Below are 72,089 nucleotides of genomic sequence, written 5' to 3'. Positions count from 1 at the left end.
CAAGCTAATAGAAATTAAAGAGGAGCAACCCGTTCCAATTGTAGACACCACACTGATGAAAAGAAGTCAAATACAACAAAAGGCCAACATGAACATGAAAACACCCCACTCTTCTTTAAAGAGCTTTTGGATTCCAAAGTTCAAATAATTTTGGATCAACTTTTGAATCTTGTTCTAGCATTCAAAAATCAATTATGTTAGAATTTGCATTTTACTAATGTTCCTCAACCAACAACTCACCCACAAAAAGTGGTGATGATGACAAGGAAACACCCAACATGTACACATCTGTCATTGAAGATGTGGATTATCAAGTTCCACTCATAGATGTGGATTATAAAAGGCAAAGGATCCTAGAAGTATTAGTAGATGGAGAATTAGGAGTAAACATCCTCTTTGAGGATCTACTTAAGAAATTTTGTTGCAATGAACTTGCATCGGCACCATTTCAGGTCAAAATGGATGACCAAATAAGGATACAACCTCTAGAAATACTCAGAGGATAGGAGATTACCATTATGGGGCTATCCTTCATAGTTACATTTGTAGTACTCAGAATGGAGGAAAGAGATTGTGCCTATTCTAGGTTATTAGGAAGGCCATCGCTGTGAGAGTTGCCAAAGTAAAACAAGACTGGGGATCATAAAGAATTACGATCAAGAAAGGCAAAAAGAAGTTTAAAATCAATCTCTCTTCAACGAGAAGCTTCCCAAAACAAGTTCAGCCACTAAAAGCAGAGGGCATCAATATGATAGGCTGAATTTGAGGAAGATGAGGAGGAAATTTTCCTTAGGAGCAATTCTACTATTTTCCCCATCTTTGAAATTGATGTAATCAAAATCATTGATCAGTATACATACTCAAATCAACAAACAAAACCACCCAACCTATATCCCACCATAGTAGATCAAAACACGGTCAGAAAATAGTCAGAAGTAGATTCTATCAACCACATTATCACAAGTGACAATCATGCCCACCCAGATGACACACTACATGAAGACAATTAGAAATTAGCTACGCAGGTGATTCTAGAAGTTGAAACTCAATTTGAAGATCATATGCAAAAGAGTGCAAGAGTCTAATAGGATGACTTGGAAGATATGAACCTTGGAGACCTCGACAACCCCAAGCCAGTTTTGGTAAGTATAGGTCTTCCTCCACCTTTCACAATGGCATTAAAAGACTTATTAATAGAGTATAAGTACGTCTTTTCTTGGCATTATACTGATATGAAGGGAGTAGACCTTAAGTTCTATCAACATAGGATCAACTTAAAGCAAGATGTTGTCCCAGTGATCCAAAGAAGATATAGAATGAATCCCAACTATGCAAAACAAGTCAAAGAGGAAATTGATAAGTTGTTGAGAGTTGGTTTTATATATCCTCTCACCCATGTTACATTGCTATCGATGTGCCCAAAAATAATGGAAAACTCAAAATATGTGTGGACTATAGAAAACTCAATGCTTCCACCATTACTGACCCTTTTCCTCTACCATTTTGTGATTCCTTACTAGATGTTGTAGCAAGTCATGAAATCTATAGTTTTCTTGATGGTTTCAGTGGCTACAACCAGATAATAGTGGCACTTGAGGATAAATACAAGACATCATTTGTCACTGAATGGGGAGTATTTGCTTCTAATCTCATGACATTTGGTCTTATGCTCCTCCAACCTTTCAAAGTACATCCAACAAGTATTTGCTGAGTATCTTATATCTTTCATGAAAGTATTCCTTGATGATTTTTCAGTATTTGGGAAAAGAGTGGAACATCTACAACACTTGAGTTTATGCTTTGCCAAGTGTAGAATGGCTGATCTAAGCTTAAACCCAACTAAATGTGCATTTGTTGTAATTAAGTAGAGGAATTCTCCTAGGGGACATTATCTCACAAGATGGAATGGAAATAGATCCAAACAAAGTGTCAGCCATTCAACATGCCAAACCAACCAAAAACATTAAGCAGCTTCAGAGATTTATAGGCCATATTAAATGGCACTGTAGATTTCTTAGATACCTTGCTGACATATGCTATCCTCTCACAAAACTCAGATGAGAAACTGAGCCATACATTTGGGGTGATGCACAGCAATATGCTTTTAATATCTTGAAGAAAATGTTGTTGTTGAGAGGACCTATACCACAACCCCCTGACTGGACTCTTCCATTTGAGGTTTTTGTTGATGCTTCTGATGCAACAGTAGGTGCAGTGCTTATGCAGCAAAAAAAACCTATGTGGTTCAAATCAATTTTCTATGCTAGCAAAATCTTAACCAAGCATGAAAAGAACTATGCAGTCACAAAAAGGGAAGCACTTGGAATGATCTATGTAGAATGAACTGCGATTAACAGGAAGATTGGCCAGAAAGATGCTCTTGTTGCAAGAGTTTGACTATAGCATTGTGCATAGGTTTGGAAAGAAACATGCCATTGTTGATACTTGAGCAAGTTACTATTAGGAGAAGCTCCAATAGGAATACCAAATGAACTTCCTGATGCATGCATTTTTATGGTAAGAATTGAAGAACCACCAAATTGGTATGATAAAATGTTGTTCTTTCTTACTGATGGTTCTGAAACATTAACTAGGGATCAGAGAAAGAAACTTGTTTTATAGAGCATACCTTTCCTAGTCATTGCTGGTGTTTTTTATAGAAGAGGAATCGACCAGGTAATCAGAAGATGTGTCCAAGATCATGAGTAGAAAGCTATCCTAGCTGAAGCCCATGGAGGACTAGTAGGAGGGTACTTTTCTGGAGACATTACAGGTAAGAAGATTTTGCAAGCTAGTATATGGTGGCCTATAATTTTAAAAGATGCTCATAATTGTGCCAAAGCATGTTTGACATGTCAAAGAGATAATAGACCACTAGACAGTGATAGGATGCCCCATCAACCAATTCTCCCCTTGGGACCTTTTTAGAAATGGGGATTGGATTTTATTGGCCCATCAAACCTTCAGCAAAGTTTTTAGGTAATCAATATATTTTGGGTGCCACTGACTATTGTACAAAATGGGTTGAAGCTGTAGCACTCAAAACATGCAAGGCTAGGATTGTGGCACATTTTCTTTATCACAACAATATCACTAGGTTTGGTGTTCCTATTGAAATAGTGTCAGACAGAGGGACCCATTTCCTCAACAAAACAATTAGGTAGAAGACTAAAATACACATGATGTTGCGTAAAAGGTCTACAGTCCATTCCCCACAAGCCAAATGGTAGGTTGAGAGCTCCAACAAACTAATGAAAAAAGTATACATAGGAATAGTAGTAGCTGATCACCCACAGGATTGGGATCAACACTTGGATACAATACTATGGGCACTTAGAACAACACACAAGGTTGCAATTGGATTAATATCTTTCAGGTTTATGGCTGTGAAGCAGTAGTACCTATGGAATTTTTAGCAGGTATCTTGAGAGTGGCAATAGATAATAGATTATCCCCAGAAGATTCCATCAATGCAAGATTAGAACAACTTCTGCAATTGGATGAGGATAGGCTCAAAAGTTCACATACAACTGATATTATTCAAAAAAGGAGGGTAGCATGGATTAATAGAAACATCAAGTTTAAATTGTTCAAGAAAGGTCATTTAGTGTTAATGTTTAACACAAAGTTCGGGAAAATGCCAAGATAGTTTAAGCTCAGATATGATGGGGCCTTCAAGGTGCTTGAAGTTTTTGATCAAGGTACCTTCAAATTAGCTGAGCTTCATGGGCATGCATTTGACAAACCCGTCAATGCTTTCAGGATAAAACCTTATATTGGACCTCACCCCAGTCAAGCAAAGATAAATGCAATCTCTTTGCAGCTCTTCAGAAACTCAATCAAGATGACATATATGTTTTAGCTATTCGAATTGACGGGTTTGTATTCAATAGACTCTGACAGCAGTTTGACACCAATCCGACATACACAAATGAAATGTCTTGTTTCATCTACAGCAATCTTTAGATTTGCACAAATCCCTACCAGTCCGATCCCATAACTGGTGCAGGTATGCAAAACCTAACTCACACACCTAGAGTGGTGATCCTAGCCCCAACAACCATCCGACCGACTGCCGACTCTGACTCCGCCGATGGTACAATGCAAATGATTGAGCACTTTGAGCATAATCTGACTTTGACCACAATCCGGCAAGCACCTATGAGTGGGTGAACAACTCTGACTCTAATCTTCTCGTTGCATGCGGCATTACTCATCCCATCTGACCCTATTGTGTTAGAGCATGTGGGGAAGCTTTCCATGATGCCTAGGGCAAGCTAGCATACTGCAATAAGCCAATATTTTTGAGCCATTTTTTATGCTTTGACAAGTCCAATGATACCTTGAAATTTGCAAAGCTTTTTGTGAGCATCTAATTCTTATGTGTGGAACTGGTGATTCATCATTTGATTTCGTCTCCTTTGGATTTAGGATGTCTATAATCTTCTCCACGGTTGAGCTTTGGCTTCATATTTTTTGAGCAGGGGTGAGAGATCACTTAGGAGCCATGGCTGCATCAAGGAGCACTATTGTGCTTAAGAGTTGGAGGTTTGGCTCTGGCTCTTTATCTAGGCTAGGAAATGTGAGGTGATGGCCTCTTTTGGGCGCCATACATAGAGGAGGCCTGTTGGAAAGTTTCTGTTGATCTGTTGTTGCATGCAATGAGGTTGCAAAGACCGTATTAGATAATTTAGGAAAAACACAATTCCCAGAATGGTAGTTTTGGAAGAAATTGTAGCTCCCCTCAATGAAAAAAGAGGAGAAATATGTGAAAATAAACTAGATAGCCATCCATGAAGTGTGAAATATCAACTACATTCTCAAATAATAAATAGAATATCAGTGTCTAAGCTACATTATCATCAACAAAATAATAAACTTTGAAACCCATTTGAGTTAGATTCATCTCGTGAGCCATAGTGGTGTTCAAAAACACCTTCATAATAGCTCTCTCGAATTCCCATTGATATTGAGACTCACTTTGTTGTGAGCATTCTCATCTAAAAATCTCCAAAACACCGTTTAAAAAATGTAGAGTGTAATTAATAACCATGAGTATTGCAATGAAAACGCACAGGCTCTTTAACTTGACCAAGTGTTTTTAGAGGAGAATGAATGCAAGATATGTAGTTGATGGAAAATCAATCGGCAATGACAAGCATTTGAGGTGGCAATGACAATCATTTATTGTGCACTTTCAATGTTTAGATTGACTAGCATTATTGTGAAAAGGATAACTTTACATCTCATGTTGATTACTCATTGCAAAGTAAAAAAGTACACTTTAGGATGAAAACATAACAACTTGTTGATGCACCATTGAAATCCCTGAAATAAATCATGATTCCAAAGAAACTCTCAATTTCTAGCCCCAAAGAGAATGGCATGAGAGACACTCCTTCAAAATTCATTATGAATGTAGTTATGAACATGTTTGCATATTATTCACACATAACAATTACACACCAATTTACATAGCTAGCAAGAAAGTAGTAATTCCCATAAGTAATGCTTGTATAAAGAAATACAATGTTGTTATTCAAAACTCATAGTCTGCAAATAGCTCCTCTCTTGCATGTATATCATCTATGGATTCAATACAAATGTGACCAGATTATGCAATATCTATGTTCATCATGGGGTCATACCAAGGTGGAACATTAGGGGAAAATACATAACAAACGTTTGGCTTTACATTGGTATTTCTATTGTTGTTAATAAATCGTGCCACATTGCCATATTGAACATCACCAACAATATGCACCATATCCTTCGTAGGGACAGTGGGGTCCTCTTGGATAGAGTACTTCTTTAGCCTTGGATGAACTCTATGTAATTCCTTTGAGTTTCTATAGGAGTACGTGTCACCTCCATAATGGAGAATAGTAGTCCCTCTCTTGATGGAGTCATGCACAAACAAGCCCAAGCCAGCACCTGTAATGGTTGACTCATGCACCTTGAAAGCCACATTTTTTATCCAAAACACTTCATTGATAGGGACAGGTAACTTTGGTGGTCCAAATGGATTTCATTCTGTGGTATGTACCTACTCAAGCTTGATTTGAATGTATATCTATCTACATCACAAAAGACAAATTCAATTAGCTGCAACAACAGTTATATAGACTTGAGATAAAATCAAAAAACACTTTGACATATGTACCTTCATGGAAAATACGCATTCTGTAGTCGGTTTATGTAGCCCTTAGCAATGTATTTCTTGATATAGTGACCTTTGTACCCTAGGTCAATAGCCAATTGAGAAACTTGCATAGCATTCATGCTAGAGAGTTGTGGAGCATTCCTTAAAAGTCTTATTTGGGATGCATTGAGTTTAGGCACCTGGACATCACCACCATTGGTCGCCCTAGGGTGTACACCCTCCTGGGGGATTCACAGGGGGAAACTTATGATATCACGTGAGTGTACAACAGGGGGTTTTTTTGAAATGAGGCATAAGCTTATACACTAGGGGTGGGGGCCCTTTTTTTTCCCCCAATATTGAATTTAAGCTAGGGGGACCATGTAATATTTAAGAAGGGGGGACATAATATAGGTTACCTTGGGTAACTAGTCCAAACAAGTTTGATTTTGTGTATGGTTTTAAATAGTCATAAGGAAAGTAACCTAAATTTGCTTATTGTTTAATTTTAAATGCTTGAGAGAGAATGTAGATTTAAGGAAAGGGGGGGACATAATGGAATTTTGGTGGTATCTTATAAGCTTAAATAGGGGTGTTTTGTCATCCTACGTGGATCTTAAATAGGGGGTTTTCTTGAAGTTCATGCACGCAGGTGACGTCCCCCTTTAATGAAGAGTGAATCCCCCCAGGTACACCCTTTGGTTCTGTATTACCACCTATAGCCCTCTCTCTTAGTTGATCTGCAAGAGGAAGATTTCTTGTTTCATATTCCATTCTTGACCATGCATGATTTTCCTCCCTCCATTCATCAATTACTTTCTGGACAAGGTTGAAATCCTTATGCCCCTCCATCATAGGTAATTGTCCATACTGATTTGTCTCAATCATGCTGTGCACATCTTTAGTTTCATCGAGTTGTAGTAAGTATGGCATTAACTCTCTCAGTAGAATATTATCATCCTTGTCTTGTACATCAAACGTTGAAGGAAGTATGCAATTTGATGGAGGGCTAATGCAAGCCTTGTATGGGGAGTCATCAACAAGGATTGTCCTTCTAGCATCACATCCAAATGCCTTTGAGATTTTTGCTAAGGGTTTGAACATTGCCTCAACGCCAACCTTGTCAGGCCTATTTATCCTCGTCTTACTGTAAGTGTAGCATCCTTGCTGAGACCATATAACAAAGAAAGGGAGGCTCTCATTTGCATAATTTTGCAGCTTTCCTACCATATCAAGTACGTTATACTCCATCGTAGTTGACCAGATACCTACATTAAATCTTTGTAGCAAGAGAAATTCTATGCACCCAGGATGAACAACCATATAATTATTTTTGCCATGTATAATAGACGGATGTATTGGAGACTTGAATAGGTAGCGACTTAATAACAAGCCATTCAAGTCTAATATGATTGTTATTTGTGGCATATCCAAACAAATTGTATGTGGATATAGATCCAAATTCTCCTTGAAGTTGCTGTGGCTTCTGACTCATCCAAATTGTCAGATGCTATGTTTTCATACATGTTTGCAACAACAATAAGATTATCTAATCTTGTCCCCAATGTTGAGACAGTATGTTCATCCATGTTCTCTTCCAAAAGTATAGGATTCATGATATTCCTTGCAATTTTCTCCATTTTTGGGATTATTTTTTCTTCTATACCTCCTGTATCCATCGCGTAATTGATAGTCCCCATTTTGGATGGTATGTTGTCCTCTACATTTGATGTCTCCATATCCTTCCATGCATCATTGGTCCCTATGGAAGTTGAGGAATATAGAAATATTTTGATTCTTTAGAGTGTATTCAACAATGTCGAAGCACAAAAGCATATGAAACTAATAAATAACAATAATGTACGAACATTATCCATTGCCGTTCACTGATTCCATTGTCTTTTTGGGGAATGGCACTGGTGCCAATCTCTCTAAAGGTCAATTGAGAATGCAAATAGTGCAACCTTTCTCTCTGAACTCATATAGAGAATGGCACTAGTGCCATTCTTCTCTTGGGGTGATGCTAGTGCCATTTTACATATAAGGTTATGGAGAATGCCACTAGTGCCTTTCTCTATATCCTCATTGGGAGGAGAGAATACTATAGTGCCTCCCCCCATGTCCCAAAAGAAATGTACAATGCATGATCTGAAAGCATAGATATTGTATTACTTTGGTCCAATAGATTTGTGGAAAGCACCAAAATCCAAACTTTGGTAGCATAGTTAATACTATACAATTTTTAATCTCTGTAATGCTTTCAACTAACATAGATTCAAAAAAGGAACATAACAGTATTACCATTTCTACATAACCACAAAGAGAGAATGGCACTAGTGCCATTCTCCATATGAGGTCACATAAAATGTTAATAGTACCTCTTACGTATAACCCAACATAGGGAGAATGACACTAGTACCATTCCCCATGTCATTATGTCACACAATTTTATCATACCTAATGTTTAATCTCTTTAATATAATGAAAGTATGTGCAATCGAGAAAATCCATAAAAGTCATATTATTTTGAAACTGAATACACAAGGCATAATTTAGTAGCTAAAGACCTTGCTCCAAATCTTCCAATGTAATCTTTGGGATAGCTTCAAGATCTGCTTCAGTTAAAGGTCGCAAGTCTTCAATGTGATGCTCACCCTCTTTAATTCCTTCATCGATAGGTGAATCAACTCTATGTGTCTCAAGAGGCCTCTCAATGCTGGACCAAATCTTAATATGGGGATTATTTAATGCATGTGCCACACACATAGCCTCGACCTCTGTCACCTGTTGGGATGTCTTCACCAGTGAGATCACTTTTCTTTTTCTTGACAATTCTTGTAATGCCACACATCCATTAGTAAAGATGTCAACAACAACTTCATGTTCCCTACTACAATAGCACCTGATGCACTCCTTAATGATGCCATGCTTCACAACCACCTCTTTTTCATACTCATCGTCCTCAGCAGAATAAAGAATATTGTCCTCAATTATTGTGTATGGTCTTATGTTTTCTAACATGTGCTCAAATCCATCAAACCCATAATGTGAGCTTACAAATGACAAAAAATAGAAGGTCTTAGACAAACCCTTTTGTGCACTCTCCGATTCATGGATAACACCCACAAACTGTTGGTAAGCTGAAAGGAAAGGAAAGAGTGGACACAAACTCAGAATACTTGCATTACTTGCTTGTAGAATGAAGAAGAGTGAGGTCTTAAGTAGGCACCTCATACATGCTCACTGACATCACTGAGGACTTCAGAGCTCCACAATCATCTCCTCAATCTACTCCTAGATTCTCTCAATCATCCTATGTGGCTTTCCACCACCTAACTGTGCTTATGGGCACCTAACTATGCCTCTAGCACTCACACATAGAAACCAAGGTGTGCCTGAGGCATACACCTTGAGATATCCCATCAAACCCCCCCTCAAGGGAATGCCTCAAGCTATGTCAAGGATACATCTAGTCTCATAGTTTCTCATGCCATCTCATGGTGGTCAAGGATATTTTCTATGGCTAGGTTCTCATGCTAGCAAGGGTTCCCTTGGGTGTAAGGTAAACAAAAGGGATACAAAAAGACCTTCCAATGGTTATCTCCCCTGCATGTACATGCACACAATGTCTACAAGAGGTACCATGGAGCAAAACATACACATGGCCTACATCATAAGGTGACCAGAGGTGTTTACAAAACACACAAAAACATAATATTTATTTCACTCATTTTGGAGGACTATCCACGCTGAGTACCTTGACATAAAAAGAGAGATCTAGAGCATACATAGAGATGATTTAAAATGCATAATCTTCATGGGATGCCTCATCTTGTGGAGGCAGAATATCCATGTCAAGGCAAGGTCTTACCACATGGGCAGTGTCTAGTGCCTTATAAGATGGTACTATGATAGAACAAGTGGATCTGAAAATCATATCCTTCAAGAGAACAATTATCTTGTCATCTCCATAGTTGTGTAGAGAAGCATATCTTAGGTATCTGGCCTTCATCTTTTTCTTGTACTTGGAGTCAAATAAAAGTGCCATGAGAGGGTAGATCTCTAGCTTTGTGGTTGCTTCCTTTTTGGCAACCATTGTTTTGGCAATCTTCAACAAGGAAGTCAGGTTGACATTTTCATCCTTTGTAGCATAACAAGACATTGCTTTATGTTTTGGCTTTTCACATATTTTGCATAAGCAAGCCATGAGAGGGTCTAACCTAGGTATTGGGCAGTGTCTTCTCTCTTACAGGGCTTAGAATAACAACTGAAATGCTTCAAAATATAAGCATTTAATGTAGCAAAGTCTTGTGACCAAATTTCAAACAATGATGCTTCTTCTTACATGCTTCATAGAAGTGGCTAAAATGAATACTTTCCAATCAAAACCAGGTCTAGCAATTCAAAACAAAACTGAAGCCACACTTGTACTAAAGTTATTGAAAGTTTCAAAAAACCAAAAATGCTAGAGTAGCATTTTATGTAGCATCATCTTCAAAAGCTTGTCCAAAACTGTCAAAACTAAAAGGTTGAACTTGGAGGGCTTGTAGCTCACTCTTCAAAGCAAAGGAAAAGGGGGTTTTTAAGGCAAAAGAGAGCTGTTATACCACAGAAGATCCTCTGGGAAGAAGAGGTGCAAAAAGGCGTCAGAACTCCATAGCTTGCCTTTCCAACATCGACTGGTTTTTCTCTGTTTTCATCTTGAATAAGCAACCATTGCTACTCAAATTTCAGCACAGGATAGCCCAAGGCATGGAGAATCTACCCCTAAAAGGAATTAGAGGAAGATAAGGTGTGTTGCGAGAAAACACAGAAGGAAGAATCGATGAAAATCGTGTAATGGCGACGAAACGGGCACGGTTTTCTTTGATTCCTCTCAGCCAGAGGTTCGCCCCTTCAAGATGGATCTCCAGCAGGAAGGATGTAGGAAATGGCTGAGAACCGGAGGAGAACAAGCTTAAGCAAACTTTGGGAAGAAGAGGGAGAGATGGTGAAGAAGAAGATGAAGAAGAAGATGATGATGTGGCAAAAATGGGCTCAAGGGGGATCAAAGGGCTCTGATACCATGTTGGTAAGCTAAAAGGAAAGGAAAGAGTGGACACAAACTCAGAATACTTGCATTACTTGCTTGTAGAATGAAGAGAGTGAGGTCCTTAAGTAGGCACCTCATACATGCTCACTGACATCACTGATGACTTTAGAGCTCCACAATCATCTCCTCAATCTACTCCTAGATTCTCTCAATCATCCTATGTGGCTTTTGACCACCTAACTGTGCTTATGGGCACCTAACTGTGCCTCTAGCACTCACACATAGAAACCAAGGTGTGCCTGAGGCATACACCTTGAGATATCCCATCACAAACCTTCTATGCCAAAATCGAGCCTCTATCATTGCTTCCTTGATATTTACCATCTCTGTCATTGTCATAAATGATAGCAATACATACTATGATGGAGTGGCAATGGTCTCCATCAAGCAACAGATTGGAAGTTGTCCCTTGGAGTGACGTGTTAGAAAGCTCTCCCCCTCCATCTCCATGTTCACTTGAATAATTGTCCAAGGAAAACAAGACTGCGATGTAGACTTGTTACCCTCTATTGAACTAATCACCCAATCAACATAGATTGACGTGGCTTCTGGGAAATCAGGTGTGGACTTGCCAACTTGTAGCTTCTCTTTGACCCATGACTCAGATGAACCCTTGAAGCTCTGATAACAACAATTGAATCAATTTTGAAGTAAGTTGCAAGGGCATCCCATGTTTGATGTTGGGGTGAAGGGTGACGTGAGTTGAACTCCTTGATGAGCGCTTCTTTCAGGGCTCTATCATGCTTCATCTCCATTGCCCATTGAGACATTTCAATGGAGTCCTTGTCTTTGCTTGACTTGACCAAGACTATTTCTTTAGACTCAATCTCTGCTTGAAGTACACGTACATCTTTGTCTTCCAATCCTAGCAGAAACCTCATATATGTTACTATGGGATTTCGACCCTCAAGATCACCCTGCTTCACCAATGTCAAAATCTTAATCCATTGTTCGTAGATGTCATCATCGTATGTGACCATGTGTGTGTCCTTGGTAGCAAAGTTTGCACCCATCGATACGCTTGTAACTCCTACAAAATTCTATTTAAAAAAATCCAAATCATCTTAGACATTCTTCTAATCCAAATCATGTAATAGAGATAATAATGACACTAGTGCGATTCTCCCATTACCATGTCAAAAGCATGACTTGGTAACTAGAATAATGGCACTAGTTCCATTCTCACATCAGGGAATTGACACTACTATCATTTCTTTTACAAATCCATAAACATTCTTGAAACAAAAAATTCATACAAAACAAAGTTTATTACTCACATCCCAACTTTGTCGATCTTTATGCCCTTTGACAAGGCCTTGGGCTGGTTTCTTTGGTCGTCCGAATGCAATCCACTGTGCCCTTAGGTGTTGTAAGATATCGATATATGGTTGATTTTTCAAAACGGTCTATGCCTACATGTTGGCCATTGATGATATCTTACAACTTGCTTCAACTGGTGCATTGACAACAATTCTCGCCTTCCTCTATGTATAGAAACCTTTTCATTGATTGAAGGCTTCTCCACATGCTTTAGTTATAAACATCCTTGCAGCATAAATCGGATGCTACCCTACAAGAATCCAATAATTATACTCCTTTAACTTTTCCATCTTTATCTCTTCCTTGCACATTGGAGTATTTGTGCCTATGTGGTAAGGCATAAGATATGCACATGTTGCAGGAGGTCGTGCATTCATTGCAAAACTCTTGACCAAGTCACTGACATAGCTGAGGGTCAATGTCTTGAACACATATTAGCTTGGTGCTCTAAAGCAATTCATCACTGGGATCAACACAAACTCCAAACCAAATGGGAAGTACTCTACGTACTCCATCAAGCGTGTCATACTTGTGTCCTTCCTTTCCAATTTCTTTTGTAGTGCCTTAAAGTCAACATCTGGCTGGATTTTCTTATACCAGGATGATAGTTGCTTCAGATGACTTCTCACCATGTCTTGTTATATGTGTCTCACCACTCCCCATTGCATCACCTCCACTTCCAGTTCCATCAGTGACTATTCCCGTACCGCCCTGTTTTCCTCCTAAAGTTGTCTCTTTATCTTTAGCTTCTTCATCTAGTTTATCCCCAATGCTTGTTTTTCCATCTGACCTTATTTCCTTCTCACCTGTTGTTTCCTCCTCACCGGTCTCTCTAGCCTTCTCTTTCAATGTGTTCTGAGACACTTGAGAGCTTGATCCCTCAACATCACTTTTCTTGGTTCTTTTTGAAACTTTTCTACTCTATTTTATATCTTGCTTTATCCCTTTTGTTACCAAATCAAAGCTTTCTAATATCTGTTGGTTGATATAATTTTTTGGCTCATTAATCCAACCCTTAGATATCATCATGTCCTCCCCAGTAGCATTCATCCTCGCATGATCAAAACAAGCAGGATCCAATTGATACACATTGCCACACAATGTATGAATTGTGAGACAAGGAACATTGTCTTTCTTGGTATCCTCCATCTCTTTAACTTGTCCAACATCTTCAAAAGTTGTTCCTTGGATGTTCACAAAACAATGCACTTTATGGAGTTTTTGGAGTTCGTTATTGTATATATCCAAAAAACCATCCTCTTCTAAAACTAACTCCATCATAAACTGACACCTCTCAAACCTTTCTCTTTCCCTTGCTAGCCATTCTTGCAATGTTTTGTTAACAAAAGAACCAAGGACACAATGAAATGTAGAATAGAAAATCATAAGTGTAGTAGGAAATATTACAACCACATTGCAACTTCTATTAACAAAATGACCAAGGCGAAGCAACTTATATATGCATTATGAAATACTACACCCACATAGTAAGCAAATATACACAATATCAAAATTAAGATGGTTATAATAAAGAATGGTATTCATGCCATTCTCCAACATAATATGATGTTATGAAGAGTGTCACAAATGCCATTGAACACATGGATTGTGAGTTTGTTTAGAATGGCACAAGTGTCATCCTCCATGAGAGCTTGAGGATAATGCCACTGGTGCCATCCTCCATGATGTTAAGGAGAATGGTAGAAGTTCGATTCATCATATGGATTGCACAGAATCAAAGAATGGCACCAGTGCCATTCTCCTTATGTGAAGTTTATCACATGAGAGTTTTCTCACTTGACCTTCTAGAGAAGGGCACTGATGCTAATAAGAATGCACATGTGAGTTTAGGCTTCTCAATGCCATTTTCTAGGGCCTAATAAGAGACTGGCACCACTGCCATTCTCCACTTGTACAAATGTTTACCCTACTAATCTAGGAGGGGTATTCTAGGAGAGTGGTGTCCAATTCCAATCCACATGTAAGTTTGATTATCTCAGTGTGATTATGTATTTGCGAGCATGAGAATGGCATCACAGCCATTCTCCACTAGTGGTAGTCTAGACATTCCACTAATTTTATTGGCTGCAATAGGATAATGGCAAAAGCGCCAATGCACATGTGAGTTTAGAATTCCTTGTGCATGTTTTTAGGTCATGGTATGAGATCGGCACCATTGCCATTCTCCACTGGTGGCATTCTCCATAGAGATTGACACAAATCCATATGATCTCTAACAGCGGAGACAGTGATCGCTACATAGAAGAATGCACATGTGAGTTTAGGCTTCTCAATGCCATTTCTTAGGGCCTAAGAGATTGGCACCACTGCCATTCTCCACTTGTACAAATGTTTACCCTACTATTCTAGTAGGGTTGTTCCAGTAATCATAGGAGAGTGGTGTTCGATTCCATTCCACATGTGAGTTTGATGATCTCAGTGTCATTATATAGTTCCTAGCATGAGATTGGCATCACTGCCATTCTCAACTAGTGGTAGTCTAGACAAACTAAAACTATAGATTGACATTCCACTAATTTTATTGGCCGCAGTAGGATAATGGCAAAAGTGCCAATGCACATGTGAGTTTAGGATTCCTCTCGGATTCCTTGTGCATATTTTCAGGTCATGGTATGAGATTGGCACCATTGCCATTCTCCACTAGTGGCATTCTCACAGAGATTGACACAATTCCATATAATGTCTACACAGCGGAGATTGTGATCACTACATAGAAGAATGCACATGTGAGTTTAGGCTTCTCAATGCGATTTCTTAGGGGGCCTAATAAGAGATTGGCACCATTGCCATTCTCCACTTGTACAAAGGTTTACCCTACTATTCTAGGAGGGGTATTCTAGTGATCATAGGAGAGTGGTGTCCAATTCCATTCCCCATGTGAGTTTGATGATCTCAGTGTCATTATGTAGTTCCCAGCACGAGATTGGCATCACTGCCATTCTCCACTAGTGGTAGTCTAGACAAACTAAACCTATAGATTGACATTCCACTAATTTTATTGGCTGCAATAGGATAATGGCAAAAGTGCCAATGCACATGTGAGTTTAGGATTCCTTGTGCATGTTTTCAGGTCATCATACCACTACCATTCTCCACTGGTGGACATCTCCATAGAGATTGACACAATTCCATATGATCTCTACACAGTGGAGACAGTGATCACTACATAGAAGAATGCACATGTGAGTTTAGGCTTCTCAATGCCATTTCTTAGGGCCTAATAAGAGATTGGCACCACTGCCATTCTCCACTTGTACAAATGTTTACCCCAGTATTCTAGGAGGGGTATTCTAGTGATCATAGGAGAATGGTGTCCAATTCCAATCCAAATGCGACTTTGATGATCTCAGTGTCATTATATAGTTGCCAGCATGAGATTGGCATCACTACCATTCTCCATTAGTGGTAATCTAGACAAACTAAACCTATAGATTGACATTCCAGGGCCTAATAAGAGATTGACACAATTCCATATGATCTCTACATAGCGGAGATAGTGATCACTACATAGAAGAATGCACATGTGAGTTTAGGCTTCTCAATGCCATTTCTTAGGGCCAGCATGAGATTGGCATCACTGCCATTCTCCACTAATGGTAGTCTAGACAAACTAAACCTATAGATTGATGTTCTAGTAATTTTATTGGCTGCAGTAGGATAATGGCAAAAGTGCCAATGCACATGTGAGTTTAGGATTCCATGTGCATGTTTTCAGGTCATGGTATGAGATTGGCACCACTGGCATTCTCCACTGGTGGCATTCTCCACAGAGATTGACACAATTCCATATGATCTCTACACAGCGGAGACTGTGATCACTACATAAAAGAATTCACATGTGATTTTAGGCTTCTCAAAGCCATTTTCTAGGTCCTAATAAGAGATTGGCACCACTGTTATTCTCCACTTGTACAAATGTTTACCCTACTATTCTAGGAGGGGTATTCCAGTGATCATAGGAGAGTGGTGTCTGATTCCAATCCACATGTGAATTTGATGATCTCAGTGTCATTATGTAGGTGCTAGCATGAGTTTGGCATCACTGCCATTCTCCACTACTGGTAATCTAGACAAACTAAACCTGTAGATTGACATTCCACTAATTTTATTGGCTATAGTAGGATAATGGCAAAAGTGCCAATGCACATGTGAGTTTAGGATTCCTTATGCATGTTTTCAAGTGATGGTATGAGATTGGCACCACTGCCATTCTCCACTAGTAGCATTCTCGACAGAGATTGACACAATTCCATATGATCTCTACACAGCAGAGATAGTGATCACTATATAGAAGAATGCACATGTGAGTTTAAGCTTCTCAATGCCATTTTCTAGGGCCTAATAAGAGATTGGCACCACTGCCATTCTCCACTTATACAAATTTTTACCCCACTATTCTTGGAGGGGTATTCTCGGAGAGTGGTGTCCAATTCCAATCCACATGCGAATTTGATGATCTCAGTGTGATGATGTAGTTGCCAGCAGGAGATTGGCATCACTACCATTCTCCACTAGTGGTAGTTTAGACATTCCATTAATTTTATTAGCTATAGTAGGATGATGGCAAAAGTGCCAATGCACATGTGAGTTTGGGATTCCTTATGGAGAGATCATATGGATTCCAAGGCCTAATAAGAGATTGACACAATTCCATATGATCTCTACATAGTCGAGACAGTGATCACTACATAGAAGAATGCACATGTGAGTTTAGGCTTCTCAATGCCCTTTCTTAGGGCCAGCATGAGATTGGCATCACTACCATTCTCCACTAGTGGTAGTCTAGACAAACTAAACCTATAGATTGACATTCCAGTAATTTTATTGGCTGCAATAGGATAATGGCAAAAGTGTCAATCCACATGTGAGTTTAGGATTCCTTGTGCATGTTTTCAGGTCATGGTATGAGATTGGCACCACTGCCATTCTCCACTAGTGGCATTCTCCACAGAGATTGACACAATCGATATGATCTCTACACAGCGAAGACTGTGATCACCACATAGAAGATTGCACATGTGAGTTTAGGCTTCCCAAAGCCATTTTCCAAGTCCTAATAAGAGATTGGCACCACTGCCATTCTCCACTTGTACAAATGTTTACCCTACTATTCTAGGAGGGGTATTCCAGTGATCATAGGATAGTGGTGTCCCATTCCAATCCACATGTGAGTTTGATCACCTCAGTGTCATTATGTAGGTGCCAGCATGAGATTGGCATCACTGCCATTCTCCAGTAGTGGTAGTCTAGACAAACTAAACCTATAGTTTGACATTTCACTACTTTTATTGCCTGCAGTAGGATAATGGCAAACGTGCCAATGCACATGTGAGTTTAGGATTCCTTGTGCATGTTTTCAGGTCATGGTATGAGATTGGCACCACTGCCATTCTCCACAGAGATTGACACAAATCCATATGAAATCTACACAGTGGAGACTATGATCACTACAAAGAAGAATGCACATGTGAGTTGAGGCTTCTCAATGCCATTTCTTAGCGCCTAATAAGAGATTGGCACCACTGCCATTCTCCACTTGTACAAATGTTTACCCTACTATTCTAAGAGGGATATTCCTATGATCATAGGAGAGTGGTCTCCGATTCCATTCCACATGTGAGTTTGATGATCTCAGTGTCATTATGTAGTTGCCAGCATGAGATTGGCATCACTATCATTCTCCACTAGTGGTAATCTAGACAAACTAAACCTAGAGATTAACATTCCACTAATTTTATTGGCTACAGTAGGATAATGGCAAAAGTGCAAATGCTCATGTGAGTTTAGGATTCCTTGTGCATGTTTTCAGGTCATGGTATGAGATTGGCACCATCGCCATTCTCCATAGATATTGACAAAAATCCATATGAGCTCTACATAGCAGAGACTATGATCAATACAAAGAAGAATGCACATGTGAATTTAGGCTTCTCAATGCCATTTCTTAGGGCCTAATAAGAGATTGGCACCAGTGCCATTCTCCACTTGTAAAAATGGTTACCCTACTATTCTAGGAGGGGTATTCCAGTGATCATAGGAGAGTGGTGTCCGATTCCATTCCACATGTGAGTTTGATTATCTCAGTGTCATTATGTAGTTGCCAGCATGAGATTGGCATCACTGCCATTCTCCCCTAGTGGTAATCTAGACAAACTAAACCTATAGATTGACATTCCACTAATTTTATTGGCTGCAGTAGGAGAATGGAAAAATTGCAAATGCACATGTGAGTTTAGGATTCCTTGTGAATGTTTTTAGATCATGGTATGAGATTGGCACCACTGCCATTCTCCACTGGTGGCATTCTCCATAGAGATTGACACAATTCCAAATATTGAGAGCGTAATTGCATTGGCAAACCTCACCTATGAGTGTAATAGCAATAAGTATACTTTAGATGAGAATGATTGGAATGTATTCAATGACTTTGTAAAGGGGCATTAAATGCACTTGGTAGGGGTTTCTTTGTAATCTTTCTAATATGATAAAAGATTTATTATGATTATTACTATGCGTTGAGTTTAGTTTGATTTGTCTTGATGGAATTTTTTAAATTTTTTTGATCTCTACACAGTGGAGACAGTGATCACTACATAGAAGAATGCACATGTGAGTTTATGATTCCTTGTACATGTTCTCAGGTCATGGTATGAGATTGGTACCACTACCATTCTCCACTGGTGGCATTTTCCACAGAGATTTTCACAATTCCATATGATCTCTACATAGTGCAGACAGTGATCATGACATAGAAGAATGCACATGTGAGTTTAGGATTCCTTGTGCATGTTTTCGGGTCATGGTATGAGATTGGCACCACTACCATTCTCCACTGGTGGCATTCTCCATAGAGATTGAGACAATTCCATATGATCTCTACACAGCGGAGATAGTGATCACTACATAGAAGAATGCACATGTGAGTTTAGACTCCTCAATGCCATTTCTTAGGGCCTAATAAGGGTTTGGCACTAGTGCCATTCGCTACTTGTACAAATGTTTACCCTACTATTCTAGCAGGGGTATTCCAGTGATCATAGGACAACGGTGTTTGATTCCAATACAAATGTGAGTTTGGTGATCTCAGTGACGTTATATAGTTGCCACCATGTGATTGGCATCACTGCCATTCTCCACTAGTGGTAGTCTAGACAAACTAAACCTATAGATTGACATTCCAGGGCCTAATAATAGATTGACACAATTCCATATGATCTCTACACAGCGGAGACAATCATCACTACATAGAAGAATGCACATGTGAGTTTAGGCTTCTCAATGCCATTTCTTAGGGCCAGCATGAGATTGGAATCACTTCCATTCTCCACTAGTGGTAGTCTAGACAAACTAAACCCATAGATTGACATTCTCGTAATTTTATTGGCTACAGTAGGATAATGGCAAAAGTACCAATGCTTATGTGAGTTTAGGATTCCTAGTGCATGTTTTCAGGTCATGGTATGAGATTGGCACCACTGCCATTCTCCACTGGTGGCAATCTCCACAGAGATTGACACAATTCCATATGATCTCTACACAGTGGAGAAAGTGATCACTACATAGAAGAATGCACATGTGAGTTTAGGATTCTCAATGCCATTTCTTAGGGCCTCATAAGAGGTTGGCACCACTGCCATTCTCCACTTGTACAAATAATTACCCCACTTTTCTAGGAGGGGTGTTCCAGTGATCATAGGAGAATGGTGTCTGATTCCAATCCAAATGTCAGTTTGATGATCTCAATGTCATTATATAGTTGCCAACAAAAGATTGGCAAAGTAAACCTATAGATTGACATTCCAGCACCTAATAAGAGATCAACACAAATCCATATGATCTCTACACGGCCGAGACAGTGATCACTACATAGAAGAATGCACATGTGAGTTTAGGTTGCTCAATGCCATTTCTTAGGGCCAGCATGAGATTGGCATCACTGCCATTCTCCACTAGTGGTAGTCTAGACAAACTAAACCTATAGATTGACATTCCACTAATTTTATTGGCTGTAGTAGGATAATGGCAAAAGTGCCAATGCACATGTGAGTTTAGGATTCCTTGTGCATGTTTTCAGGTCATGGTATGAGATTGGCACCACTGCCATTCTCCACAGAGATTGACACAAATCCATATCAAGTCTACATAGTGGAGACTCTGATCACTATAAAGAAGAATGCACATGTGAGTTTAGGCTTCTCAATGCCATTTTTTAGGGCCTAATAAGAGATTGGCACCACTACCGTTCTCCACTTGTACAAGTGTTTACCCCTCTATTCTAGGAGGGGTATTCCTGTTATCATAGGAGAGTGGTGTCCGATTCCATTCCACATGTGAGTTTGATGATCTCAGTGTCCTTATGTAGTTGCCAGCATGAGATTGGCATCACTGCCATTCTCCGCTAGTCATAGTCTAGACAAACTAGACATATAGATTGACATTCCAGTAATTTTATTGGCTGCAGTAGGATAATGGCAAAAGTGCCAATGCACATGTGAGTTTAGGATTCCATGTGCATGTTTTTAGGTCATGGTATGAGATTGGCACCACTGTCATTCTCCAATGGTGGCAATCTCCACAGAGATTGACACAATGCCATATGATCTCTACACAGCGGAGATAGTGATCACTACATAGAAGAATGCACATGTGAGTTTAGGCTTCTCAATGCCATTTCTTAAAGCCCAATAAAAGATTGGCACCACTGCCATTCTCCACTTGTACAAATGTTTACCCCAATATTCTAGGAGGGGTATTCTAGTGATCATAGGAGAATGGTGTCCGATTCCAATCGAAATGTGAGTTTGATGATCTCAGTGTCATTATATAGTTGCCAGCATGAGATTGGCATCACTGCCATTCTCCACTAATGGTAGTCTACACAAACTAAACCTATAGATTGACATTCGAGGGCCTAATAAGAGATTTACACAATTCCATATGATCTCTACACAACGGAGATAGTGATCACTAAATAGAAGAACGCACATGTGAGTTTAGGCTTCTCAATGCCAATTCTTAGGGCCAGCATGAGATTAGCATCACTGCCATTCTCCACTAGTGGTAGTCTAGAAAAACTAAACCTATAGATTGACATTCCAATAATTTTATTGGCTACAGTAGGATAATGGCAAAAGTGCCAATGTACATGTGAGTTTAGGATTCCTTGAGCATGTTTTCAGGTCATGGTATGAGATTGGCACCACTACCATTCTCCACTGATGGCATTCTCCACAGAGATTGACACAATTCCATATTATCTCTACACAGTGGAGATTGTGATCAATACATAGGAGAATGCACATGTGAGTTTAGGCTTCTCAAAGCCATTTTCTAGGTCCTAATAAGAGATTGGCACCATTGCCATTCTCCACTTGTACAAATGTTTACCCTACTATTCTAGCAGTGGTATTCCAGTGATCATAGGAGAGTGGTGTCCGATTCCAATCCACATGTGAGTTTAATGATTATGTAGGTGCCAGCATGAGTTTGGCATCACTACTATTCTCCACTAGTGGTAATCTAGACAAACTAAACCTGTAGATTGACATTCCACTAATTTTATTGGCTGCAGTAGGATAATAGCAAAAGTGCCAATGGACATCTGAGTTTAGGATTCCTTGTGCATGTTTTCAGGTCATCGTATGAGATTTCCACCACTGCCATTCTCCACTGGTGGCATTCTCCACAGAGATTGACACAATTCCATATGATCTCTACACAGCGGACAGAGTGATCACTATATAGAAGAATGCACATGTGAGTTTAGGCTCCTCAATGCTATTTTCTAGGGCCTAATAAGAGATTGGCACCACTCCCATTCTCCAATTTTACAAATGTTTACCCCACTATTCTTGTAGGGGTATTCTGGGAGAGTGGTGTCCAATTCCAATCCACATGTGAGTTTGATGATCTCAGTGTGTTTATGTAGTTGCCAGCATGAGATTGGCATCACTGCTCTCCACTAGTGGTAGTCTAGACATTCCACTAATTTTATTAGCTGCAGTAGGATAATGGCAAAAGTGCCAATGCAAATGTGAGTTTAGGATTCCTTGTGCAGAGATCATATGGATTCCAGGGGCTAATAAGAGATTGACACAATTCCATATGATCTCTACACAGGAGAGATAGTGATCACTACATAGAAGAATGCACATGTGAGTTTAGGTTGCTCAATGCCATTTCTTAGGGCTAGCATGAGATTGGCATCACTGCCATTCTCCACTAGTGGTAGTCTAGACAAACTAAACCTATAGATTGACATTCCAATAATTTTATTGGCTGCAGTAGGATAATGGCAAAAGTGTCAATGCACATGTGAGTTTAGGATTCCTTTTCAAGTCATGGTATGAGATTGGCACCACTGCCATTCTCCACTGGTGGCATTCTCCATAGAGATTGACACAACTCCATATGATCTCTACACAATGGAGACTGTGATCACTACATAGAAGAATGCAAATGTGAGTTTAGGCTTCTCAAAGCCATTTTCTAGGTGCTAATAAGAGATTGGCACCACTGCGATTCTCCACTTGTACAAATGTTTACCCTACTATTCTAGGAGGGGTATTCCAGTGATCAGAGGAGTGTGGTGTGGGATTCCAATCCACATGTGAGTTTGATGATCTTAGTGTCATTATGTAGGTGCCAGCATGAGATTGGCATCACTCCCATTCTCCACTAGTGGTTGTCTAGACAAACTAAATGTATAGATTGACATTCCACTACTTTTATTGCCTGCAGTGGAATAATGGCAAAAGTGCCAATACACATGTGAGTTTAGGATTCCTTGTGCTTGTTTTCAGGTCATGTTTTCAGGTCATGGTATGAGATTGGCACCAGTGCCATTCTCCACAAAGATTGACACAAATCCATATGAACTGTACACACCGGAGACTCTAATTACTACAAATAAGAATGCACATGTGAGTTTAGGCTTCTCAATGCCATTTCTTAGGGCCTAATAAGAGATTGGCACCACTGCCATTCTCCACTTGTACAAATGTTTACCCTACTATTCTAGGAGGGGTATTCTTGTGATCATAGGAGAGTGGTGTCCGATTCCATTCCACATGTGAGTTTGATGATCTCAATGTCATAATGTAGTTGCCAGCATGAGATTGGCATCACTGCCATTCTTCGCTAGTGGTAATCTAGACAAACTAAACCTAGAGATTCACATTCCACTAATTTTATTGGCTGCAGTAGGATAATGGCAAAAGTGCAAATGCACATGTGAGCTTAGGATTCCTTGTACATGTTTTCAGGTCATGGTGTGAGATTGGCACCACTGCCATTCTCCACTAGTGGCATTCTCCATGGAGATTGACACAATTCCATATGATCTCTACACAACGGAGATAGTGATCACTACATAGAAGAATGCACATAAGAGTTTAGGATTCCTTATGCATGTTTTCAGGTCATGGTATGACATTGGTACCACTACCATTCTGGACTAGTGGCATTCTCCACAGAGATTCACACAATTCCATATGATCCCTACATAGCAAAGATAGTGATCACTACATAGAAGAATGCACATGTGAGTTTAGGATTCCTTGTGCATGTTTTCAGGTCATGGTATGAGATTGGCACCACTACCATTCTCCACTGGTGGCATTCTCTAGAGAGATTGACACAATTCCATATTATCTCTACACAGTGGAGATAGTGATCACTACATAGAAGAATGCACATGTGAGTTTAGGCTTCTCAATGCCATTTCTTAGGGCCTAATAAGAGATTGGCACCACTGCCATAGGAGAAGGGTGTCCGATTCCAATCCAAATGTGAGTTTGGTGATCTCAATGTCATTATATAGTTGCCAGCATGAGATTGGCATCACTGCCATTCTCCACTAGTGGTAGTCTAGACAAACTAAACCTATAGATTGACATTCCAGTAAGTTTATTGGCTGCAGTAGGATAATGGCAAAAGTGTCAATGCACATGTGAGTTTAGGATTCCTTGTGCATGTTTTTAGGTCATGGTATGAGATTGGCACCACTGCCATTCTCCACTGGTGGTGATCTCCATAGAGATTTTGACACAATTCCATATGATCTCTACACAGCAGACACAGTGATCACCACATAGAAGAATGCACATGTGAGTTTAGGCTTCTCAATGCCATTTTTAAGGGCTTAATAAGATATTGGCACCACTGCCATTCTCCACTTGTACAAATATTTACCCCACTATTCTAGGAGGGGTATTCTAGTGATCCTAGGAGAATGGTGTCTGATTCCAATCCAAATGTGAGTTTGATGATCTCACTGTCATGATATAGTTGCCAGCATGAGATTGGCATCACTACCATTCTACACTCGTGGTAGTCTAGACAAACTAAATCTATAGATTGACATTCTTGTGCCTAATAAGAGATTGACACAATTCCATATGCTCTCTACATAGCGGAGACAATGATCACTACATAGAAGAATGCACATGTGAGTTTAGCCTTCTCAATGCCATTTCTTAGGAACAGCATGAGATTGGCATCACTGCCATTCTCCACTAGTGGTAGTCTAGACAAACTAAACCTATAGATTAACATTCCACTAATTTTAATGGCTGCAGTAGGATAATGGCAAAAGTGCCAATGCACATGTGTGTTTAGGATTCCTTGTGCATGTTTTTAGGTAATGGTATGAGACTGGCACCACTGCCATTCTCCACTGGTGGCGTTCTCCACAGAGATGGACACAATTCCATATGATCTCTACACAACGGAAACTATGATCACTACATAGAAGAATGCACATGTGAGTTTAGCCTTCTCAAAGCCATTTTCTAGGTCCTAATAAGAGATTGGCACGACTGCCATTCTCCACTTGTACAAATGTTTACCCTACTATTCTAGGAGGGGTATTCTAGTGATCATAGCAGAGTGGTGTCCCATTCCAATCCACATGTGAGTTTGATGATCTCAGTGTCTTTATGTAGGTGCCAGCATGAGTTTGGCATCACTGCCATTCTCCACTAGTGGTAATCTAGACAAACTAAACCTGTAGATTGACATTCCACTAATTTTATTGGCTGTAGTAGGATAATGGCAAAAGTGCCAATGCACATGTGAGTTTAGGATTCCTTGTGCATGTTTTCAGGTCATGGTATGAGATTGGCAGCACTGCAATTCTCCACTGATGGCATTCTCCATAGAGATTGACACAATTCCATATGATCTCTACATAGTGGAGACAGTGATCACTATATAGAAGAATGCACATGTGAGTTAAGGCTTCTCAATGCCATTTTCTAGGGCCTAATAAGAGATTGGCACCACTACCATTCTCCACTTGTACAAATGTTTACCCCACTATTCTTGGAGGGGTATTCTAGGAGAGTGGTGTCCAATTCCAATTTACATGTGAGTTTGATGAGATTGGCATCATTGCCATTCTCCACTCTAGTGGTAGTCTAGACACTCTAGTAATTTTATTAGCTACAGTAGGATAATGGCAAAAGTGCCAATGCACATGTGAGTTTATGATTCCTTCTATTTCTTCTTAAGTATCCACTTAGGGCTCAAGGTCTTATGTCTAAATAGTGTTCTCTTTAATCTTGATGTAGAGGAAAATACTCCTTTGTTAGAATTATTATTATCTAAGTGGGAGACAAGATCAAGACAAAAAGCCTTCCTAGACAAAGGATGCTCATCTAAATAAAATTTTAAAAGTACACTATGTGACTCATTCTGGAGGCATGGAAAGGTGCTTTCCCAAGTTTTTTTGTGTGGAGAAGATTAGTTGCACCTACAGCTTGGTCTAGCATATGGGAAGCCTGTAAAAGTGTGTATGTCTGATTCTTTTCTGTTGGATGGGACATAAATCTCTGGGTGGATGGCTAGCTAATCGCTACGAGATGGGCTCAAAGTCAGTTACAATGTGAGGATGGGAGTAAGGTGGTGGTCGATGGAGAGGGAGGAGTGTCTTGCGTAGGGCTCGGAATGAAGAAGAGAATGGAGGCAAAAAGTGAAAGATGAAGAATGAGGGGGAGAGTGAGTTTTTATAGGATGTGATTTTAGGTTTAGGGTTTAGGTTTAGGGTTTAACCCTAAACTCTTCCCGAGCCATAACTCTTTATGGATAGCTTGGTTTGCTTTTCTGAAAAAAGATAAAATGATCGAAATTGCAAGCTCTATGCATTCGTGTCCACTACCTAGCCTGATTGTATATCATGTGGCTTCTATTTAAGAAATAAAGAAAATTTCTTAAGGTAGTAACCCAAGGTTGATGCTTGGGGTTGATATGTTTGGCTAGTGATGGAAAACAATTTATACTCTCCTTGCCCTTGAGTGTTATGTTTGTGAAAGTTCAAAGTAGTTTGTTGTTTTACACATACCTACATATGTTTACTCACTACTTGAGATGCTAGTCTCCCTGGCAATGGTGCCAAATGTTGGCTCTTTCCTACTGCTTTCATAGGAAGAGCTAGGTATTCTATGTTTGCAGGGTTCTGAGGCTTTTTGTCACCTATAGATATATTGGGATTGTCAGTTGTAGTATATGTGTAGCTTAGGACCTCGAGTCATGTTCCGGTGAGAGACATAGGCTTAAGTGTGGTAAGCAAACAAAGTGCATGCATGTGTAAAAGAAACGTAAATCATCGTTGTTGAGGTAATGAAGACTTTCGCCTTCATTAGAGGTTGTAGTGTTTAGGAGGATTTTAAGGGTTAGAAGGAGGTTCCAGGGTTCAGAAGGAGGTTCCAGCGTTCAGAAGGAGGTTCCAATGTTCAGAAGGAGTCCAGGGTTAGAAGGAGGATCCAAGGTTCAGAAGGAGGTTCCAGGGTTTAGAAGGAGGTTCCAGGGTTTAGAAGGAGGTTCCAAGGTCAGGGTAGAGTACATGGTGGAGAACTCGTCTCGCTCATATATCATGGAGTTTAAGGGTTGAGGAACAAAGGGTTTAGGGGAGCATAGGAGTGGGAGAGGAAGAAGGTGTAAGAGCATGGGGGAAAGAAGAGAGAGGAGGGAGGAGGAGGAGAGAGGAGGAGGAGGGAGGAGGAGGAGGAGGAGGGAGGAGGAGGAGGAAGGAGGAGGAGGGAGGAGGAGAGGGAGAGGGTGGGTTGCAAGGTTGGAGGAGAGGGGAGGAGGAGTTGCAAGGTTAGGACATGCTTTTGGACGTGCAGTGCAAGGAAGCATGGACACTTGAGACAAATTCTTGGAATATCAAAGTAGACTCAACACAATGCCCCAAAGAGTGTGGGCTTCATTCCATATGGGGTATTTATACAAGTTGGAGAGCTTCTCTCTCTGCACAAAGTTGTATCACAAAGTTGTAACACAAAGTTGTATCACAAAGTTGTAACACAAAGTTGTAACAAAAGTTGTAACACAAAGTTGTAACACATTCTCTTTCTACATGTAGAAGTTGTAACACATTCTCTTTCTACATGTTGAAGTTGTAACACAAAGTTGTATCACAAAGTTGTAACACAAAGTTGTATCACATTCTCTTTCTACATAAGTTCATGTTGGCACATAGTCAACAGGAAGTTACATAAGAACCTGTCTTCAAAAAAGAGACAATAACACAAGAACATTCCATGAAAAGAAGGGAATCTACTTTAGCAGCTACACAAGAACCTCAATACAGAATTCAACATCAAGCTTCATGAACAACTATACATGTCACAACAACCATGCCAGACACAATGGAAGTCACACAAGAACCTTCCAATGAGAATGATCAATTATTTTTGCTGGCAACTTTCTCAAAAGCAACTTGGGCTCAGCAAAAACAAAAGATCTCTGAGACACTATAGTCCTACTCGCATTTGCTCTAGAGGACACACATCACTTTATTACAGTAAGACAATGGAAAATAAAGGCTAGAGGATGTAATTGACAAGGGCACTCAAAAGATGGGATCAAGAAGGACTATTGTAAGCTCAAAAGATCTTATGATGGCAATGTGGACCTGGGGCACCAACTCAATATGTAATATGTTACTACCCTCGTCCAAAATACATAGTATGCATAGATTTCCTTTAAAATATTTAAAATATGCAAGGGAAAATATGAAAATTTCATGTCCCCCTCCCACAAAATATAAGATATATACCTTGAAAAATATGCAAGATTTTAAGATTTGTACATATTTTTCATAATATGTGAGGCCCAAGGGAAAGGGGGGGGGGGGCTTTTGGATAAGGGGGGGTAAAACAAAAAATACACTAAAATATGAAAACCATATCCTTTCAAATTAATTTAACTTTTCATGTGTTTCCCAAATTTCAAGGTGTAAAGACATATTTGAAGCTCTTTTAGTGTAGAACTCAACCATGTTAATTTGAATAATTTCTACTCATGGCATATTATTAAATTCATCTCATACTCAAGATTTTGATAGGTTTTTTTATGAAAGGGAGTTGGTGCCCTAGGAATGTGCATCCCTAAGCATCATCAACACGGCCATCGACTTTCTCATGCTTGTATCATGGCCAGCTTCACCCCTCTTCTTGTCTCTATCCCAACATGGACCTAGGTAGTACAGAATGTGTGTGTAGAGTAGCAGCAAAGCTCCACTTGTACTTGCATAAGGCTAGAAATAATCCCTCTTAGAAATCCAACTTGCATGTTCTACATGCAGGTTCTACATATGATTCCTACATGCAACTCCTACATGCGAGTTCTACATGCAACTCCTACATGCGAGTTCTACATGCAACTCCTATATGCGAGTTCTACATGCGAGTTCTACATGCGAGTGCTACATGCAACTCCTACATGCAATGTGCAACTCCTTACCTACAACTTGCAACTCCTACATACAACTTCTATATGCAAGTTCTACATGTACAGAGAGAATGTCTTACAATTCCTACATGTAGATAGAGAAGCTCTCCAACTTGTATAAATACCCCATAATGAAATGAAGCCCACACTCTTTGGGGAATTGTGTTGAGTTCTACTTTGGTATTCCAAGAAATTGTCTCAAGTGTCCATGATGATACACGTTCCTTTTACACATGCATGCACTAGGTTTGCTTACCATGCTTAAGCCTACGCCTCTCACTAGAATATGACTCGAGGTCCTAAGCTACACGTATACTACAAATGACAACATCGATATATCTATAAGTGGCAAAAAGCATCGGAACCTTGCATACTGAGAATACCTTGCTCTTCCTGTGAAAGCCATGGGAAAGAGACAACAGTTGGCACTCAAGAGCTAGGAGAGCTAAAATTTTTCCAACTCAAGTAAAAAATAAAAAAATAATTCCTAGCTGAAACTCTTCGCTACCGATTTAGGAAAATGCATGTTTTCTAGAAAAGCAACACCTTAAGGAATAAATCAGACCATGTGATGGTTGTCAAATGTAGAGCTTGAAATTCTGAACATTTCTCCTTTTTACGAAAGCACATTTCTATACAACCACCAAAAGTTATGGGCAATCAATGATTAAAGGTTATAAATGCCATAACCCAAAAGAAAAATTAAAACCACCTCCCTAGTCAAACGTGGACAAATTCAAAGCTACACATGTATTTGACTACTCAAAAGTGAACAAATTCAAAGGTGCATATGAGTTTGACTAAATCCACAGCTCCCCCTCCTTCCTTATAAAAGAGCACCCATCCCTGTCATACTTTTCTTTCACATCTTGCCTCCATCGTCTTCCCCATTCCGAGCCCTACATAAGACACTCCTCCCTCTCCATTGATTACCACCCTACTCCCATCCTCACATGGTGTGTTCTTCGAGCCCATCTCATAGTGATAACCCAGCCATCCACCCATCGTCCGTTGGTCCTCAACAATCCTGTTACATTGACAAAGACTTGGAGAGCGTTCAGGTGACCATCTCTTCCTCCCTTTGGATTTCTATCAAAGTTTTCCGTTCGTCAAGTTTTTTTTCTTTTTTCCCCCTCCCCCTCCACCATTCCCCCCTCCACCACCATCCCCTCCACTCCCCCCCCCCCACCCTCCATTTCCCCCCACCACCCCCGCTCCTCCATCTCCCCTTCCACCACCATCCCCTCCACTACCCCCCTTCCTCCATCCCCCCCCTCCCTCCATTTCCCCCCACCACCCCCCCCTCCTTCATCTCCCCCTCCACCACGACCACCCCCTCCTCCATCTCCCCCTCCACCACCACCACCACCTCCTGCCCCGCCCCCTCCTCCATCTCCTCCACCACTCTCTTCCCCCCTTCTCTCTCTTTCTCTCTCTACCCCCCTCTCTCTTGTACTCCCCCCCCCCTCTCTCTCTCTCTCTCTCTCTCTCTTTTCCCCCCTTCTCTTTACCCCCCTCTCTCTCTCTCTCTCTTTATCTCTCAACCCCCCTGCCTCTCTCTCTCTCCCCCCCCCCCCCACCGGCTGCTCCACCCTACCTTAACCTAACAAAGGGCTATAGCCCTCATATTAAGCAAGGGCTAAGGAGCCCTTGCAAAGTTGCTGCTTAGCGCAACGACGCCCACGCGCAATGCCACCCTGGGGCTAAGGAGCCCTTGCAAAGTTGCTACTTAGGGCAATAGTGCCCGTTGGCAAGGCGACGCCCATACGCAATGCTTGCCCAAGGCGACAACCTGTGGCGATGCATCAATAGCGCCCACCCTGCCAGCGACGGCGCTCTCCTTCACATTCGTGCCCCTCCTCCTCACCCGCCTCGCCTCCACCTATGGCCCCTCCTCCCCGCTCGCCTCGCCTCCACCTATGGCCTCCTCCTCGACAGCCCCTCCCCTCCCCTCCCCTCCACCCTCCTCTCCTCCATTCGACAAGACACTCCTCGCCGCAATGCGACCCCCCCCCCCCCCCCGGAAAATTTATTTAAAAAAATTTTAAAAAAACTAATTATTATTATTATTAAAAACTAACCTACCTAACCTAACTTGACCCTAGGTTAGGTTAGCTCTAACTTAGGTTAGATTAGATATACAAGTCTAGTTAGTTTAACTGTAGGTTAGTTAGACGCAGTTAGGTGAGTCTAACTTCTAGTTAGTTAGACTAATTAGACAGTTAGGTTAGGTCAACTAATTGTGGTTAATTTATCTAACTATCCTCAATTTTAGCCCACAGTTAGGGTTATAGGCTAGTTAGACTAACTGGAATTCAATTGGTTTAAACCTTCAGTTGGACTTAAAGTCCATTCACATCAACCTTAAGACCAAGCCCCCCCCCCAAGTCCAATTTTACCCCTACTTCAACACTTTGTATCGTGCCCATTTGGGACCCAAACTGGACCCAATTTGAACCAAACTTTCACACACAAAAACACCATGCTACAAGGCATTTTTCCAGCTCATTGCACACCATTTTGGCATCCCTAGCACTCGCTCATTTGTGCCCTTGTGCAAGCCTCGTTTTGCACTAATTCGCTCGTATCTTTACATCGTGACCTCCGATTGACGATCTGTCTGCACCGACACGTTTCCCTACACATGTAGGACAATCTTAGGCACATTATTAACACGATGGTCCCCACAACACTAACACAACTCTAACCCTCCAAACAAAACAACATCAACACCCGCACTTGCTGGCAGAGACACCCTTTGCAAATCTCGCCCAATCTATATTATGCAGCTACATTCTGACCAATGCCTCTGACTCCAATGCTCGCCAAATCTGCATACAATTCCACTGCAACCACCACCCTCGACAATCCTCTACCCCGAATCCCCCCTAAAATTCAAGCAATCCCTTTAACTCCTCCACGCCACAACATGGTTGGATGCCATCGGATCATTCTTAAAGTCATAAAGAGTATAAATTCATCATACCATGACTAGGGAGTCTCTTGACATTCCTCCTCCACATCGATGTCTATAGCAACTGCCATAAAGACCGTACCATGTCTGCATCCAGAAACTCATTATCAATTCCAATCGCAGCTTGCTAGATTCCAAACAAGAAAGACAGTCTGCAATCGCATGCTGTGATCTAGGCCTATGTACCACTTCAAAGTCAAATTCTTGAAGTAGTAGCATCCAATTCACAAGTCAGCTTGTACTTGATCGGATATTATATATAGAACTATGGAATGGTCGAGATGGAACACAAAACGATGATCCAGGAGATAATGCTAAGAATTTCTTTATTGAAAAGATCATTTCCAGACCTTCTCGCTCTGTCACACCAAATAGTTCCTTTTTGCTATGAAGAGCCTATGGCTCACATATCCACAGGTATGTACCAACCTGTTGCGTCCTCTTACATCAACACGTTGCCCACTGCTCTGTCCGATGCATCCACAAAAACATGGAACATTTTGTCCCAATCTGGAGGTATCGACATTGGTGCTCTGGACAAATTAACCTTGAGGTGGCGGCGGTGAGCCTTATCCCACTCTTTGGACTAAAAGAATGCTTTAGGCCCCACATATGCCAGTGCCTCGCCAGTGCATTTAACAGAATGGTCCTATGAGCCAAGAAACACAAGTGTCTGCCATGCCATCGAATTGCCCAGAAACCACAAGTGCTCCTTCGGATTCAAGGGTGCAAGTGCTTGCATGATGACTGCCACTTTGTAGAGATCAACCGCAATTCCTTTCGCACCAATGACATGACTGAGCGAGCAGCCGCACACCGTGCATGCACATTTCCTTGGGTTCAGGCTGAAGGACATTTCCTGACATCATTCGAAACATAGGCGCAGGTGTTCCAAGTGATTTGATCTTGGTCCAAAGGCACTGAGACCATGTAGGAAAATCTACATAAACTCTTATCAAATACCCTCCCAAAATGGCTACCACTCTTTCCACTCCCGGCCCTCTGCAGTTCCCAATCTGTCTTTGAGGGTTGCCTAGGAAGTGTTTACACATTCTAGTACCTAAACCTATGTACTCTTCATGGCAGATGTTACATCTCCAATTCGTAGCAATTAGGAGTGTAACATAATCACATGCCTTTGCAGGGTTTCGCCCTCGTTTCTCTGGAACCATGTTCTTTTCTATATACACATATAAACATTTCAGTATTGTGCAAAGGTTTGAGGAATATGACAAATATAGTGCTTGGACCTATACCAAAATAACATAGGCAATGAATGGATGCCGTATAGTACTTTCTATGATGATACTTGATGAATATCCAAGAGAGTAATCTTCACATCTCTACTCGTTGACTCAAAAAGTCAAACACACAAGTGAGGTCAGCAATTGCAATCCAAGCAAGAGGGATGTTATAGAATTGTATTTTTGATATTCTTGCTATGGAAATTATTTTATTTTAGTCAAATGTGACTATGGCAACGTATTTCATAGGAGCGCGTTCGACATGGCAGGGGTCCTAGTGGATGCTTTGTGCCGTTTAGTTGGGGATGCCTAACTACTTCTGGTTTGCTAGGCTAGATGGTCGGTATTGTGGGTGATTCCATGTTAATACTAATATCGCTAGTGATACTGGTGTTATTGCATTTGTATATCAAGCGTACAATTGTGTTGGGATTAGTTGGTGTAATGATTCATCAATTGATTGTAACAACTAACACAATTGGTGGCTTGAGTACACATGATGAGTTGAATAACGAGGAATGGAGATCGTGAAGGGGATTTCGATTGAAAGAAGTATTGAATGGTTACCAAAGGCCATGGGCCATATAGTAAAGTAATGAATATTGAGACGTGGGCTAATAATTGTGGGTGAGGGTATTTTAAGCCTTGTGATATTTTGAGCTCGTGGGGGGAGCTATGTTGAGAAATCCCTCTAATTGTGGACAAGCGATGCTTCTGGATGTACTACTATTGGCTCTTGGATTTTTGGAATTACAATTATAAATACTCTAGATGGGAAGCAAGAGCCACCATTTAGGGGGTGCAGATTTCCTTGTTCTTGGTTTCTATGGTTTTGGTAAATCATGAATTTGTGATCATGGTTAATTTTAATTTTCATAACACAATTTCTTTTAGAAGCTTCATGAGCTCCTCCTTCTCAATTTTGGTGTCACCATCCCTTCTTCTTCATCTTCGTCTCTTTATCCACTTCTCTCACCACCAACACTTTCTTTTTCTTTCAGAGTATCATGTTCCCCGTACTGACTATAATTGATCTATTGAGCATTAAGCATATGTCCTTGTTATTGACATGATCTACATGTCGTGCAACTTTGCTCCCTAAGTGACACCACTAATCAACTAGAAACACCATTTCATCTTGTGCATTGTTGAGCTAGTTGGTCAGTACCCTCATTTGTGCTATAAAATAGTGCACTAATTTGCATTTGTTTTTATTAAGACAGTTGAGCTTCCACAATACATTTTCCTTATTGAATTTGTGGTGGAACCATTTCAAGAATGTAGCCTTTAACTTGTCCCACATGGCAAAGTATTCATCGGGAAACTAATTGTACCATTTGATGGATTTGTTAGCAAAAGTCATGGGGAAGTACATCAAGTACTTATCCTCACGATTGACTTGTAGGATTCCAACTATTCTCTAAAAATCATACAGATGAGACGAGATTCTCTCCCTTGTGTCCCATGGACTTTTGAAACTTCATTCATGTCTTTGGTCCTCTTGCTCCTTTAACTACATCGACGAAGTGCAAAAATAACACTTGAAAATGGTTTTTTTGGCTCTTCTCTTTGTCTTACCTTTGTCCATGGCCTTTTTCATCTTCTTTGTACTCTGTTAAACTAGCATTGCCCAGAAGAGAGTACAAAACAACATGATCTGCATAGAACTGGGAAATTCTACTCACTACTTCTATCTCTCAATGCTAGCACTTTCGTCTTGTTATCATAATTTTTAACTTGGGTGGTCAATACTAGCACTGCCCAACCTCTTGCATTTTTCCTAAACTTCTTTCATTAAGAAATTCCAAATGACTAGTAGTTTCAACCTATAGGATGTAATTTCACCTAAATGGTGTAGCTTCAAACTAGATAAAATAGTTTCAAAGTATTTAAAAATTGAATGGTCAACGTAATACAACCTTTTGCATCCATGTGCTATAGAGCAAGGTGAAAGTACTTAAGAAGTAATCTATCAATACTAGCATTGACCAAAGAACCACTTCTATTTTAGATAGCACTAGAAGTGAGGACATTGAGGGTGTTTGTTCCTTCAATGAGGAGGCAAAACTATGAAAGAGAATATTTTATGCTGATATTGTACAAATCTTCATGTTTTTAAGAAAATTGGATGTACTACATTGTTTGCCTTCTAATAAAGTGAGGATTTCAACACCATTTGCAAACTTTAATTTTTTCAAAATTTTCATCTTTTAATGAAAGTTTTGAGTTGTTGTACACAACTATTCTTCTTATCTTCAAGTTCAATATTTTTTGGAGGTTTGCTAACCACAACACAATTCAAGATTTATCAACATAGAAAATGCAAAGCATATGATTGGATCACACATAAGCCATGAAAAACCATAACAAGATTATAGGCTTTTGGATATTGATAGCAAAACTATATTTTCTCATGAGACAAAATTTCAACATTCAATCTAGAATAATTCAATAAAAATTAAGTACAAAATTTAAATTAGTTTACTTAAGCTGATTATCAAATCCTATATAAATTTAGGCATTTTTAGGTACAAATAAACATTTGAAAGATCTCATAAGTCTAAAATAATTACTCTAGTATAATATAAAAGACTTACTTTACTAAAATCAAAATCTTTTAGGAAACAAATCAAAGGTGATATTGTATGCTTCAACATACCTAGCAATTAATCACCTTCCAAACCTCCTCAAATGCAACTACCTCTTCTATCGTAAGCAACTCTCAACCAATTTAGTCTTCTTTACCCAAAAGCTAGCTAGTTAGATGTTCTTTGGGCCATTGCTATGTGTCAACAATGTAGGATATGAATGAGAAGGTCGATAAGTTTTTTAGAATATTTTGCTGACTTTCTTACTAGAAACTCATTTGGATTGTCGGTATTTTTCCTAAAAAAAAGACTTCCCAAATGTCATGCCACCTATAATGTTGCTTTAATTATTACTATTTACCTATGCATTTTGCCTTTAACGCTCATCAAGTGCTCTCATTGCATTGTTATCTCAATACATGTGTGCCTTTTTTGTTACAAAGGGGTCAACAATATTCAACATGTGTCCCTTGGGGATAATTATGGATAAAGTGGGCCAATGGATGGAGAATTCACACTTCCTTTGCCATGCTAATTAGAGAAACCACCATATGATAGCACATCAAGGATTGTCATTCAGCTTGACCCTCATTTGGGCTGTGGCATGGGCGTCCCTATCTTTCCCAATGGTATTTAATAGTAGGCTACACCTATTGGAGCTACACGTTCTGTGCACCTATGTACACATATTTATTACTTGTGCCATCTTTTGCATTAGATTTCACCCATTTGAACAGTTGCTTTTTTGCAACTTCCTTTCAAATAAATTATTGAACTTCAAACAAGGCCTATGGCAAGGGAAAAAGAATGAGACAAAGACCTCTATTTTTAAGAAAATAGAGGGCTATCTTTTTGTGAGCCCATTAAAAGGAGAGAAATGGTGGGAGAGGACAACCACCCTCATTAATCTCGACAAATAACCTTACAAAAGTGAGAACTATGTGGTGCATGTCCAATAGGAGGTAAGGTGTGATTATTGTGTAAGCATGGTGCAAAAAAGGGAGTAGAGGGAAGAGGAGGGCAAGATGTATGCCCATTGTATGCATCTGGTCATTTTTAGCATATGAATCTATTATGGTGAGAGGTTGAGTTGCTTGTGTCAATGTTTAAGATAGGTCTTTGAGGTTGTGTTGTTGCGGTGGGAGGTAAGTTCAAGGACGTAGCTTACTTGAGTAACAGTGGTAGCAGAAGGGGTCCCCATGCATCGGTGGGGTGCATGGGATGGGAAATTCCAATCCATCCATGCGGTCCCCCTGGACACACCCCTCAACGCGCCTGCCAAGTGTAGGAAGGTAGGAGCCGGAGATTTAGTGTTTGGTAGTTAGTTTTGAGGGGTGACGTGGATGCACCCTCTTATAGCCCACTATTGCCTTTACATACAAAAATGGCCATGTAGTTATTTGTGTAGCTGGTCGCCATGGCGCTGCTTGGGCAAATGCCAGGCCAAGCCAATGGCTAGCTGGTGAAGCATTGAGATGTCTGCGACTTGCAGTAGCTAGTTTGGCTTGGTGAGGTCTGCTCAGGGAGATTGAAATTCCAACTCTATGGAGTTAAAATATCGGGAGTATGGGGCCCTAGGGACTTGGTTATTGGCTTTAGTGTTAGGACGCAACACCCACAAGAATTTTGATTTGCTATCCTCGATGCATAAGGCTATCTGCTCGATTTGGGTAGGTGGAAAAAATGCGACGCGTTTGAAAGAAATAAAAGAGGATAGAAGACCTACATATCCAAGCCATGGACAACGTGCCCCTCGTAGTTGGCTGTGTGTGGGGGGGGGAGGGGGGGTGCACGCGCGTGCCATGTCGGTGGGTGTGTCTGAAAAAGGAAAGAAGAAAAAGAAGAAAGAAGGGAGCTAAATTAAGACAAATGGAGGGGGGACAGTTGTTGGGAGTTGGCCTTGGAATTGCAAGAGCTCAACAAAGTTGTTGTTACAGGATGGTCCCGCATGAACGGGAATGCCCAAAAATGCTAGAGCCATGCTCGTTTTCACGACTTGCCAGCCCAATCACCACACCACAACCTAGCATTCTTGCCTGTCCATGAGCCTTGGGCGTGCCCACGGGCTGGCAAGTGTGGAAACACCCTGAGGGCGGGTTCACACCACCCGCCCGGACATGCTCAAAAAACGAAAAGGAGCGTTATTCGACTTGGCCCACTGGGCTCGGACGTTCACCCAAAAAAAAGGCGTCCGGCATATGAAGGTCACCCAACTATGTGGGCGGCTGAAAATTAACGCGTGAAACAAGCTTATTGGTGATCGAACCCGTGCTATCCCGTCCAAACCTGTCTATTCTTCCACTAAGCCAATCAGCGCTTGTTGCAGATTAACGGCAACTCTTTTAATAAGACTTGTGTCCACTTGGTGTGAACACTACACCTGCCCGGCCATCCTCCCATTATATTCGTTCTCCACAGCCGGGCGGGTCGGTGTGAATCAGGCCTAAGGCTACACTAGGGGGAAGGGGACCTGAGGTTGCATTTTGTGTGTGTGTGTGTGGGCGGCATGTGGGGTGTGGGGTTAAAAAAAGAAGAGAAAGGGAGCTAAAATAAGAGAGAAAGGGGACAGGCAAAGGTTGTCGGGGAGCTGGCCTCGGAATCGCCGGAACTCGACGGAGTTGCCGGGTGGCGCCGTCCGTTTCTCAAATTTCCGTCGTCTTCTTCGTCGTCATCATCTTTCTCTGCTCTTCTCTCGCCATAGCCATCGCCATAGCCGCCAAGCTCAAGCTCAAGTTCCTTCCTTTTGGGCTTCCCCTCCTCTTCTTCTTCCTTCTCCCCATCATCCTTTCCTCCATGGCTTCCTCTTCCCACCTCTCCTTCTCAACATCCCTTGCCCCTTCTCCCTCCGATTCCATCTCTCTTCTCCCTCACCCCCCCCCCTCCCTCTCCTTCAAGCTCTCCTCCTCCCTCTTCCCCCGCTTCACCTTCTCCCTCAGACTCTCCCAGGTTTTTTCCCCTCTCCTTTGCATGTTTCCTTTCCTCTTTCGTTTCCCTCTTGCTTTCTGCGTCGCTGCTCGATCCTTTCGAAAGACCCACATTGCTTCTCCGTTTTGGGTTTTCCCCCCCTCCCTTTGAATTATTGAATCGAGTAACCCGGCTTCTTTAGCCGCACAGATTTCCCTCGCATGCCGTTGCTTATTGCATTTCTGGACTGCGGACATTTCGGAGCGATGTTAGCCAAGAATAGGCGACATACGGCAGACTGCATGCACGTCCGAACCGCTGGTTCTGCATTTTGTGGCGTTGCAAAGCGTTATAAATTATTCTTGATCGATCCGTTCCTTCTGAAATATAAGTTGAGGCTTATGCTGCCACGGAACTAGCAACTAGCTGACTCTCAAAAATCTCATTTCATATGTAGTAACTTGTCTCACATGTTTACAGGGACATCAACGACCTCGGCCTGCTTCACGGATTTTTCCCGTCAATGAGGTGCGAAAGAAGAGTCTCTCGCCACGCCCCCAATCTCTCTCTCTCTCTCTCTCTCTCTCTCTCTCTCCTCCCCCCCCACCCCTAGAGACAGAAAATCCATAAGAAGATCAATTGAAGATGTCTTACTAAGATCTAGGCATGGGATCCCAAAAACAAAGCCAGTTTATACTCTAGAAGAAGACAAGCATTTCTTAGCTTGCTAAGTTCTTGATCTTGTTATTCTAAATACTTATACATGCATATATTGAGGAATTAGCTACAAGGCAAACCCCCTCCTTTTATGTAAAGGCCTTCATACTGAGTGTTTTTCATAATGAAGGCGAGCATCCACGCAGAAGGCTAATAGAGAATAGACAATTACTTTACATTCTGTTCAGCATAGCTACATTCCGCGCAAAAGATAAGAATTTGTATTTAAGTTTTGTCTGGCTTGTCCTTATACTTGATTTTCAGGTTGCTGTAGATGACTCCCCAAATGCAGCCGCAGTGGCCCCATCAAAGCTTGAAATAGAATCTGAGGATGGTGCAGCTGGAGAGCCTGCTTTAACATCTAAGGAAGCAACAGTTTCTGCGTTGATGGCAGATGTGGCAAACTTGGTGAAGTAAGTCTTTCCTAGTCCCTTCATCCAATTGTTGACTAGATTCCTTTCTAGTTACTATTCCCCGTTTGGTTGCGACCTTTGTCAGCATAAAAGAAAAAAACGTCTTATTTTTTCCCATGCTATTCATTTTAACGACGTTTTGGCAAAAGGTTTTGATTTGTTGATTTAGGATTTTGCCGCCTTGTGTCCAGAAAAGAAGTTAATTCAAACTCACATGCAGGTTTGTAGACTCCAGAGATGTTGTGGAGTTGGAGCTGAAACATCGGGATTATGAACTCGTAATAAGGAAAAAAGAAGCCTTGCCACCTCCTCCCGTTCCATCTTTTTCACCTCCCCAGGTTGTTGCACAGCCACTATATCCTGCATATGCCCCCCCCCCTCCACCAGCAGCCGCAGTTCCAACCCCTTCTGCTAATCCTATCCCTGCTGTTGCGCCTGTCCCAGTTCCCGCTGCACCATCTGCCTCTAATTTGCCTCGTATTGTATCACCCATGGCTGGAACCTTGTACAAATGCCCTGCTCCTGGTGAACCTCCATTTGTAAAAGTGAGTAAAGTTTCATTTCAATCAATTATTGTGTTTGCTTGGAGTTGTAGATACATTGATGATTGATTTGGAATTCTCCAATGTCCTCTGATTTGATATGTGGACATATGTATGCAGGTTGGGGACAAGGTTCAAAAGGGACAAGTGATTTGCATAGTAGAGGCCATGAAATTAATGAACGAGATTGAGGTACCTATTGTCTTTCATGCATGATGATCGTTGGGTGTAAGCTCTTCGCCATGCATGTTGCACGTGCTGTTGTTACAAGATTGCATATGGTCTTGTTCTATTTTGTGACGTTTTAGATGGTGGTACCTTGTTTTATAGGCAGACCAGTCAGGGACAATTGTCGAAATTATTGCAGAAGATGGCAAGCCAGTGTCTGTTGACACGGTATATCCCTTGCCCTATGATCTTTTTATAAAGTTCTGGTGGTTTATAAAAACGGTAGTCTACCAAGCTCTCTATTGCAGTACATATTTATTCGTGGGCTTTTCCTTATTTATATGTTGTCGACTTCTTGCAGCCTCTTTTTGCAATCAAGCCTTGAGATAGTGGAAAGCTGGAGCCCAAGCTCATGGCTATTGTATGACGAATAAGTTCCAGAAATTAAGAATTTGCAGCCTTTCTTTAGATGAACGTTCTCTCCCAGAGTGTGCAGTAGTTGCAAGCTCAGAAAAGGTTGAGTGACTGATCAAGTTGAATCCTGGTGCACTGGTGCACCTTGGAGCTCAAAAAAGAGTAGAAAAAGGGTGTTAAAAGGGACACTCTTTCAGATCGGTTGTTTCAGGTCTTTTATTTTTCTTGGAACTCAATTTTGACAGCTGTCATGTTTGATCACTTTGTCCATGCAATTAACATAGGCATTGTGCAAAACAAACAAGTGTTCTGCAAATTTTGTTAGCAGCGTTCATTCAGCTCAATGTTAGGCTCGAGAGAAATATGTCAATTTGGTAATTTGGAGATGGCACAAAATGATGCTAGCTTCTTAATTTTGGTAATTCTATGGCAGTACGAATTGATGTTAGAATTTGGACCAGACGAAAGTATCATTTCATCGCTCCTTATTTCATTGCTGGAGATAGCTAAAATCAAGACTTTGATTCTTGTTATATTATTGGCTAGAGAATTTACATGTTTTCGACATTTTATGGATACCTCGATTCTACCAATGTTATAAATTGGAAGCATGCTAATCAGATGAAGCTAGCTAGCAAATACAGATCAAATGCTAGGGATGCAAGTGAAATTCTGGCTAATAAGTTGACATAGCTTTGGGGTTTCTGATTGTCCACTTCATGGCTAGTAAGAGTGGCCTTGAGGAATTTTGAAACAATCTCCCTCTCATTTCAGGATCATTGTCAAAGTAAGAGTGCTATGCAAACATACTCACGCCTTCTTGAACGTAGTGTGTTAGTGGCATAGTTTATGTGCAGACACCCCTTTGTCCCTGCACTTTTCTGATGAGTGAGGACCTGTAAGACTTCATTGTCAAGGTGATCCTTGGGCCCACAGGACTCCAGGTTAGTGAAGTTTATCCGTGTATTCTTTAGTCTGCAGATTGCCTCATGGTCTATCCAAGAGCTGGAGGCATTGGTTGAGGAGTGTTCTCTGCTTTGCTACTTCCTTGGAAGACAGATATCTAGTCAAGCAGGCCCAGGGCTCCTTTTGATGCTAGTTGGGTTCAGCTACCACTCTATCCTTGACCATATGTTTGATCTTAGATGCTGGCTGGTCCATGTTCTTGTTTCAGTGTACTTCTTGAGTTCTATAATCTCTTAGATGCTGGCTGGTCCATGTTCTTGCTTCAGTGTACTTCTTGAGTTCTATAATCTCTTTCCTTTTGGCTGCAATAGTGTTTTGCCTTGAGTTGCTCTCTCATCACTACTTGAGACTATGCCCTTGGGGACTTGAGGGGTGCGGACTCTCAGGAATGGCTTCTTGGTCCTGATTTGGTGCTGTGTTCTCTACCCTCTTATTCATGGACTCCAAGGCGGATGAACAAGCTAGCCAAATCGATTTGTGTGCAGATAACATATTATCATTGGAAGACACCATTACTGCTTCAGCTACTGCTGTCTCAGCAAACCTGCTAGTGTGGCTTGCTGGTTGCAGTAATGTGCCAGCCCAATCAATTTGCTCCCTTTTCGATACAGGGCTTGCCAAAAAGGACCTTCGTATGTTGCTCCTGCTTTTTTGGTGTCATAAGGAGCTAATAGTCTTTATGTTAGAGTTACTCATCTCCTGTATGTAAAGTTAGTGAATGAGGGATTGCTCTGTGGGTGTGCCCATCCAGAGAGAGGCGTAGAAAATTCATCCTTTCTGAGTGTATATTCAACGTAGGAGGGATACCAGCCAGGACGCATATGCCAGGGTTCCCTGCTGGAGTTTGGGCTTTGCCATGCCAGGTTCTGAAGCTGGTTTGGAGGTTGGAAGGGCTGCATTTGGCCGCCTCACGAGTCAGGGTTGGGGGCCACGCTTGGCCACCCAACGAGGTTTGGTAACCCCGACCAGCAGATCAGTCAGTCGTCCTGCATAAGCATGCTGACCAGCAAGAGGGGCTTCCCTATAAATAAGGGCCCCTTGGCCCCTTGCCCTCTTCTTTGTACGTCAGATGTGGAGGTTTTTCTTACGAGCTATCAGCAGAGGTTTTCCTCTGACTCTTGTGTTGATTTCTATCTATCTCCACTCGAGTTTGCTTGCTGTTCCAGTTCGCTATTCTGCTCTCTGTTTTATGCTTGCATTTCTGCTGCACTTTCACATGGTGTCAGTCTTCAGATCAGCAGGTCGTCTAAAGGGTGGACCTGGAGAGCATTTTGAGGCATGGACACTTCAGAGTTTGCTGCTGTTTGAAGATGGCTGTTTGCAGGCGTTTTGAGCTGAGGCTGTTCCGGGATATTGTCACTGCCCATATCTCACCCACCCTAGCATGGAGGAAACTGTTGCCTCTCTCTTGATTGTGTGATGATTGACTAAGATTTTGGGGATGAAGGAGTTTGCTGCTGGAAGGCATGGACAGATCGGGTGCGGAGGAGCACTTGAAGAAGGTGAGGCCAGTTCGGGGTAGAAGCTGATTCTTTGGAGAAGACATTGCAAGGCATGGACAGCAAGGATCTGCTGAGAAGGAGTTGCAGGCAGCAACATGGGAGAATTTTCTGTCCCTTCCCATATTCTCTTCCAGCCTCCTCTCTTCTTTCCCCAGCTTCCTATCTCTTCTTTTTTCTCACCCCCCATCCCTTTCACCAGATCTAGTTCTCCATCCCCTCTGAGATGAGACTTTGTTATGGCTGAGAAACTGGGCAAGATCCCTGTTCTACCCACCTTCCCTGTTGACCGTTAGTTGGATGGCAACAACTACGGGGTTTGGAGAGTGATGATGGAATTTGTTCTTCAGTCTTATGACTTTGCTGAGTTCATCTATGTGGGAGTTACCAAGCCATATCCGCTTGTAAAGAACCTTGGAAGCCTTGAGCACAAGGATGCAGAGACAATGGCGTAGCTCTGGGATCGGCTAAATGCTCGTGTTCGTCCCTTTGTCTTTCTGAATTGTACTCTTGAGGTTATCGACAGCGCCAAGCACAAGACATTGGCAAAGGGGATTGGGGAGCATCTGGCATCTCTCTACAACGGGGTCTCCCCCATGAGGCGAGTCTCCCTCGAAGTGTAGACTCCGCCAAGTCTGCCACCATGGGGGAGCATATCAACAAACTGCAAGCCAATAAGAGGTACTCCAAGCAGGCAAGGGGACCTCTTCAGACAACATGGCCATCATGCTGTTGTCCATTTATCATCCCGGTTTTCAGCTTTCTACTCTTCTCTTATCACTAGTGGGAGGTTGAACACTCTCACGTGGGAAGAAATTGTGCCCATGGTGCTTGATTAGGAGGAACGTTTCCAGAACCCTCCACAAGGTGAAAGTGCGGAGGCTTGGGTTGCCCCGCAGAACAAAGGACAAAACAAAGCCACTAGTAAATGAAATCCCTATTCTCATATATATATATATATATATATATATAGAGAGAGAGAGAGAGAGAGAGAGAGAGAGAGAGAAGGCCCTGAAGGCGGAAAGCACATGAGACCACACACACACACACACAGATGTAGGGAAAAAGCCCCTGAAGGCGAAAAGCACATGCAACCATTGTGGCCAGAAGGGTCACTATTGGGCCTTAGAGAAATCAAGGCAAGGGTACCGCCTTTGTTCATTTGCAGGTCATGGATTCTTCATCTATTTAGGGAGGAGAGGGGGTTGCCCTCAAAGTTGGAGAGACACGGCATTGGATGCTGGAGAGACACGGCATTGGATGCTTCACAATGGCGCCTCTAGGCATATGATTCCATCCTTGGCAGAGTTCCAGGACTTTCAAAATTCTAGTTTGTGGAGAGGGAAGGTCGAGATTATTCCGGATGACAGAGGCAGGAAGCATTCCTCCAAGTTATAGTTTGCACCATCACTAGCTTTCATTTGTTATGAGTACCCGAGGTGTGCAAGCTTGGCACTTGTGTGGAATTCGATGAAGGTTTTGTGACCATTAGGGACAAAGCAACCGGCCAACTGGTGTGACGCCTCAGTGGAAAATGGCCTATACCGTCACAGGAACCCCTATGAGTGACTTATAGCATTATAAGTATGGTCACCTGAATGTGGATGCACTACGACGAGCTATCTTGGAGAACATGGTGGATGTCTGGTTTGATGTGGGCTGCAAGCAAGGGAATTGTAGTTCTTGCATCCAAGGGAAGCAGCACAGAGAAGCCTCCTCAAAGCAGGCTAACAGGCGGGTTTCACAACTTCTAGAAATGATTCACATGGATCTCTATGGTCCTATGACTATCCCGACTGTAGGTGGAGCTCTATTCTACATGTTGCTGATTGATGATTTCAACAGGTTTACATGGGTATAAAAGATTTGGCTTTTACATGGGTTATTTCTGGGCTTGAAAAGATTTGGCATTCCTCGCCCATGAAAGCTGTCTAGACTGACAAAGGAGGTGAGTTCTGTTCACATGCTTTTGAACGATTTTGTGCTGAAAAAGGGCTTGTAAATGTATGAATGGAGTGGTTGAAAGGAAAAATAGCACGAACAAGAGGACCATCGTGATGCTCCCCGTTCTAGTTCGAGGGAAGCAGTGACAACGGCAGCCCACACCGTTAATCATTCTCCAATGATTCACTGTCCCGAATGCGACTCCTTTCTAGGCATATTTTGGTAAAAATCTTGATGTGTCTTATCTCCTTGTGTTTGGTTGTGATGCTTGTGTCCATATTCTGAAGAGGGGGAAGATGGATGTGAAATCCCAAAAGCTGCCCTGTGTCGGATACAACTCTCAGCCTATAGGTTACAGGTTGTATGACCCCGTATAGAGACAGATTGTGGCCAGCACAAAGATGCGATCTTTGATGAGCAGGGATTGACTCCCGTGGTTGAGGAGCCAAAAGTTCTTGGAGAGCCAAGCATGAAAACTGAACTATTATTCCTGCCCTTGAGCTAAAGCAAGTACCAGAAGATGTGCAGACATTGATATTGAGCCCTCAGAGGAGGAGACTCAGAGCTGTAGTTGGGTCCCTCGGTGGTTGATGGAGACCTTAAGAGATTCTAGATTGACGAATATCCATCCGGAGTGGCTCTAGGATGGGGGACCCTGCAAATGACAATGTGGTAAAGCCAAAGCCTCGAAGAAGACACCCCTGCATGTGAACAATGCCTTGATGTCTCAGATTATGCGAGACAAGGAACCGACCTCGGGCCTGAAGCAAGCACCTCGGGCATTTTTTCTTTGGAAGGGGTTTCGGAGGTCAATGGCAGATCTGAACTTGTAGATCTTTCGGGCAAAAAGTTTGGTGACCCTCATCTTGTATGTCCACGATCTCATTTTGACAAACAGCCATGCGGCCCACATTGCCAAGACAAAGCCTCAGGAATTTGAGATGACAGATTTAGGTCTGCTCCATTTCTTTGGAAAGGGTTTCGGAGGTCAATGGCAGATCTGAACTAGTAGATCTTGCGGGCAAAAATATTTGGTGACCGCCATCATCTTGTATGTCCACGATCTCATTCTGACAAGCAGCCATGCAGCCCACATTGGCAAGACAAAGACTGCTCTGTCACAGGAATTTGATATGACAGATTTAGGTCTGCTCCATTTCTTTCTGAATTTGGAGATTTGGCAGACTGAGAAGGGTTTCTTTGTTTCACATGAGCGGGTAAGATGTCCTAGCATGGTCCCAGTGAGCGGGTTGAAGCAGTAAACTTGTTTGTTCCTTGATTTGACTCCTTGACACCAGGGTGGACCTCAGCTTTCCAATGGGGCTGTTAAGCTCCTCATGCAAGCACCATTGAAGACGCATTGGTATTCAGGTATGTGGATCTTTAGGTATCTAGAGGGTACCAAGGTACGGGAGTAAAGCCCAGGATCCAGTTACAGGGATGGAGTGATTCCCAATGGGGTAGATCCTAACACACAGAGATTGACAACTGGCTCTGTTTTACCCTTGGTTCAGCAGCCATTATTAGTAGTAGTAAGAAGCATCCCACCGTGGCCTTGTGTCTTCCACAAAGGCTGAGTACTGGGCTGCATGTCCAACAACCTGCGAGTTGGCTTCGCTTCGAGGCTGCTTGGAGAAGTTGGGTTTCCACACACAGTTCCGGCGGTCATCAAATGCGACAAATCAGAGTTGTATAGCAATTGCAAAGAAACTGGTGTTCCATGCCTGAACCGAGGACATTGAGATATAGTAACACTTTGTGTCCATGAAAAGATTCTTGATGGAGTAACTTGCTAGCCTTCAATTCGACAGAGGACAACGCAGTGGACCTGTTTACCAAGCCTCTACCACAAAAACTGCTCGTGAACTTTCCAGCTAGGAGCTGAGAGGGGGTGTTGACAGTTAGTCATCTCCTGTATGTATAAATGGCGAGTAAGGGCTGCTCTGTGGGTGTGCCTGCCCAGAGAGAGGCATAGGATATTCATCCTTTCTCAGTGTATATTGAAAGGTTAGGAGGGACTCTAGCCAGGCATTGAGATATAGTAACACTTTGTCCAGGAAAAGATCCTTGATGGAGTAACTTGCTAGCCTTCAATTCGACAGAGGACAACGCAGTGGACCTGTTTACCAAGCCTCTACCACAATAACTGCCGTGAACTTTCCAGCTAGGAGCTGAGAGGGGGTGTTAACAGTTAGTCATCTCCTGTATGTATAAATGGCGAGTAAGGGCTGCTCTGTGGGTGTGCCTGCCCAGAGAGAGGCATAGGATATTCATCCTTTCTCAGTGTATATTCAAAGGTTAGGAGGGACTCTAGCCAGGCACGTACGCTAGGGTTTCCTGCTGGAGTTGGGGCTTTGCCATTTCGTGTTCCGAGGCTGGTTTAGAGGCTGGGAAGGGCTGCATTTGGCCGCCTCGCCAGCCAGGGTTTGGGGCCACGTTTGGCCACCCAACTAGGTCAGATAAGCGGACCAACCTGGTCGGGTAGAGCCAACGAGATCCGATCCCTGTGGATGGAATTAGACCAACCAGCAGGTCGGTGCATAAGCAGGGGGACCAGCAAGGGGGGCTCCCTCTATAAGTAAGGCCCCCAGCAGATATTTTCCAACTTCTTGTGGCGATTTCCATCTATTTCCACCAAAGTTTTCTTGCTATTCAGCTTGCTGCTCTGCTCTCTGCTCTCTGCTCTCTGTTTTTTGCTCGCATTTCCACTTTGCTTTACAATTTATGGCTCCTATTGGAAGATATTCTACTAATGGGACTCAAATGAATCTTGTCTCTTGCTTCATCCATCCATTGGATTGGATAAGGGGGATGCATTTTGTTTGAGGCAGAAAACAACCGAGGTTAAGGCCAAATGCAACAAAAAACATTACCATCCACTTTACTGAAGTGGGTATTTATAGTGCATTGAGCCACCACATCGAGATGCTCCCATGTGGTCATTGCTAAGTTAAACTCATTCCTTGGTTGATCTCGGCTAGGTTTCCAAATCCTTGGTCATCATTACTAAAAATGCTAGAAACTTAACTGTTTGACCTTGTTGTTGACCACTCAAGCAAATGCCCTCCTTCGAGTGACCAAGACTTATCAACCACTCAAAATGATTTGTTCCATCTTATCTTAAGATTGGAAGGCCATAAGTGTTGTCACAATGGGAAGTGCTGATTTGGCATGGAGAGGAATTGCCATATACAAGGTACTATGCATTGCCTAGTGTATGCCACCATAGGGGGGTGGATATACAACTAGAAGTAGTAGCTTGGCTTTGGCATATTGGAATGGTTGTATATGCCTTAGAGCATTCATTTGTGGCAAAAGAGCTTCATCATATAGGCCTTCTAATAGAATCTTCGATCTTGCTTTGCCATAGACAATGGCTACGACCTGGTCAAATGCCTTATGTTGAAGTAGTATAGTTACATTTTGGATGTCATCTGTATCACTAAATTTTACTAATATGTCATCCCCTTCCTCATGCTGAAGAGTTCTTCTAATTTCCACCCATGCTTGGGAGCAAGTATAAGATAATATTTCAATAGGGTTCCAACATCATGTCCATGAACTTTGCAAATTGGGCACCACAACCTTGGTGCTTAATTCCTATCCATTTCTCAATACTTGGAAAAGTTGCATTGTTGGTTGGGACACTCTTGGAAATTTTGGTAGGGGCACTCTGAGCTTTTGTTGCTCCATAGCTTATATCATCTTAGCTTGTTGGTTAGGACACTCTTGGCATTGTTGGTTGGGACACTCTTAGCTTGTTTGTTGGAACACTCTTGGCATTGTTGGTTGGGACACTTAGCTTCGGCTATTTGATGGCCTATATTATCTCTTCCTTTACTTTGGTAGCCATTGGCTTCCACTATACTTTCCTTGATCTTCCACACCACCCTCACTCAGTCCTCCACTAGAGCTAATTTGAAAAACTCACTAAGATCAATTACCCATAAAGAAAATTGAGCACAAAAACGAAATAATTGGAGAAGCTTAGTTGGGCTTGCCACAAGCTTAATGCTATTAGGTTTGAGGTCCTTAAGCACCTGCCCAACCAAAGGCACTAGTCTTCACTAGTCTAGCTAAGATGGGTGGATAACATCCCTTGCGTTAGGCAACAGGTGAAGAAAGAGAAGTGGATAAAAATAAGAATGAGTTGTTATGGACTTTCACTACCAATCATTCTCTTGCTTCATTGTCTCTCCCAAAGGGGCCAAAAATCATCACAAGTTTCGATGGTTTTGTTCTTTGTTGAGAACTTGAATGGTTTGTTGTGATTGTGCATATTTAGAATTGTACGGCTTTCATAGAGGCAAAGTACAAGTAGAGTGATTTGAATCCGAGCTCATGACAATCCACAAATCACCATGCCAAAGATTTGCTAGCAAAGACGTGCACATATATAAAGCCTAGACTAATGTACATAACAACATTTTTATTAATATAGCAAATAGATGCACAAAAGTGGGCAATAGATGCACAATAGTCTTCATAGCTCTCCCTTAACTTCCCTTATGCAAGAGCTCATGATCTCCAATCAATTGCCTTCTAGATCCCTTCTTCTAGATCCCTTATGCAAGAGCTCATGATCTCCGATCAATTGCCTTCTAGGTTCATCTTTAACTTGCACATCGGTGTAACTAAACATGGTCATGACCCTTCAACTACCAATGATGTTACATCTAATTTGAGAATGGAACTAGCCTTTCACTATCCAAGGGTGTTCTTGACCCAAATCCCTTTCTAGCTTTACCCTTCACCACATTGGGTTGGGCATTGGGTCTCTCAAGGCTTAACATTGGCCTAGAACAAGCCCAAGCATGGTCTTGTTCTTTCTTCTACTTTATTCTCTACACTAAAAGCCTAGAATTGCACCAAACTTTGGGTAAGTTGGCATGTTTGTTTAGGTTTCCCAATAATTTGTTGACTTATTCTTCTCTAATGGAGAACATTCTGTACTAAAAAGCATGATGGACAGCATGATGGACCTTTAAGTAATTCTCTTGCTTAGCTATCATATCAAGCTTGTGTGGTTGGATGATTTGCTTCAACACACAACACATTCTTGTCATATGCAACTTACCAAATTGCTCAACGACCTTAATTTCATTAGTTCTCTGCTCATATGTGTGCAAACACTCCTCATGATATTACGCGTGTGCTTGCAAGGATGTGGCCATCTCCACTATTCTAGAGGTACAAAGTATGCCTTCATATACTAGGGTGTCTCATTAGGCAACTAAAAGATAATGGTTCCAAGTTAACTATTGGGGTTTTCTCAAGATCCCATGAGGCTTAGGAGTATTTTCGATTACTTCTTAAGTTCAATTGAAATAACATCAAGGGGAGGGGGTAACATTCATGTTGACATATTTCTATGATTTCTTTAGGCCAAGAATTTTGGGGGTTTCTTAGCCTACTCTTCATCTATAGTTGTCAATCTCTTTAATGTTTCTTAGCTTTATCTTTTGCAAGCTGCTCTCCAATTTATGAATGATTTTATACATCTCCTTTTCTAGAAGCAAGGGGTCTCCCAATTCTTTTCTTTTTTTTGGAGAGAAATTGAGGTCGCTTATTTATAGCATTAGCATATATACATACCAATTCTTTTCTTTTTTTTGAGAGAAAATGAGGTCGTTTATTTATAGCATTTACATAAATACATGTTTACATTAGGTTCACTTCTCGCAACGCACGAAATACAAGAGTATACACACTGTATGACAAAAAGAATAGAGAATTTCCTTTTAAGATTAAAGCACTATTCTTGCCTAGCTTCCATCACGTCACAAAACAATTTCCATGTGCTTATCGTTGTTTCTAACTACTCGTTGGCCACCCTAATGACCTTTTTGAGTCCTATTGTAAGCTTTTGTAGGTGTACATCACACTCCTTGATGATCTTGCCTCGTTCTTGTAAACATAATCTATCAGCAAGTGAGTTATAATGCATCTAAATATACATCATAAATATCCTTGCTTCCCTTGTAAACATGTGAACCATAATACATTGCTTCTCAACAGATTCTAGTTGCTCTTTTTGTCTTAGTGGGACATGCTTGCAAATTTCCTCCCAAACTTTCTTTGAAAGCCTACAATTCATAAACATGTGAGCTTCATCTTTAGGAGCTCTCTTACATCTAGTCTCCCGATTCTTGATCATCCTTCTCTTTCCCTTATCCAATATCTTTGGATCCCCTTTGGATGGTTGTCCCTCTAATTTTACTCATCTTGGATTATTTAAGAGGTAGGTTTAACTTACATAATTTTGAGTGGCATGGTTTTGGTAGGTATTGCGTGTTTTTCTTAAGACTTTCTTATGTGTTTCTTAAAGATGTGTGTGTCCCCGCCATAGCGTGTCTATTTCATACATCGTGGTTACATATCATTAGCCTTTTATGTAACTAATTTAATGTGCAATCTTAGACTTGCCACGAGAGAGAGAGAGAGAGAGAGAGAGAGAGAGAGAGAGAGAGAGAGAGAGAGAGAGAGAGAGATGTATTAACATCCTTGGGAGGCCTCACGGGCCTATGGGACAAAGTACAATAAATAGAAAGAAACTCATAAAAGTTGAAACAAAAACGTCCTAAGATATGAACGCCTTACGCATGTGTGTCCGCACGCGTGCACACACACACACACAATTTGCAAGCGAGGAATGGAAAGCAAAACTTGAAATAGAAATTTCCTATGATATAAAGGCCTTGCATAAAAGACCACTTACACACATGCGTGCGTGCACACACGCGCACTAAGATATAAAGGCCACACGCGTGAACGTGGACGTACAAGGGCTCACACGCTCTGTCTCTCTCTATCCCTCTCTCTCTCTCGCGTGCACACACACATGCACTTGCGCATGAGTGCACGCACGCAGAGAGACTCTCACACACTGACACGCATACACACGCGTAAACACGCACACGTGTCCTCCCTATGGCAGGTGACAATGTTTGAAGGGGGTTCTTCCCAAAACTAACCAACTCGTTTATTAAGCTCAGTTCAATTCCATACATGTACAACGCAGACATTGCAGGGGCTTGTCACAGCATTGTCGTCTGACATATAGGATTAACTTCGTCGATATGTACGCGACCGATCCGAAATCATAAATACGACGCTGAAATCCAAGCCGCCTGACTGCGAAGTCGGCCTGATCTAGACGTGCAACCATTTGGATGGCGGCATACAAGACCTCTGTGGGTACGTGACATCTTCATTATGGAGAACGAACAGGAAATATTTATCTCCAGATGTGATTTGTCAAACGCGCAGTGCGTGTTTGAGCCGTCACCCGCGACTAGCAGATTGAAACTTCAACGGAAGATCAAGACGTCGAAGAAAAAGATTGCCAGTTGATCGACAAACAACGCGGTATCGGTTGGATATTAGGTGAGAGTAGCAAGCTCCTCTGCTTGCTTCGTCTTGTCAATGCACGTGCCTTCTCCATCTTCTCCTGCACTTCTTCGTCCGCCAGCTTCGACTCTTGTCTTGAACAATAAATTCTTCTCGTGATTTCCTCGACCCTCCTCGTGATTCAGTATCTTTGCGCCCAAAACTATAAAGACTTCTCGGCTTTTGCTAACCTGTCTCCGACAAAATGCATCGCGTTGCACGAGATTGAGACCAACAGATTGTTATATTCCAGCTGTGCGCCGGCCAGTACCCGCTTTAATCTTTCGCCCATGCTGATTACGTCCTTCAATCCAAAGGATAGCAGGATCGCAGCTAACTCAGGTCCCTCCGTGAACCGATCGTTCCCATTCATGAAAATAGATTTGCTGCTGACTGGATACAGCAGGCTTGCACCTTCAGAGCTGCTCTTCCCCTTTACGGCAATGAGTTTGACAAAAAAGAATGAGCTAATGTCTACATAAACAATAATGAATTCTGAAGCTTCCCTGATATATAATGTACAGCTTAAAGTGCGGCGTTGTTTTTCAGCACTTGGCTTGATCACTACATATAAAGGCTTCAAACGTAATGTATGCTGCAGCTGGAAGAGCTCAAGCACCAAAAGAATTGACTCTGCTATTGCAGTTACTTGGTTCCGGGAAGCGAATTGCTGATGGGATTGGGACCGGATGGAACTTCATGCAGCAAATGAAAAGGACGCCCCATAATCTCTTTGCCGCATTGCAGGCATCGTCTTGAGGCTGTTTCCCATAAGGCTCTGAATTGAATCTCCTGAGCTCGAATCGGCGAGATCGGATTTAGCGGACCTTCGGCCTCTTTGCCAGCAGGCGGTGAAACCTCATACTGCATTTAGGAAATCAGCAGGAATCCTCATCAGTCACAATTCGTACTTCCGAAACTCAGATACAATGATTTAGATTAGCAGGCGTTGGTACCTGATTCTCACTCGGGCCTCGAACTGCTTCTTGATCTGGGCCAATTACAGCTTGGGCCATGGGGGCTTCGGTTTCTCCTAAAGTACGAGACTCTGCCAGCCACCGAAGATACTTGTCAGCCATAGATTTCTATGTTCGTTTTGCCTCTTTGTATGTTTCATCGACATATAGGAAACTGTATAACGCCTGTTGAGAAATTCATCGCCACGGTGCACATCTTGCGTAATCAAAACGTGGATGAAGGTGAAAACATAGTGCATAAGGTGGACGAACTACTTGATAAGGGGGCAATCAATCGTGCCTGAAATTTCAATACCGGCGGAATCCAAAAGACGAGAACATCGGGCAGATTGCATCGTCAAAGCAATGGATATGAATATGACAAGGTATGCGAAGGTTGTTGCCGGCTTGCAGAAGCTGGGTCGCGGAGTATGTCCTCGGGTAAGCATCTTAGGAAAGTCTAGATGATTTTCTGGAATAAAAAGGAAAGTCTAGATGAATTGGATGCGGTTCAGAGGTAGGCAGCAAGCTGATCAGTGAGATTGCCTATAGTGAACAGTAAGGAACAAGGAATCCATAGAAGTTATAACATTGAAGATGATTCAAAGATATGGTCTTTTCATACATTCATAAGATTCTATAGAGGGGTGTGTCCAAGCCTCTCACCAACCCTACTCGCTCACATGTGAAGTTGATCTGCAGGGCAGTATGCTTGGAGTTGCTTCAAGAGTACTAGTTCACACGCCACCTATCGAGGCCCAATCTTCCCATCACCCCTTCGTCAACCCTCCATGACACATGGATTCAACACACTTTTTTTGGGGTAATGCATTCAAAACACACGTGTGCATGTGCACAGTACACACACGCACACATGCACGCACGCACACGTATGTGCATATATGCCCCACATTCAAGGTGTCGCTCTGACTCTCTTTCCATGAAGACCCATGGCTTTTGCTTGACTATGCGTAAACCTCATGCCCAGATGGTATATTGAAGCCCTACACTTTTCTAATGGTTCAAATAGTAAGAAAGGGCACCCTTCAACCATTAGTAGTCACATGTCCATCACTCATCCATCACTACAATTTCAAAAGAAGAAGAAAGAAGATTAGGACTTTCCCTTCAAGAGTCAACATTTTTTTAACTACTTCCCTTACTAAACATGTTTCATGTGCACAAATAATTGACTTTGGCCTATTATATCATTTTCAAGCCACATCTTACTTGCTTATCCCCGTATTTCTCAAATCTTGCCTAGGTACCACTCCCATGGCTTCTTTAATATTCAAAGTATGCCACTTAATTCATTATTTTTTCAACGCCTTTCATCATCCTCACCTTCCTCCTCTAAGTCCTTTGAAATTTCGTTTACCCATCACTCTTCTATGACCTCGCTTCCTCATGAATGATTGAAAAAGACATTCCATATTATTTCCATGATAATCAAATAAGAGTGCTTCCATATTATTTCATTCTTCCACAAATTCATCACATATCATTTATATGCTTTGACCAACATATGGAATAATATTAATATATGTGAAGACAAACAACTACCCAAAAATATCACAACAAGACAAAGCACCTACAAATGCGCACATAGACGCATTTTCATAACTTTAAAAAAAACTTATGGACGCATCTATTTACGCGTCTGCAGACCCGCGTCTAAAGGTGCATCTATATAACAGACAGATGCGCCTGTAGACGTGCCTATAGACAAGTAAATAAACACTCCGCTAGAAATTAAAAAAAATAGAGAGACGCGTATATAGACGCGTTTGTAGACGCGTCTATCGACGTGCAAATAGATGCCCTCTTAAACAGAGAGACACATACATAATATTTTTTGTTAATAAAAGCATAATTTTGTGTGCTTGAATAGAATGCTGTGTATGTTGTGTAAGATATGTGGTTACAAGAATCCCATTTCCACATTGTGCAATTCAATTCTTACAACCAACCGCATTTTAATTAGCACTCTTGCAAGCACGTCGATAGCCGACGATTACAATTCTGAATAAAACATTACAACTCCAAAACGTTTAGTTCACAAGGCATTAATTAATAGAACGTTGCACAAGAAAATTGAAAGCCAAGAAAATAAAAAGAGTGTATATTAATTCATAGCTCAAAAAGTGCTTGTATGTACATACAGCATGAAGCCAAGCCATGTCCTGTAGCTTCAAGTACAAAAACAAGAGAGGCACGAAGCCAAGCCAGTGGCTTTAAGTACAAAAAAGAGTAGCTAGCACTACTTCTATGACTACTCTAAGTTCTCCGCGTCCTTGCTCCCTTCTTCGCCCCCTTCTGTGTCACCTTCTTCCTCATCTTCATTTGCAGGGCCCTGTAAACGAGGGACAACATGTATCAATGTATGAAAAATCAAATTGTTACTTACAATATTGACATTATTTAATTACTTTTAAATACTTGGGTGGCGCTCCAGTAGCTGGATATATTGCTTCTCAGTAATCAACCCGTCATCATAGAAGTGCCTCCATGTATCTCGTCTGCCATGGTGGCGGTGGTAGGCTGTCTCGACAGGAGTAGGGTACCTGCCCACGATATGAAGCTGCACGATAACACAATTTGCAGAGGGGTTAGTACAAAGAAACAACCTCCTAATAAACTACATTAAAAATATAATATGAGATCGATACTTACAAATTGGACCTCCCATGATTCAACACCCCCTGCTCCAAAATGCACGCTTCCATATTGCTCCATTTGGATCCTTCGTGCCTCCATGTGCTGCAGGCTTGGGTCCACTCTCGCTGCCTTCATTGCTTTCTTCCACTCACACTTATGAGCGGTGTGGGGCAAGCCCCTTGGTGGTTGACCTCCCTCGAGCTTGGCAATCCCAGTGAAGATCTTTTATTACTAAGTATCGTAACAATCTTTGACTTGGCCCATTTATTTGTGAACTGAACATTAGGGGGATTAGGATACCTAGAACGAACAGCAGCGAGGGTCTCATTAGCCAACCTTTTTGGATGGTCTTTATAGTAAATAAAGAAATCTCTGTAGTTGTTAGCAATTACAGAGCGCATGAAGGCCATGATGTCCTTCCCCCGTGCATCCATCAAGATGCCTCCTCTTTGAGTGATGTCATAGTAGATCGTACCATCACCCTCTGGCACGCCTGCATCATCTGAACCATCCACATCCCCATCACTACCCCTCCTAAAGCATTGTGCCATGCATCCCCCACTGCTCTCCTTGCTGCTACGCCTGCTACCGTGTCGTGTCGAGCTAGTACGCTGGCCACTTGTAGCTAGAGAAGTGACTCTTGACTACATGGGACTGCGTTGACCACTCGTAGCTAGAGAACCGAGTCTCGACTGCATGGGAGTACGTCGATGGCTCTACGATGTAGAAGGGCCTCCTAACAGCATGGGGGAAGGGGCTTGGCTCTGTAGTCGATCGGGCTGCTGTCTCGACTCCAGTGGGGTAATCTCAGCTGGTGTGGGGTTGGGGTGGTTTGGAGTCTGTAGTATCAACTCCTAGGGGGTGTTTAGAGTACTTGTCATGTAGCCGTATAACTCCCCAAGACTAGGACGATGCCCCAAAAGGTTATATAACTCCCGAAAGATGGTCTCCCGAAGATCAGGTGAGGCTGAAGAGCTTCTTGGCCACATGATGAACTGAAGAAAAGAAAAAAAGAAGATTATTGATGAACTGAAAAAAAGAAGAAAAAAGAGAGAAAAAGTGGGGATAAAAGAGAGAAAAAGAGAGAAGGAAAGAGAGGAGAAAAGAGAGGAAAAAAAGAGAGAAAAAGAGAGGAGATAAGAGAGGAAAATTACCACGAAAAGAGAAGGAAAGAGAGGATAAAAGAGAGAAGGAAAAAGAGAGAAAAGGTGAGGATAAAGAGAGAAAAAGAGAGAAGGAAAGAGAGGAGAAAGAAGAAGAAAAGAGAGGAAAAGAGAGGAAAAGAGAGAAGGAAAAAAGAGAGAAAAAGTGGGGATAAAAGAGAGGAGAAAGGAGAGGAAAAGAGAGGAAAAAAAGAGAGAAAAAATGGGGATAAAAGAGAGAAAAAGAGAGAAGGAAAGACAGGAGAAAAGAGAGGAAAATAGAGGAGAAAAACAGAGAGAAAAAGAGAGGAGATAAGAGAGGAAAATTAGCACGAAAAGAGAAGGAAAGAGAGAAGGAAAAAGAGAAAAAAGGTGCGGATAAAAGATAGAAAAAGAGAGAAAGAAAGAGAGGAGAAAGGAGAGGAAAAGAGAGGAAAAAAAGAGAGAAAAAGAGAGGAGATAAGAGAGAAAATTACCACGAAAAGAGAAGGAAAGAGAGGATAAAAGAGAGAAGGAAAAAGATAGAAAAAGAGAGAAGGAAAGAGAGGAGAAAAGAGAGGAGGGAAAGAGAGAAGGAAAGAGATGAGAAAAGAGACGAAAAGAGAAGAAAAGAGAGGAGATAAGAGAGAATCACTTTTCTTCATTCATGCAATCACTTATTTCCATCATTCCTTTTCTTAGAAGTGGAAGGAGAAGGGGAAGGGAAGGAAAACAAAGAAATCTAAGACTGTCAGAACGCGTCTATATCCACGTCTAATAGCGTGCCTATAGGTGCGGCTATCTGTTTCCAAATACAGACACATCTATAGACGGACTCTTAGACGCGTCTATAGACGCACTCTAATAGACAATTTTTTTAGAACTTGAAAAGGACATGTACCTAACACAAAAAAACAACACTAGTACCAAAAACATTTGTTCCTACATATGACAAAAGATGAATCCAAAGAGAGCAACTTTCAAAGAAGATCAACCGTTAAGAGACTTACCTTGGATAGAGGTATGGAAGTGTCTTGTCCTTCTTCAAACCTGCTTCTCTTTCTTCTCTTCTTTGTTCACCCTCTGCTCCTCTTTCTTCTCTTCCTTGTTCACCCTCTTCTCTTGTGTGCTTGGGGATGATTGTGTGAGAGATGAGTGTATATGCTTGGACACAAGTGTGGATGTCCAAAGTTGTGTCTATGCATAGCAAAGCAAGCCGCATGACATTAAAAGTATGTGAAGAAAAGCAAGCGCACTAAATGTAGGTTTGAAAATCAGCTCGCAGTCTGCACGTCTATATGCGCGTCTAAAAGCGTGTCTAAACACGTGTCTAAATGCATGTCTATTAATGCATCTATAGTACATTTTAGATGCACCTATAGACGCGCACCAGAGTACAGACATGCTTTTAGACACGTTTTTAGATGCGCCATAGAGCTTTTAACATTTACAACTCATGCAAGAGCAAATTTTTTGGGTTGTATATTTGTAGGATGTCTTCATCTTCAACAAGTAGCTCTAGTGAAAATGAATCCCTCCGTATCCACCATCGCGAAATATGGTTGGAGCAAAAAAATCAAATGTATGTGTGATCGATGTCGAGGAAACATGTATCATGCACGCATAATTACACTCAATCACATCTCAAAGTATGGAGAATGGGATGCGACCATAAATATGGTAAGTGTTAAAAAGTTAAGGTTGATTGAGATACATATGGGTGTTCATGTGTTTGAGTTATGATCCCGTTTCAATTTGATACATGTAGTGTCACACCCGCATATGTTGTCCTATGCTCATCGTGAGGAGGCGAAGCATCGGTGTTATGAGGTGGAATCTTCAGGAGGGACCATTACGGATGCATGGAGTGATGGTGATAGTAGCCCTCTGCCATTACCTCATGGGGCTGTAGAGGAGGAGGTGTTTGATGATATGGTGCGGGATTTATACGTCCATCAATCCGAAGGGAGGGATGATAGCATGGAGCAGGACGATCTTTTTAATGGAGCATCAACTCCACTATTTGAGGGGTGCACATTCTCTATTCTACGTGCCTCCCTTGAGTTAGTAAACTTGCAGACCATCTATGGATGGAGCAATGCAAGTTGGAATGCATTACTCAAGTAAGCTTTAAAGTCTATTTTGCAAAGTTCATGGTGAATTATGCTAGTGAGTCAATTACTCGAATGCTTTTCCTCATTTATGGTCTTCATGTGCAAGCTATTGTGTAAAATGCTTCTAAGGGAGAATAAATTACCGACCTCAAGAGATATGGCAAGGCAACATGTGACCTCTCTTGGAGGATTATATTACAAGCACATCCATGCATGCGTCAATGATTGCGTTTTGTTTTGTGGACCACATAAGGATGCAAGAGAGTGTCCTACTTGTGGAGAGGCAAGATATAGAGTAGATCTCAAAACTTTGGATGTGTCTCGTAAGGTTCTGTGACATTTTCCCATAATCCCTCGCATCCAACATATGTTCAAGTGCAAATCCATTGCAGAGCTCATGTCATGGCATTCCTCCCATCAATCAACCGATGGCAAGTGGAGAACTCCCGTAGACACTCTTGTGTAGCATATTGAAGACACATGGCCAAGCTTCAAGGAAGAACCTAGGAGCTTGAGACTTGGATTGGGTATGGACGGTGTGAACCCATTTGGTCTCAAAAGCACCTCTTATAGTGTATGTGAAGATAGTGGGAGAGAGGGAAGGAGTCTCACTTGAGGCTTTCTCACAATCACAATGGGGGAATACACACAAAGGTGGAGGCTGAAAACAGTTTTCCTCTTCTTAGTTGTGAAAGCCAAAAGAACTCAAGTACAAAGAAATAGAAGAACCCTATATGTGGGTCTCAAACCAAACTCAACTAACTAAGGTGGCATACTAACTGAGCCACGAACTAGTGTAGATAAAGATAGCTGTCATCCAGCTATTATTCGTGGGCGGTGTACCAACCACATCTGTAGCTAACAAGTCGGTGACATAAATGCACAACGGTCACCCTGGCATATCGCGAGTGGAGCTCGATATCTCAACACTCCCCCTCGAGCTCAATCCCAATTCCTACACACCAAGCAGGTCTCTGAACTTGTGCAGCTTCTCTGCGCCCAATGCTTTTGTGAAGATGTCAGCTACCTGATCCTCTGTGCTAACATAAACTAGATCAATAAGACCTAGTAACACTTTCTCCCGCACATAGTGATAATGCACCTCAATGTGCTTTGTTCTAGCATGAAAGACTGGGTTCTTTGCCAAGTGTATACTGCTCATGTTGTCACAATAAATGACAACTGGCCCATCTGTAGACTAATCCATATCATAGAGTAGCTTATGCAACCAAGCTACCTCACATGCAGCCATTGCTGCACCCCTGTACTCAGCCTCTGTGCTTGACAAGGCAACTGTAGGCTGTTCCTTGCTGCTCCAAGTGACTACAGCACTCCCAAAAGAGAACACATACCCACTAGTAGATCGTCTATCAGAAATACTACCAGCCCAATCAGCATCAGTGTATCCATGCCACTGTATCTGAACCCCAGCCTCATAAAATAGTCCATATTGCAATGTGGACTTCACATACCTGAGTATGCATCTAGCCGCATCCAAATGCGGTTTCCTTGGAGCCTGCATAAACTGACTTACCAACCCAACAGCATAGCTCAAATCTGGCCTGGTAATAGTCATGTAAATCAAACTTCCTACTATGCGTCTGTACATAGTAGGGTCTTCCAGAAGCTCACCTGCATCTGCGCTCAGCTTCACATTCTGCTCCAAAGGAATTGAAATAGGCTTACAGCCTGTCATCCCATATTTGGATAGCATGTCCAGTCCATACTGCCTTCGCAAGAGCTGTATCCCACTTGGTGATCTAATCACCTCAATGCCCAAGAAATAACGCAGCTCTCCCAAATCCTTCATCTCAAACTTCTGCCTCAATAGCATTTTCACATGAAGGATATCTTCATCACTATCACCTGTGATGATCAAATCATCAACATAAATGACAAGCAGCATAATCCCTTTCTCTGTTTTTCTCACATAGAGTGAGAAATCTGACTTGGAAATCTGAAAGCCAATAGTGACAAGATACTATCCTATCTTGTCAGACCATGCTCTAGGTGCTTGCTTCAAGCCATACAAGGCTTTCTTCAACTTGCAAACAAACTCAGGATGAATAGCATGAACATAACCTGCTGGCTGCTCCATAAAGACCTCTTCTTGCAAATCACCATGCAAGAAGGTATTCTTTACATCCATCTGATGTAAAGACCATCCCTTTGATGCAGCCATAGCAATGGCTGCTCTTACGGTTGCCATCCTTGCAACCGGGCTGAAAGTTTCTTCATAATCAATGCCATATGTTTGTGCATACCCCTTAACAACTAATCTTGCCTTGTATCTATTCACAGAACCATCTGCATTGTGCTTGATCTTATAAACCCACTTACAGCCAATTGCATTCTTGTCTTTAGGCAAAGGCACCAATTCCCATGTAGCATTTGCATCCAAGGCATCCATTTCTTCATCCATGGCTTTCTCCCATTTTTCATTTCCCATGGCTTGCTCAAAAGAAGTGGGTTCTAGTTCCTGTATCACTTTGACCATATAGACATAGTGAATGGCTGTAAATCCATCATATTTCAACCTATCCACAGGATACCTAACCCTGGTAGACCTGCGCAAAATAGGCTCACTTCCAGGTGCTCTCAAAACATCCCTGGTCTTCCTTACTCCAGGTGTAACAACAGAAGGAATACCCAACTCATCATCAATGCTCTGCTCTGAGCCACTGGATTCACCATCCACATAAGAGTGACCTGCATTCACATCAAACATGGCCTGATCTACCTTCTCTTTTCCTTTTCGTGATACTTGCGTACCACTATCTGCATTGATTTGAGGAGATTCTCCTGATCTCAATCTACCTGTCCATGGCGAGGTATGTGAACCACTACTAGAGGACACTGCAGGTCCACTGATATTTTGTGATTGTTGCTGTGAATTCTGTGCAGCATTACCATTTTGTGCATCTACATCAATCATCACATTTACTGGTTTATACCAGCTACTCATCTCATCGAAAACAACTTCTCTGCTCACTGTAAACTTACGAGTAGAGGGGTTATAGCATCTATACCCTTTCTGCTACAGAGAATAACCAATAAAGACGCACTTCTCAACTTTTGGATCCAACTTGGACCTCAACTCATCTGGCACATGGACGTAGGCAATGCAACCAAAAATTTTCAAATGAGAAATATCTAGTTTCCTACCAGTATACATCTCCTCTGGTGTCATGCCATGTATTGCTGCAGTGGGAGTCCTGTTCATTATATAAATTGCTGTAGCAATTGCTTCAGCCCAATAATAATCTGGTAGATCTTTTTCATTTAGCATAGCCCGAGATACCTCTCCAATATGCCTATTTTTCCTTTCTGCAATTCCATTTTGCTGTGGGGTATGACTGCATGAATATTGCTGCTTTATACCATGCTCCTGCAAGAACCTTGCAAACTCATTTGAGAGGTACTCTCCCCCTCCATCTGACCTTAGGCATTTTATTTGCAGGCCTGTTTCTTTTTCAACCATAGCTTTGAAAGCTTTGAAGTGCCCAAACACTTCACTTTTCTTTTTCATAAAATACACCCAAAGTTTTCTGCTGAAGTCATCAATAAATGTGACAAAATAGTGATAGCCACCAATAGATGCAGCTTTAGTAGTCCACACATCAGAGTGGATTAATTCCAATGGCTTTTTACTCTCTTGAACATGCCTAGGAAAAGGTTTCCTTACTTGTTTCCCAAATTGACAGGCTTCACAAACCTTGTGCATTTCTGCAACCTTGAATTTAGGCAATCCTGCAACAATATTTTGGGCTTGCATTGATTTAAGTCACTGTATATTAACATGACCAATGCGTTTGTGCCAGATATCAATATCTGCAACTACACCGGTCCCATGTGCAAACATTGCTACACTCAATTCAGGCACGTCCGCATCCAACGTAAACATCCTGCCCTTCTTCTTTCCTTTTGCTATCAAGCGACCATTATTTTTCATCTCCTCAACAAAGCATCCATGAGGATTAAAATCTGACCTGCAAGCCCTGCTCAACCATTTGACCAACAGAAACTAGGTTCTTGGTGATGTTCGGGACATGAAATACATCAGACAAGTATTTCTTTTTCCCATCCTGCATAGACAAAGGAATTTTGCCAATTTGCACAATAGGATGTGTAGTATCATCACCAGTCTCCACAAATCCTGGTTTTTCCATTTTCCTTGCATCCTGCATCCATTCAGCATGACCTGTCATGTGGTTTGACGCACCTGAGTCAACATACCACACATCATTGCTTTCTTCTGCACTTGTCACAGAATTTGTCATATGTTGCACCATAAACAAATGCTCATTTCTGTCATCACCCTGTCTACTAGAGGATGCATAATTGCCTTGCTGCAATTTTCCATTCATAATGTCATTCTGCTTTTTGTAGCAGTCTTTAGCCATATGCCCCATTTTACCATAGTAGTAGCATTCAACATTGCTGTTTGCATTTTGGCCTCTCTGCCATCCACCACGACCTCTTTGGCTCCCCCTGCCTCTAGAGTTACCACGTCCTCCTGCATAGGATTGGTTTTCTTGCATTTGCTGCATATTCTAATTTCTACCACGGCCTGCAGATCGGCCTCCTCTACCTCTGCCTCTACCTCTGCCAGCATTTGAGTAGAAGACAGTTTCTTTTGAAGTTCCTGCTGAAGAAGATGCACCACCATTTCTCTGCTCTTCAGAAATTAGAAGAGCAATCAGCTCCTCAAAATCAGGAAATTTGTCACGGACGGCAATGGATGTCCGGAACTGTGCATAATCCTTTCCTAGGCCATTCAAGGTCACAGAAACTAAATCGTCATCATCCACTGGTGACCCAATGGAAGCAAGTGCATCCGCAATTTTATTCACCTTCATGTGGTAGTCATTGATGCTCATATTTTCTCTCTGCACATTGTGCAGCTCCTGCTTGAGCTGCATTTTCCTGGCTTGCGTATTTGTGCTGTACATTTTTGCCAAAGTATCCCATGCCTCCTTTGGCATACTTGCATCTGAATATGCACAATCATGGAGTCCGAAATACTGATAGACAGCCAGTACATAACTTTCCTGGCTCTCTCATGCCATCCTTTGAATGCTTGCATTTCCTGTTGATTGGGAACATTAGGAAGAATAGGTTCTTCTTCATTTCCTGTAATGAACTCCCAATAGCCTTTTCCCATCAAGAAATTCGTCATTCTAAACTTCCATGCCTGGAAGTTGTTCTTGTCAAGCTTTTCAGTGACAATCTGTGAAAGAGAATCAGATGCCATTACAGAACACTGCAAAATATTCTGTCACTGCAAAAAACACAGCTTTTGCCTCACACGGGCAGATCTGCAAAACTGACGAAAGTGGTATTTCACCACACAGTCACTTCCTAGTGACGATTTTGCATCAACAGGAAACAAGCATGAATCTGCAACTCCCAATGTCTCTGCGCACAGGCATACGATGCAATTTCTGCGGCAACTTTTCATCGACCTGCAGAACAGTGGTCGCACAGCAAAAACAGGGCCTTTTTCTGAGTGCCTATGGAGAACTTCCGCCTCCAAAACGGGCCCCGAAATGACCTCGAATCAGAAAAATAAAGTCCCCAAGGGCTTTGCCCTTGCCCCTAGCATATAATGCCCTCTCGTCACACCGCGAAGGGCGCCTCAATCTGAGACAGTGCACTCTTGCACTTCCGACTGTGCTACCTGCAGAGATTTGCTCCCAAACTCGAAAAAGGAAAGCAACACTGGTCCTCTTACTAGGACACTGCGAACTTGGTTTGCTTTCTTGAGCTCCTTACCACGAACAAGGCTCTGATACCATGTGAAGATAGTGGGAGAGAGGGAAGGAGTCTCACTTGAGGCTTTCTCACAAGCACAATGGGGGAATACACACAAAGGTGGAGGCTGAAAACAGTTTTCCTTTTCTTAGTTGTGAAAGCCAAAAGAACTCAAGTACAAAGAAATAGAAGAACCCTATATGTGGGTCTCAAACCAAACTCAACTAACTAAGGTGGCATACTAACTGAGCCACGAACTAGTGTAGATAAGGATAGCTGTCATCCAGCTATTATTCGTGGGCAGTGTACCAACCGCATCTGTAGCTAACAAGTCGGTGACATAAATGCACAACGGTCACCCTGGCATATCACGAGTGGAGCTTGATATCTCAACAGTGTATGGCCAGTGATATTGGTGAATTATAATCTTCCACCCTCTATGGCTATTAAGAAAGGACATGTTATGTTATCCCTTCTAATTCCAGGGAAACATAAAGTCAAAAATCTTGATGTTTATTTGGAGCCTTTGATTGATGAGCTAGAGATACTTTGGAGAGGTATCGAGGTGCATGATGTGACCAGGCCTCCCTCGTCACGAGACTTCAGCTGCAAAACAGTCTTGATGTGGATAATGCATGACTTTCCAAGCTATGGCGAGTGTTCAGGTAAGCATTGCACTTTTAATTACGAGTAGGCAATCAATGTGGCACCCTAAACCCACCTTCAACTCTTAATTGCATCCATTGTTTAGGTCTCACTACATTGGGTTACCATGCATGTCCTGTTTGTGGTCCTTTGCTAGTTGCCTCACAGGCAAATGCATTGAATAACGTCATCTATGAGAATCACCATCGATTTCTCCCACCTGATCATCCTACATATGTCGCTCCTTGGAATGAAGTCCCCCCACAATCACTCAGTGTAGGAGATTGGATGAGAATTTGGAATGGTTCCACAACTCCTCCACCACTTGGCATGAGCCGGTAAGGGTTTCTAACTATTGTGTGCTATATTGGCTACAAATAAAGATTGCTCGCCAACACTTTCTTTTGTTTAGATACTCCATCTTTTATCGTTTACCGTATTGGTCCCACCTCAAGATCAATCACTTGCTTGATCCCATGCATATCTTCAAGAATGTGGCATTTACCATTTGGGAACATTTGAATGGGACACGAGATTCCGCAGGCATAAGGGAGGATCTATGCACCATAGGGAGGATGCATGAATCTTGGCCACAAGAGAGACCAAATGGGCATTTTTTTAAACCTCGTGCACCATGGAGGTTATCAAAGCTAGATATGGTGGTGGTGAAGCATGCTATCACTACCATTCATACTCCCACTGGATGCATGAGGTGTTTGAAGGGGGCCTTCACAAAGAGCAAGAAAAGAGGTGTAGAGCAATTATATGGCTTGAAATCTCATGATTGGCACAAGATGCTCCAAGTAAGTATTTTATGTGCATAATATATCTTTCCTTCCAGATTTGTGAGTGAATTAGAAGCAACTAATCAACCATTCCTCGTGTGTTCAGTTCATACTACCTACTTTTGAATTAGGTTATCTATCAACCAATGGTGGATGATAATAGATGGTGGCATGTCATACCTATTATGCCACGTTCCAAAGTGATGTATAGTACATTTACTAATATGGAGCATATGGAGGATGATCATGGCCATGGAGGTGATGATGACCGTGATACGAGAGAGGAGGATGATCATGAGATAGGAGATACAGATATTGAGGACATTACCCGTGAGGACGAGCATACCATTGGTGATGCTGATGAGCAAATGAGTAGAACAAGTAGTAGTGGGTTGAATGTATTTGTAGATCTCAACACTGATTTGGATTTTGAAGTAGATAGTTTGGCAAGGATTGATCTCATTGAGGATGAGATTGAACCATAGCCCATCATTGATATTGGCAAAACTATTTTACATATTGTTTCATTCTCCTCACCTCAGTGCTTAATTTTTGTATATGTGGCAGGGGTTTTCAAAAAAGCATTGATATTTTTGTTAAAATTACGTGCTTTGGTAATCATGGGCAATGTTTGGAAAGTAGCGAGGTACATTTATCAGGTTGCCCCAAAATCTCACTTTTTGTTTTCTCTGTTTTGTGTCTAAATCTGTGTCCAATTCGCAGTGCAAATGTGCTAATAAACGTGCTACACTACAAGGCATAGGCCCTTTTACGACGAAAATACCGACGCTTTTTACACTATTTTTTTAAAAACGGGTGCAAATGTTGTTATTAAAGTCGTTAAAAGCATCGGAAAAGAACCATCGCTATAAAGTGTTGCTATATAGCAATGCTGATAAACGTCGCTATATAGCGACATTGATAATCGTCGCTATATAGCGACACTAATAATCATCGCTATATAGCGACACTTGTAAAGGTCGCTATATAGCGGCGATTAATAGAACTTTTTTTCTGGGTGGAATCCGACATATGACTAGGGACGTGGGTGCATTGGTGCTTGTGGTTGTGGTGGATGTAATGCAATATCTGACTGGGGGCATGGGTGCATTGATGCTTGTGGTTACAGCTGTGCTTGGGGGCGTGGGTGCATTGATGGAAGGGAGGTCGAGGTAGCTCTTTTGCCTTTGTAACCTGCCCACTCATTCTTGATGTACATGACCTTGGCATCATTAGCAGGACCCTCCCACTTTGTGTCACATGAGTTTATGTCTCGATCTATTTGATCAAGGCATCGTCGACCCTCCATCACTAAGTGGTAGAAATACTGGTCTATAGACTCTACTGTGAAAACATCTTGAAATCGATCATGCAAGGTCCTCCCTCCACGCTCTGCCATTTTCCTCACCAAATTTTGTACACCGCTTTCACCATTTTGGAAAGATGTCTCAATGATGTCCTGATCAACATTCATTAAGAAGTGCACATTCTCATTTTTCAGCACCTTCCTCTGAAACTTAGTGAGATCAGGTTGCTGACACTTCCTCTTCTCACTTGCATGAGCCATTTCATATGTAGTAAGCTACAACACAGAATTAAAAAAAGAATTCAGTGCCAACTGCAATAAGAAACTCATTAATCCATAACAATTAACAATGCAAGTAGTCTAAGAAATTACCTAGGTATAACCTCTCAACTCAAGCTCAAATCATGTAACAGACTATAGAAAATCAAAACACAAAAAATGACCTAGGTATAACCTAATCATGGAATTCACCATCTAACACTAGACTTCAACTGCAACCCACAACTATGAAGGGACAGTTGAGTGCCAGACTAAGTGTCTAAGAGCACATCACATGATATCTAACTTAGGCTACAACACACAACTATCCAAGGACATTTGAGTGCTACATTAAGTGTCTAAGAGCATGTCGCATGATATCTAACTTAGACTGCAACACACAACTATCAAGGGACAGTTGAGTGCCAGACTAAGTGCTTGAAAACATCTCTAAACTTAGACTATAACAAACAACTCTCAAGGGAGAGATGAGTGCCAAAATAAGCATCTATGAAAACATCACTAAGCTTGGACTGCAACACAGAACTCTCTTAAGAGAGATGAGAGTGCCAGCCCAAGAGTTCCTACAAACAAACATTTTTATACAAACTGAGACTGCAACACACAACTCTCTTAAGAGAGATGAGTGCCAGCCTCATGTAAAAGATAATTATTTATATTATAATTAAAATTGCAAGACATGACAAAAATAGACTGCAACACACACCTTTCACAAGAGAGATGAGTGCCAGCCTGTCTACACACTTAAATACAGTACAAAATAAATATTAAACAATTTAAAAAGACTGCAACACACAACTCTCCTAAGAGAGATGAGTGCCGGTCCTAAACAAAACAAAACAAAAGAAACATTAATTACTAAACAAAAGACTATAACACAAGTAAGGGTGCAGTAAGGTACCTATGATGAGAGCTGGTAGGTATGGAAGTAAGTAGGAGGTAGCAGGTAGGCAAGCAGAGGTGGCAGGTAGGCAAGAAGATGGCTCAGGTGGCAAGGAATATAGATGGATATATTCGTATGAATACCAAAAATGGCAATGGCTGCAAGTTTATACTACGTTTATTCGTACGAATAGCGGTTTATTCGTACTAATAAATTAGGAAAGTTTGTTAGATTCATTTTAAATCGGGAAAATCGTAATTTTTTGCATTTTTTGAATTAAAAAAAAGTTCGAGCGAATTAATGCAACTTAACTATGGGGCATCACAATTCCCACCTTATCTCCCATTGCATGGAACTAACGTTCCCATGCCATAGGACCCGCTCCTCCGAGAATACATCCTTTCTCATCCATATCTATTGCACAGATGAATGTAGGCCTTGCCACATCCGATCCAATGTTGGTACCAGCAACTATGTGGATACCACCACCTAGGCTAGGCTTAAGGCCAACCCTGTGCCCTATTGGGCCCACGACAACAACACCTCTACTAGCCACTCAAACAGTGTTAACTGATGAGGCAAAGTGCATCTTGGTGAATGCCCTAGGAAGGGGGGCCACATCGTCTCCACATGCCCCAGTAATTCTCGTAGGGATTGCGAATCCCTCAAGGAGCCACTCCATAGCAATCTCTTAGTTAATGACCAAGTTCCTTGGAGAAGGAGACCCAGTCTCCCACGTGGAGCTATTTGAAAAATTTTTCGAAACTTTGGTGCTCCCGTAGACCTAGAGATGGCCAATGCGTTTGGTCTCAGCTTGGATGGCAAAGTAGGCCAATGGTATAGGGCTCTCACCCCAAAAGAGAAGATCAACTGGGAGACATTAAGAAAGGCCTTTATTGTGGGGTTTGCCCCCAGCGGCCATAAATGGAGCCCGATCAACCAATTGTATGGTGTAAAGTAGAACGATAAGGAATCCCGACGGGATTACATTGCTAAGATCAAGCACCTCAATGCTCGATGGGAACCGTACCTTATCGGATTGGTAGACCCAAAGCTGCATGACCACCTCATGGTGATGAATCGTACCTCCTTCGATTTATGCAGCAAGGTGGCCATCTGCATATGTGACAACATGATGGACAAGGAGAATGTGGACAAAGCCCTGGACCCCTCAGAAATAGCTCCATCAATTAGGTCTTTGAGTGTAGAAATGATCAAGAAGGAGACTAACGTGCCCAAGGGCTTGAATATGAGTGAGCTTGCCTCCAATATGTTAGATCAACTAGGCCAGCAATGGAGGAAAGGAACCTCCAAGGAGGCACCGTGAGTTTTAGGCATGCCTTCATTGTTGGAATATGTTTAATTTGCTTATGATCACATCAATTGTTCCAATGATATTGAGAGGAATAAGATGCTGGATGAGTTCTCGCTTGCTTGAAACCTATTTAATCTTGCTCGCTTATTTGGGACTACTCGCTTTGCTCCACTTGCTTTTTGGTAATCCTCTTTTCATTTCCATGAAATGACCTAATGGAAGCATTTACCATCATATTTCTACATTTTTGGGTCAATGGATCTTATGAAAGTATCAAAGTAGGTCTAAAGAATCATTTGGATGCTCTCAAAAATCACTTTCGACGGGACATTGACATGGACAATATAAAGTACAATGGTTTGTTGGATTTTGGAAAGCTTTATTCATAGTCTTCCCTTTTTGGAGAAGTCATGCACCAGCAAAGTAATTTAATGGAAAATGTTCGAATGTAAGGTTCAATGGTTCGGCTTTGGAACGAGCTCTCTCGTAGTACATTCCTACAGGATCACATTTCTGAGTACTTCAAGCTTGCAAATTTATGTCAAACCTTTATTCTTGGCTCAGTTGAGGATGAAAGGTGTTTTAGTACTCTCGGTTACTTGAAGAATAACCTTCATAATAAGCTAGATGATAACTTAGATCTTAGCTTGAGATTATACTCTTGTTCTTATGATGTTAGTACCTTTCCGTATGATGGAGCATTAACACTCTGGAAGTCAAGCTGTAAAAGAAAAGGCTATAATTAGCTTTTTTGGACTATTTAAACTAGACTTTGAGAATTTTCTTCCCCCATTGGATTTGAAGGATATTCATTATCCTTAAACAATTTTATGTTTTGCATACTCTATAGTATCCTAAATGCTAGCTATTTCATGTATTTTGAAATTATGTAAAATGAAAAAGACAGAGTTTTCAATATAACTAGTTTTTAGTATATTTGTGAAAATTGAAAGTTTTTTAAATGCCCTAGAATATTTAGCCAATTTTGAAACAAAAATTATAACAAAAGATATAATTCGCCAATTCTTTAAAACTTTTAAAAATAATTTATGAAAAATTTTGCCAGTATATTATAATACTATATTTCTATACCTTCGATAAAAACATCCCTGAATTGACTATGGTTTTGTATGCCCATAAGGCTGCATTCAGTTTCTCTGCCCAATCAGAATGTTGTGGTTCTACTACCTTAGTGAGGATAA

General features: G+C 41.6%; 2 protein-coding genes across 3 annotated transcripts; one reads left to right on the top strand and one right to left on the bottom strand.

The window, feature by feature from the left end:
- The first annotated feature begins 38,687 nt into the window (after nucleotides 1-38,687).
- Nucleotides 38,688-41,784, top strand: LOC147883573 (biotin carboxyl carrier protein of acetyl-CoA carboxylase, chloroplastic-like). Its single transcript, XM_087399716.1, has 7 exons — nucleotides 38,688-39,061; nucleotides 39,500-39,547; nucleotides 40,001-40,149; nucleotides 40,370-40,694; nucleotides 40,812-40,883; nucleotides 41,022-41,087; nucleotides 41,221-41,784. Exons 1-7 carry the CDS (start codon nucleotides 38,909-38,911, stop codon nucleotides 41,242-41,244), a joined length of 837 nt encoding a protein of 278 aa, XP_087255842.1. The 5' UTR covers nucleotides 38,688-38,908; the 3' UTR covers nucleotides 41,245-41,784.
- Nucleotides 41,785-52,650: 10,866 nt separating this feature from the next.
- LOC147883572 (uncharacterized) lies at nucleotides 52,651-54,687 on the bottom strand. 2 transcript variants are annotated; one of them, XM_087400086.1, is made up of 3 exons: nucleotides 54,344-54,687; nucleotides 54,028-54,213; nucleotides 52,651-53,935 (listed from the first exon to the last, which is right to left on the bottom strand). In XM_087400086.1, the coding sequence occupies exons 2-3, from the start codon at nucleotides 54,148-54,150 to the stop codon at nucleotides 53,717-53,719; spliced, it is 342 nt and encodes a 113-aa protein (XP_087256212.1). In that variant the 5' UTR covers nucleotides 54,151-54,213; nucleotides 54,344-54,687; the 3' UTR covers nucleotides 52,651-53,716. The 2 variants fall into 2 exon arrangements, with proteins under 2 accessions (XP_087256212.1, XP_087256211.1); XM_087400085.1 differs by having other exon boundaries at nucleotides 54,028-54,119.
- Between the last annotated feature and the right edge of the window lie 17,402 nt (nucleotides 54,688-72,089).

This window comes from Dipteris shenzhenensis, chromosome 28 (assembly GCF_047967505.1).
Source record: "Dipteris shenzhenensis isolate YYH24624 ecotype China chromosome 28, Dip_SZ_1.0, whole genome shotgun sequence".
In the NCBI taxonomy this organism is placed as follows: Eukaryota; Viridiplantae; Streptophyta; class Polypodiopsida; order Gleicheniales; family Dipteridaceae; genus Dipteris; species Dipteris shenzhenensis.
The sequence above is the reverse complement of the archived record's forward strand: the minus strand, read 5'-3'. Positions and strand labels throughout refer to the sequence as shown.

Bases quoted from the DNA above. Each gene is read 5' to 3' on its own strand.
- LOC147883573 (XM_087399716.1), top strand. From the start codon at position 38,909: ATGGCTTCCTCTTCCCACCTCTCCTTCTCAACATCCCTTGCCCCTTCT. The intron at 39,062-39,499 runs GTTTTTTCCCCT...ACATGTTTACAG, and splicing joins TCTCCCTCAGACTCTCCCAG to GGACATCAACGACCTCGGCC. The intron at 40,150-40,369 runs GTAAGTCTTTCC...ACTCACATGCAG, and splicing joins GATGTGGCAAACTTGGTGAA to GTTTGTAGACTCCAGAGATG.
- LOC147883572 (XM_087400085.1), bottom strand. From the start codon at position 54,476: ATGCTTACCCGAGGACATACTCCGCGACCCAGCTTCTGCAAGCCGGCA. The intron at 54,120-54,343 runs GTATTGAAATTT...GGTGGCTGGCAG, and splicing joins TCGTCTTTTGGATTCCGCCG to AGTCTCGTACTTTAGGAGAA. The intron at 53,936-54,027 runs GTACCAACGCCT...TCCTAAATGCAG, and splicing joins GAGGCCCGAGTGAGAATCAG to TATGAGGTTTCACCGCCTGC.